Source organism: Pinus tabuliformis, chromosome 1_1, assembly GCF_031772625.1.
Source record: "Pinus tabuliformis cultivar Carrire ecotype Pingquan chromosome 1_1, CPIR1, whole genome shotgun sequence".
In the NCBI taxonomy this organism is placed as follows: Eukaryota; Viridiplantae; Streptophyta; class Pinopsida; order Pinales; family Pinaceae; genus Pinus; species Pinus tabuliformis.
The window spans coordinates 408,747,915-408,820,003 of NC_142297.1; positions in this window are offsets into that span (position 1 = coordinate 408,747,915).

The following is a 72,089-nucleotide window of genomic DNA, read 5'->3' on the forward strand; positions in this document are numbered from 1 at the left end:
AACAAGTGAGTGATGGTGTGTGTGTAGAGTGAATTCTAAATGAGTGGAAGTGTGTGTTGAGTGATCTCTAACTATTTGCTTGAAAGGAAATGCTTGGAAAGAATAAATGAAATTGAAATGACTTGAAATAAACTTGAAAGCAAATGACCACTACCAATGGCACTAGACACCGTTCAAGTTGCTGCTAATAAAAGGAAAAAGAGTCACTTTTAAAACCCAAGAATGAAGATTATCTCTCTCTAACTCAATGCCTCGAAGCACATGTACTGTGTAAAGCACGGAAAGAAAGTAGCTTAAGTGGAATTATAAAAGTGAGGAAAATATGCTTGAAAGACTAATGATAATAATTTGCTATTTCTAATTCTCTACTTCAGCCATATGTACTATGGAAAGCATGATTAGAAAGTAGTGAGGAAATAGTCTAGGAAGCACTTTAAAATCAAAACTTCTACTTTAAAGACTAGTGGTAATGATTTACTCTTTCTAACTCAATACTTCAAAGCACATGTACTGTGTAAAGTAAGGAAAGAAAGTAGCTTAAGAACAGTCCGAAAAGTACCCAAACAAGCTGCAAGTTAGTAATATTTTGATCCTAAAAGATATTAGCTTATGATGAAGATCATTCATGTATATGAACAACTCTTTGAGAAATAAGATTAAAAACTAACTATAAAGACAAAAGCAGCACTTGAATTGTCAACTTCAAATACCATTAGCTATAAAGCAAACACAACACATATAAAAATAAATCCCGGGCTAAAAGAAACCTGCAAAGAAATAACACTGATCAGCTGAAAATAAAGGAAAACAAGTAAATAAAACTATACATGCTTTAAGGAAACAATTAAGAAAGTGATGAAATACTGCACATGAAATAATTTACAAAGGCTAAGATGAGCAGGGGCCCTCTGTTCATTCAGCCACAAAAGACTTCAAAGATCTGGAAACTTCAAAACAGTGCTATATTGATTCCTCCATTTGCAAAAAGTTTACAAAATAGAGTGCTGGAATAGCACTACAAAACAGAGTTCACAAACGCTTCTTAATTCAACACAAGTGCAGCAAAATATAACTAATCAAAAAGTTCCTTGAGCGTACACAGACGCATCAATTTATAGGAGTTTCTAAGTTATCCTATGCGTACAGCTAGTTAACAGAAAAACGATAACAGTCATGCGTATTAAATGGCTCTTTGACACATCACGGCTGCATAAACGAGTTTGGTGGTTCCTGTCATCATGGATAATAAATCCCTGTTGGATTGCGTCCCCTGCCATCTTTAGAACATGAACAAATCACCATTGAAGATGACGTGACCAAACAGCTTTCAAACACCGTTAAACCACTTTGAGTTGACCGTGGCTAAACCAGCTTTGACCATGGGTGAAAATGACGTGGATGGCTGGAACAATAGGATAGGAACCTCGAGCACACTGATACCTGAGTGCCCATGTGGCCCGTCTAGCAAACCGACACGTGGATCATAGTGTTTAACAAAAAGGCTGCAGGATCTTCAGATAGCTGCGGGATCATCAGATAGCTGCGGGATTCCTGCAAGTAAGCCAAAAACTAAACAAATAGTCATCCATTAGCAAGACTTACTTAATCATGCCTATTGACACTGAATGTAATGATCTGAGAGGTTTTATGGTGAAAATGAGGCAAAAGTGAAGGAAAGATAGGGAAAAATGGAGGAAAATGGTAGACAAATAGGTGTAGAATAGAGGTTCTACATACCCCCACTCCGAGGGTATTGCATGTCCTCATGCAATGAAAACACAATTCAGTCCATCTGCTGGGATGCCTCAGCTAGGACATCCAGCCTCCTTCTCTTCCTTTGTGTAGAAAAATTAACCTTTGGCCTCTTGAACATGCATCTGAATTTCAAATTAATTAAGGCTCTGTTCAGCCTTCTGCATCTTTTCTTGAGTCTGCTGTGTTTCTTCTGCCACATGCTCATGTGAAGATAAGTATTATCTTGGATTGCCTTGGCAATATCAGCTTGCTGCTTCATTTCTTCATTCCTCTGTTTAATGTGACGGTTCAGCACTTCAAGTTCATAGATTTCTTGTTTAAGTGAATCTATTTGCTGCTCATGAGGTATAACATTACTTGGGCCAGCAGTGTTTTGTTCTAATGCCTCATAATAGTTGTACACCTCTTGTTGAACTGGGTCAACAATTGGTGACTTCCTTGGACTATATTCTTGTTCAATTTCAGTTTCAAACTCCGGCTGAAATGGACTGTCTTCTCTTGGAGGAGTAGCTGCCTCACGTGATGATGGACTATCCTCAAGGTCTACTTGTGTAGCACCCTTCTCAGGTGTGCTAAGATCAACGAAGAGTGTCCTCGTGGCTTTCCTTTTATTCTGCAACCTACTACTCCTTCTTACAGTGGCAGCACTTTGTGTTTCCTTTTGTGCTTTTTCCTTTGGTTTTTGAACTTTTACTTTCTCAGAGAGGGCAGTTTTCTTATGGAGTTTAGCTATCCTCTGTGCTAAAGGCTGGTTATCTCTTTCTTCACCACTAGAATGTTCTGGGGTCTGGTCAGTTTCTTGGATTATGGATTTCCCCTTATCTTGTTTTTGTTTCTTTTTGTCCTCTCTTTTCTTTTTGGCAGCTTCCTTGGCAAGTTCAGCGAGGGTTTCTGAGATGGCCTCTTGAGCACTGTCTTCAGTGGGTTCAATCTCAGGTTCAGGATGATGGACTTCTATTTCTTCTACAGTTTGTCCTTCTAAGACATCGGTCTCAGAGATACTTTCCCTTCTCTTCCTTCTGCTTTTTCTAGGTATAGAAGACTCTCCAGGCTCTGCAAAATGATTCCTTACAAGGAATTTTTCCCATGTGTCTTGTTTTTCTTTTAACTGTTCCTCTATCAATAGTTTTACAAGACCATGGTGACAGAGGTAAGCTTCTACATTTTGTGGATTTCGTTGAGCCATGGAACACATCTTCCTAAGGCTTTGAAATAGGAAATAAGGAAGATTTATATCATGTTCTCCTTGAAACTGCAGCATAATCTTACCATGATAGACATACAACACTCCAAATCTCCCTTCACAGGTGAAAAACTTTTGTACTAATAACAATAGAGTTTTCCATTCTTCTTTAACATGGGAAATTGGAATGCCTTTGGTGAAAACACTTGTGTCCATACCTGGGTTTTTAAAAATCCGCTTCCATTGTTGATCCTGGACTGCCCGGTTTTTGAACCAATGTTCACCGGTTTGTGGAAGAGAGGTAGCCCTTGCTATGCTTCCTTCGCTGACTGTAACTGTTAAATCTCCCACCTCTGCCTGGCTGTCCTTATCCTTAAATGACCTTGCAAAGGCTTTGGTTACTTCCTTATGGTAGCCTTTAAACTTTCTGATACATTGTAACCAATTGGCTTTTTGTAGTGCCTCCTCAACCTGAGGATATGCCTCCAAGAATTTCGAACCTTCCGGTTCAGCCCTCAGAAGCTTTCCCATCGACTCTTCAGCTCTGTTTAAACACAAATTTGATGGTGACCCTACACAGTAACTCCGTGACTTCACACAGTAACTTCTGTGGAACAGAGGATATACGGTGCAAAAACAGCCTCAGACACCGGGAATTCACGGCTTGAATTTAGAGTTAAGCGGTGGAATTAGCGTGGACACGGTAAAAACAGTGACTAACAGTCGTAATACGACTGTATCACAGGTTTACGGGCTATACGGCAGAGGGAAAAACAGAGGATGGTTTATGGAGGTAATCGTGGTGAATGAAAACGAAATAAGGTAGATGATGGCGAGGAATAGGGTATTATGAGCATAGAGGGTTTTGAAATGATGAACGGAACGGCTACCTTCTTCAATTTCGGATGTGGAGTGACACATGGCTGCGGGACGAGAGCTGAGAGACGTAATGCGGTAGGTTACGTCATTAGGGTACAAGACCTTAATGACCGAAACAGCCATATGTAATTTCAAAACCCGTGGTTATTATGAACTGGTAGACGTGGAGGATTCAGAGATTTGTAGTCGCATGGGAAAAAGAGAATGGGTAATCATTACGTTTAGTGGCCAACAAAACATAATCCAGAAAGTTCGCATAATGAAATAACCATAGGTTTAGGACTTTGAACATACCTCGGATCACATTTGATTTGGCTTCTGATGATTTACTAACCTTTTGTAAACTTTATTGCTAGCACATGATCTTTTCTCCTGGTCTTTGATGATTTTGAACTGTAATTATTTTCTTCAGACAAACTGTGTTTCTTGTGCAGGTACAGAAGGCTGCAGGAAAGCTAATCAGCTGCAGGATTGTCAAATGGCTGCAGAAACTTTAATGAAGTCTTCCAGCTGCATAAAATACTTTAATTGCCTAAAAAAAACTTTATTAATGAAGTGAAATGGGATGAAGGAATGAATGAATGAGTGAGTGAAAAACAGTGAGGTGAAGTGAAAATGGTAAGATGGAAGCAAATGGTGAGATGAAATAAATGAAATGGAAATGAAAGAGAGAGAGATTTTTTTTTTTGGAAAACATGAGGTGTCAGGTGACCCTGATTTTCACCTTATGTTTTCTGCATGAGACTGCCAATCAGAGATTGGTTTTCAGGCTCATACACTTATTTATTTTTTTTCTTTTTTTTCTTTTTTTTTTCTTTTCTTTTTTTTTTTTTTATTGAAATTGAAAGAAACAGAGATTTAGGCTGATGGAGGAGAAGAATTCTTCTCCACCAGCCTCATTTCAGAATCGCCTTGAAATAACTTAACAAACTCCTCTTTTGAGAGTGGCTTGTGGTAGACTTTTAACCGGTGGCCATTCACAATAAAGGGAGTTTGAAGTTCATCGATAGTCTTCACTCTGACTGCTCCATTATTAAAGACTTCATCAATCTCATATGGCCCAAGCCAATGAGTTTGAAATTTTCCTTTGAAGTCCTTAAATTTTGAATCAAACAAGAGTGTCCAATCACCCTTTTGAAACTTCTTTTCTTTGATATGTCGGTCATGCCATTTACTTCTTTGGTGCTGAACTAGATCAGTCCTTAGAATTGCATCTTGTCTCATTTCATCTAGTTCATTTAACTGGTCCAATCTGTGCTTTTGGGCTTCTGATAAGCTCATCCCCAATTGAACTGCTGTCTTGAAGGTCTTGATTTGGAACTCAATGGGGAACAGGACTTCCTTCCCATAAACAAGTTCATAGGGAGAATGTCCTGTAGTGTTCCTCCATGTAGTTCTATAGGCCCATAAGGCTTCAGGAAGCCTTTCTGCCCAATCTCTTCTATGAAGATGAACAGTCTTTGTGATGATGCTTTCAAGGACTTTATTTGTAGATTCTACTTCACCATTCGCTTGCGGATGGTATGGAGTAGATGTTCTATGCTTAATCTTATATTCCTCCATCAGCTTTTCCACCATCCTTGATGTAAATTGGCTTCCCTGATCTGTTACAATTTCTCTTGGGACACCAAAACGAGTGAAAATATCCTTGAAAAGAAATTGAACAACTGAATTTTCAGTAGCAGAAGTTAATGCTATAGCTTCTACCCACTTGGTGACATAATCAGTACAAACCAGTATATATCTATTTTGTTTGGATGGCGGATTAATTGGTCCAACAAAATCTAGAGCCCATTTCTCGAAAGGTTCGATGCATACCTGTGGCTGTAGTGGCATTTCATTTGAAAGAGTTGGTCTCCCAGTTCTCTGACAACTGTCACACCTTTTAACATATTGCTTTGCATCCTTAAAGAGAGAAGGCCAATAATATCCTGATGAAAGGATTTTATAGGCAGTCCTCTTATCAGAAAAATGTCCACCACAAGGTTCATCATGACATGCCTTAAGGATGTCAGGCATCTCATCCTCTCGTACACATCTTCTGATCATCAAATCTGGCCCTGTTCTGAATAATTCATTAGAAATCCAAGAATAAAGTGAACTATCCTGAATGATTTTTCTTTTCTCATTAGGAAATAAATGTAAAGGTAATTTTCCAGTAACTAAATAATTAGCAATATCAGCATACCAAGGGGTTTTGGTAGTTACTGCAAACAAATATTCATCTGGAAATTTATCCTCTACCGGAGAGTCCTCATTAGTGTTTTGGATTCTGGACAAGAAGTCAGCTACTGTGTTCTGTTTACCTAGTCGATCTAACACAGTTATGTTGAATTCTTGTAAAAGCAAAATCCATCTTGTAACTCTACCATTAGTGACTGGTTTGTTCATGAGGTATCTAATGGCAGAGTGATCAGTGTGGACAAAGGTTTCATAGCCGGTTATATAGTGTCTAAACTTGTTTATAGCATGAACAACGGCTAGAAACTCCTTTTCAGTAACAGTATAATTTAACTCAGTAGGAGTCAAATTCTTACTCGTGTAATAAATGGCATAAGGGATCAAATCTTTTTGTCCCAAAACAGCTCCTAAGGCTGTATCTGAAGCATCAGTAGAAATATGGAAAGGGAGTTTCCAATTTGGACCCCTTAAAATAGGTGCTTCAGATATTCTAGTTTTTAAAGCTTCAAAGGCAGATTGACATTCAGGATCCCACTTAAATTCACAATCTTTGGTAAGTAATTTGAAAAGAGGGGATGCTATCTTAGTGAAGTTTTCAATAAATCTTTTGTAATAACCAGTAAACCCAAGAAAACTTCTAACATCTCTTTGGCAATTTGGAACAGGTAACTTAGAGATGACTTCTACCTTAGATCTATCAACTTTGATTCCATCTCCTGAAATATGATGTCCTAAAACAATCCCTTCAGTAAACATCATAAAACACTTTTCATGACTTAAAGAAAGATTTGTTTCCTTACATCTTACCAGTACTTTTTCCAAATTTGCCAAAGCTTCTTCAAATGTATTACCATAGACTGTGAAATCGTCCATGTATACCTCTACACAATCATGAATCAGATCTGAGAAGATTCCTAGTACAGCCCTTTGAAATGTAGCTGGTGCATTGCACAAACCAAAAGGGAGTACTCGATAGGCAAAAGTTCCCTAAGGACAAGTAAAGGTGGTTTTGTCTTGATCTTCAGGTGCTACCTGAATCTGATTGTAACCACTAAAACCATCCAAGAATGAGAAATACTTTTTACCTGCTAAAGTGTCTAATACCTGATCAATAAAAGGTAGAGGAAAATGATCCTTTAAAGTTGCCTTGTTCAATTCTCGATAGTCAATGCAAACTCTCCATTTACCATTCTTTTTGGGCACTATAACCAAGGGAGAAACCCATTGGCTATCTGAAATGGGGTAAATGAAGTTTACCTTGAGCAATTTCTGAAGTTCTTCTTTCACAATTTCCCTAAGATTTGGATTCATCCGTCTTTGTGGCTGCCTAATAGGTCTGCTGTTTTCTTCAATGTAAATATGATGAATACAAGTCTTAGGGTCGATTCCTTTCATGTCGGTATATTCCCATGCAAAGGCAGTAGAATGTTTTTGCAACAGTTTAGTTAATTCTTCTTGTTGTAGTCTTTCCAAGTTTTTGTTAATGTTTAATGTTTTACCTGGAAAGATTTCAACTGTAGAACTACCAAATTCTTCCATTGAGAAGAGAGACATCTGTCTAGAGGAGAGATATTCAATATCTGCATCTAACTGGAATTGTGAAGAGTCATATTCTAAAGGTGCCTCAAAATTTTCTAATGTATTTAGAATTTGATTGTCCTCACTGATTTCAGAGATGGTTAGAACAGGTTGAAGAGTATCCTCATCATCAATCCACTCATCTTCTCCTATTTCTGTTATTGCCTTTGCGGGAGGATACAAGTTGAATTTCTTGGTGGAATTACCATCTGATATATACATGTCTCCCGACCTACAACTTATGAAAGCATTAGCTGTGGCCAGCCAAGGTCTTCCTAGAATAAGAGGATGCCCTCCTAGATTATTCTTGGGAGTTAAAATCATAAAATCAACTGGATACTCCCAAGAGTCTAGTGAGACTGGAATATCTTCCAATACACCATCAGGTTTAATGATTGATCTGTCTGCAAGTTGCAGCAAGGTAGGTGTAAAGAGAAGATTAGGAAGTTTTAACTGATCCATGGTTTGTCTACTCATAATGTTGATAGCGGCTCCTAAGTCAATCAAAGTATTTGGGATTTCAACCCCATTAATATGAGTTTTAACAATAGGACTACCGGGATCTACATATTTTTGCATGGTAATTTTACCCATCATAATATCTGCAATTTTTCCAACTAGATGTATCCTTTTGGTGTCTCTGGTTCTTTTTATTGTTTTTTTCAACTCATCTCCTTTATTGTCTTTGCTAGAATGGGAATCTCCTTAATGGCTGTTAACAAGGGAATCTTGATACAGACATTTTTCAATTCATCTAGAAAGCTATAGTCAGGCAACCAAATCTGCTTCTCCACTCCTTTATCAATTTGCAATCTTTCAGGAAAAGGAGGAATAGATGAAGATGTGGGTTGCTCTACTAAGGGAGTTGATTCTTTTTCTTTTTCTTTAATGCTTGGGTTTTGAAGGGATAATTCAGAACCTTTATTGTCTTTAAGAGATTCTTCCTCAGAAATGCTTGGTTGTTGAGCGCTTGTAGAAGGTTGGTCTAAGATTCTACCTGATCTAAGTTGGACCTCATTGAGAGGGACAACCATATAGGTAGGGAATGGTTGACCTTCCATAAGTGGTTGACCTTCCATCACATAAGCATTTTGAGGATTCCTATTATTGGGGTTTGGTTGAGGTTGAGAGGGAAGTTGATTTGGCCTCTGCTGAGATTGTAACAAGAGTTGAGAATTTTGATTTTGTGGAGGAGGTTGTTGTTGTTGAGGGAATGGTAATGACAATTGTTGACCTTGATTTGGATGTTGGGGAGCTTGCTGATTCTGAAAGGATTGAGGGTATTGATAGAATTGGGCAAATCTCCCATAAGGATTTTGCATTTGCATGCTTTGCAACCATGCTTGGAAAGGATTCTGTGGTTGTGTCCAAGGTTGTTGCCAAGGATTCCAATTTGGTGGCGGCTGGAAATTCATAGAGTTGTTAAACCCTTGATTTTGCTGCCCCTGCCAAGGTCTTCTTGCAACAAAACAAAGAGATTCAAGCGTACTTGGATCTTCTTGAAAGACTGCTTTGAGTCCAGGGATCGAAGGACATTCCTTGGTCTCATGAGTTTCTGAGCAAATTACACAGGTTTCCACAACTTGTGCTTCCAAGGGACATTCCCTTAAAGCATGCTTCTTTCTACACTTCGGGCAAAAAATGGTCATAGCCTCGGCTTCTGCTTTTTGTTTATTTTGAATCTTAAGGGTATCAATTTGTTCACTAAGACTCCCTAAGATGTCAGTTTTAAATTCATCTAGCATATTACCGATTTCAGCCCTACTTACTGATCCTGTTGCAGATTTATTTGCCCTAAGGAGAGAAGGATCTCTAGGCCCTTTTTGAGTTTTTGATTTGCCTCTTGAGAGATGGGTACATAGTTCTGCTATATCACCAAGAGGAAGTTGAGAAATATCCCCTTTCCCCATCATGTTTAAGATATCTATCCACTCATCCCTAATGGCTTTTAATAAGAGGGCTTTTAAGGTCTCTTCATCCAGGGTGCTCATTTTTGCTCTTTTTAAATTATATTGAAATCTCTCAAGTAAATCTTCTAAGCTCTCATCTTCTTTTTGCATCATTTTAAAAACCTCATCCTTATGATTAGTAGGCATGCAATAGTCCAAATACCTATCCAAAAAGGTTTGTTTCATTTCATCCCAGGTCCTAATGGACTGAGTAAGTAACCCCATGAACCATTTCAAAGCTTGATCTTTTAATGTTGATGGGAACAGTTTGAGTTTCTGGGTATCATCCAGATAGTCATAAGTTCGACACACAACTTCAAATTCAAACAAGAATGTTTCAGGGTCCTCAGTTCTTAATCCATGAAAATTTGGGAGAACGGATGGTGATATGTTTTTCATGGTGGCTCGGGAGTCCTCATCAACAATGGGAAACCCAAATGTGTTATCCCCATCTCTATTTCCACCAATGGGACCTCTACCTCCTCCATTGTTATTGTTATTTCCTCCTCCTCCTCTACCTCTACCTCCTCCTTCTTCTTCTGCCATGATGATTCTCCTAGGAATTTCAAAATCTTCTGGTTCTTCTACGAAGGGTGAATGAGAAGAGATTTCTCCTTCCTCTTCAGGTGAGTCTATTTCTTCAATTAAAATTGGTTGTCTGGTGGGAGAAAGAGAAGAGTCTCTTCCTAGTTCAAACTCAATAGAAGGTATAGGAGAGTCAACTCTTGGCTCTTGAATTTCAGGACTAGGAGTTTCGGTTGGAGATAAGGGAGGTATATCTTGTCTATCTCTTGAAGCAGATGGACTTGTAAAAATTGAACTTCGAGCTCTAGCTAAAAACCTTCCCCTAGAATCTCTAGCTCTATGCATGTCATTTTTATTTTATCTTCAAGTCAAGTTAAATAGTTCCTTTTCTGATCTTCCAGTTCACTCTAGGTGCAAGAAGAGAGCATACTTAAGAAACTATTAGATTAATAACTTTCTCCTTTCTGATCCTCCAGATCACTTCAAAGTGCAAGAGGAGAGCATACTTAGATAGGTTATTAACTTCTTTTCTTGAAGTTTTTTTTTTTATTTTTTATTTTTTTTTTCTTCTAAGAATATGGCTACTTAATTTCACTTCCCCGGCAACGGCGCCAAAATGTTTAGTCAATTTAGTGTTATCTAAATTGCTAGTATTTATTGTCAACTCGGGGCTCGTAAGCTGATGAAGTGAAGGTGTACTATATGTACTTAAGTAACCTCTTAGAGTTTTTTCTGATCGTTGGGGGTGTTGTTGTGGTTAATTATGTTCCTAGATGGAATGAGAATTTATAAACAAGTGAGTGATGGTGTGTGTGTAGAGTGAATTCTAAATGAGTGGAAGTGTGTGTTGAGTGATCTCTAACTATTTGCTTGAAAGGAAATGCTTGGAAAGAATAAATGAAATTGAAATGACTTGAAATAAACTTGAAAGCAAATGACCACTACCAATGGCACTAGACACCGTTCAAGTTGCTGCTAATAAAAGGAAAAAGAGTCACTTTTAAAACCCAAGAATGAAGATTATCTCTCTCTAACTCAATGCCTCGAAGCACATGTACTGTGTAAAGCACGGAAAGAAATTAGCTTAAGTGGAATTATAAAAGTGAGGAAAATATGCTTGAAAGACTAATGATAATAATTTTCTATTTCTAATTCTCTACTTCAGCCATATGTACTATGGAAAGCATGATTAGAAAGTAGTGAGGAAATAGTCTAGGAAGCACTTTAAAATCAAAACTTCTACTTTAAAGACTAGTGGTAATGATTTACTCTTTCTAACTCAATACTTCAAAGCACATGTACTGTGTAAAGTAAGGAAAGAAAGTAGCTTAAGAACAGTCCGAAAAGCACCCAAACAAGCTGCAAGTTAGTAATATTTTGATCCTAAAAGATATTAGCTTATGATGAAGATCATTCATGTATATGAACAGCTCTTTGAGAAATAAGATTAAAAACTAACTATAAAGACAAAAGCAGCACTTGAATTGTCAACTTCAAATACCATTAGCTATAAAGCAAACACAACACATATAAAAATAAATCCCGGGCTAAAAGAAACCTGCAAAGAAATAACACTGATCAGCTGAAAATAAAGGAAAACAAGTAAATGAAACTATACATGCTTTAAGGAAACAAATAAGAAAATGATGAAATACTGCACATGAAATAATTTACAAAGGCTGAGATGAGCAGGGGCCCTCTGTTCATTCAGCCACAAAAGACTTCAAAGATCTGGAAACTTCAAAACAGTGCTATATTGATTCCTCCATTTGCAAAAAGTTTACAAAATAGAGTGCTGGAATAGCACTACAAAACAGAGTTCACAAACGCTTCTTAATTCAACACAAGTGCAGCAAAATATAACTAATCAAAAAGTTCCTTGAGCGTACGCAGACGCATCAATTTATAGGAGTTTCTAAGTTATCCTATGCGTACAGCTAGTTAACAGAAAAACGATAACAGTCATGCGTATTAAATGGCTCTTTGACACATCACGGCTGCATAAACGAGTTTGGTGGTTCCTGTCATCATGGATAATGAATCCCTGTTGGATTGCGTCCCCTGCCATCTTTAGAACATGGACAAATCACCATTGAAGATGACGTGACCAAACAGCTTTCAAACACCGTTAAACCACTTTGAGTTGACCGTGGCTAAACCAGCTTTGACCATGGGTGAAAATGACGTGGATGGCTGGAACAATAGGATAGGAACCTCGAGCACACTGATACCTGAGTGCCCATGTGGCTCGTCTAGCAAACCGACACGTGGATCATAGTGTTTAACAAAAAGGCTGCAGGATCTTCAGATAGCTGCGGGATCATCAGATAGCTGCGGGATTCCTGCAAGTAAGCCAAAAACTAAACAAATAGTCATCCATTAGCAAGACTTACTTAATCATGCCTATTGACACTGAATGTAATGATCTGAGAGGTTTTATGGTGAAAATGAGGCAAAAGTGAAGGAAAGATAGGGAAAAATGGAGGAAAATGGTAGACAAATAGGTGTAGAATAGAGGTTCTACATGTTGCAACACACCTAAATGCACTATCAGGGTGCATTGAGCGGGAAATGACAAATGACAGTGTCATTCCGCGAGGTGGAGAGACAATGGAAGCTTCCAGAATCTTCTCCTATAACACTTGCCTCACTGAATTCGACCAAGGGTGAGTAAGAGGCCTTCAGTCTCCAAGTGGAAGCAAGAACTGACAGAGAGAAGCCACTAATCAAATCACAAGCTGACTCATCCTCCTTGCATACATCTATATATGGATCCCTCATCCGAGTGATCCAGAGGCTGGAATTTTGCACATTGTGAGGAATTGCTGTTGGTTTTGAGACACATATTAGAGAATTGGGTGATCTATGCTTTGTTGGAGGTGAAGAGGGGCTTCTTTGCTGGGAGTTTGATGCTGGGTCAGGAATCATCGATTGTAACTCCTCCTGGATCTTATTGTATATCAATAAAAACTATTTGAGTTTCTCCTCCATGCTTTTGTATCATTGATGCTTGTTACATTTGTATGGTTAACTTAAATTTGATCCTAAGTTATTTATGAATATAGATCCATGTCTTTGTATAGTTTTCTTCTTCTGTGATCTTACAGGTACTTGGTTAAGCTGGGCAAGTAAGGGAGCAGGTAGCTGGAAGCTTTCAAAGAGGAGAGGGGTTGGATCAAAGGATTAGCGCAAGACACAGGTTGGTTCTTCCTATTCCTCTTTATTTATAGTTCATAAAGGAAATACAAAAGTAGTTTTCTCTGTTTGTTTCTAAGGCAGCTGTCACACCTTAGTGGGATAGAGCAGTTCTAAATAGAGACTTTTCCCGGTAACATTATCTCAGGCATAAAGTACTTGTAACACCCTTTAAAGTCCATTCAGGTCTGAAAATATAGTTCACTTCAAAGGTTTAACCTTGCTTTTCCAATTTACAAAATATCACAACAAAAACGCAATTTTTTCCTTTAAATAAAAAATGACAAATTTTTTTTCTTTCAATCAGCTTCATCTAAATATAGAGATTTGGCTTCTTCAGGAAGAGGACCCCTTTCATCAATTTGAGATAGCACTCATAGGAATTCTTGTAGAGTTAAGGCTTCTGTTGAAAGCTTAGTAGCTTTCTCATTAAGCTCTCTATATTCATGTTGAAAGAAGACCTCTTCAAACATATTCCTTACCTCATTTTTTTCCATGATTGGGGCAATCAATAAGCTCTCCAGTTTGTTGATAGCCTTTGCCTAGTCTATAACCAGCTTTGAGGCCCCCATGATTAGGGGTCTTCCCTTATTTTCACTTAGTACCTCATCCTAAGAATCTAGTCTAGCGTTGAGCTTTAGCTCGCAACACTTACATTGGAGTGATAGGCTTCAAGGATTCTTGATGAGGCTAACAATTGTTGCATAGAGTTTTATCAGAGAGAAAGGATGAAGACAAAGACTTGAGGGCCCTCCTTATTCAATGGTGTTCCCTAGTTGCTTGAAAATAATATACCAAGAGGGAGTGTTCAACTTGATTTTGCATATTTAGACCATCGGGTTTCTTATTACTCTTATGCCATCAACCTCACTAAAGAATTCAAGAATTCTTCTTCCATCCCATTCTACATCCAAGCCTGAAGTTGGATTGATTATCATTGGTATTGCATTGTGGTTGGATTGAAAGGTGAGAGTTTTTGCATCTGCAATAATGAAGGTTAAGGCTCACTTAAATTCAAATCTCATTGGTTTTTTCCTTTTTCTCTTAGTTAAGGAGTATAGGTTTCAAGAATACCCTTGGCACCATAGAGGATTTGATCACTCTTCTTGTTTTTCAAACAAAAATCTTAAACCTATCTAAAGAGTATGTTATGATAGTCTTCTAGTTAGACCTTTTCCTTCTCTCCGGCATAAAGTACCTGTAACACCCTTTAAAGTCCATTCAGGTTTGAAAATACAGTCCACTTCAAGGGTTTAATCTTTCTTTTCCAGTTTACAAAATATCACCACAAAAATGCAAATTTTTCTTTTAAATGAAAAATGCAAAAAAAACTTTCCTCCTATCAGCTTCATATAAATATAGATTTTTGGCCTCTTCTGGAAGAGGACCCCTTTCAAAAATTTTAGATAACACTCACAGGCATTCTTGTGGAGTTAAGGCTTCTTTTGAAAGCTGATCAACTTTCTGATTAAGCTCTCTATATTCATACTGAAATAAGACCCCTTCAAACCTATTCCTTACCTCATTTTTTTCCATGATTGGGGCAAGCAGTAAGCTCTCCATCTTGTTGATACCCTTTTCCCAGTCTATAACCAAATTTGAGGCCCCCATGATTAGGGGTCCTCCCTTATTTTCACTTAGTTACCTCATCCTATTTTCCATATTGACCACTTTCCCACCCATAGAAAAGCATTCATTGCTTTCTAAACTACAGAATCCCCTCCATGGTCTTTTTCTTCCTTTCTGATCTAGTTCTTCAAAGGCCCAGGAGATATATATTTTTCTATCATCCCCTTCCCCACAATCATTCATTATGCATCAATATCCACATACTCTTTGCAACTAGAGCCTGCCCAAACATATGAATACTTTTACTGCCCAACCCTCCAATTTCTTTTGGCAATGCTAATCATTATTCTTTCCCCTCTTCCACAAAGGAATACCTTCTTTCTCTCTCTTTCTTTTCCACAATCAAGTTAAACACCTCTTTCTAGTTTTTTCTAACATTTATCTATGAGATAAGGATAACCAATAGGCTTAGATTCCTTCTGATATTGGTTTCACCAGTCTCATCCTTTGTCACCTATGGCACTAGTTTGTCACTTCTCCATCCACTTTCTCATAGAATCAAAGGCAATATCTTAACTTAAAATGATTATGTTTTAGATAGAAACCCAATTATATTAGACTCTGTTGAAAGGAGATTGATGGGAAAGATAAAATATGCTTAGTCTCTCTTTCTATATCATCTTCAAGTCCTTTAAACAAAACAATGGGCATTCACCTCCATCACTATCGATTTACTAGACAACACCAGAATTTCCTTAAATTGAAATGCTTCTTTTACTAGTCATGTACAGAACAATATGATGTCATCTACAAGTCATAACTATAAGAGGGTTAAAATTATTTTTTTCCCATATACCTATAACATAAGCCTCTCTCTTATAGGCTTTTTATCATCCTTCTTAGCCCTATAGGAGACATGGGACACCCTTGCCTTAGCCCCATTGTAACATAGAAGAATCTTGAAGGTGGCCATTTATCAATGCTGCAAAACTAGTTTATCATAGAGACCCATCCACTCCAATACCTAGACTTTCATTTCTATTTGAATAATCAATTGTCTTAGATACAACTGATTGACATTATTGTAAATCTTTGTTAGGTCCAATCTCATCACGACTTCTAGGATCTTTTTAACAGTTACTTTATTAAAATCTTCTCAGGTTGTTCCCATTGTATCATGAATTTGTCTATTATGCAAAATGCCAAACTGTTATTTTCATATAAATTCTAAAAAGACCCCTTTTAGTTTGTTGGTTAGTATCTTTTAAATATATTGTACACAGAGTTGCACAATGAAATGGGCCTATAATCATCATAAGTTCCAAGGTTGTTTTTCTTGGTATTTAGTCTATAAAAGTAGTATTTGGAGCCCCCATTATCTTCCCTAATGTTCCTGACTCTTCAATAACCCTCAGTTGTTCATCTTCCAAACAATTGTAAAACCCCAAGTAAAATTCTACATTATATCCATCTAGATGTGGATTATTTTCCTTCTTAAATGACTGTAGGACTGCTTTAAGCTTCTCTTTACTTACCTCAGCATTCAAGTCTTCATTTCTATGTTTATCAAGAAATCTAGGATATAAGGGTTATGACCTTTAGGATTTCTGCTTTGTTAGTTTCTGAAGTGTGTTGAAATAGTGATCTAAAATGATTTATTCCTCTCTCCGCAATTTCCCCTTTAAAACTCCCCCGTCGCCACCCCCCCCCCAACCCACCCACCCCTTATCTTCCAAATTATATTATTAATATTCTTTCTATGTTTGACATTGTCTTGATTTCCCCTTTAAAACTACAGTATGTGGGCATACACCATGATGTTGGAAAACGTAACTAGGTTCGGTCTTTCTAGGTTTGCCTTTATTATTCTTGTTCCTTTATAGGTTAGTTTTGCACAATCAAGCATCACAATGTTTCTTGATCTCGCAAAATTGTATTAGAGCAATAAGATATTTGGAATCTATGATATTGGAGACCAAACAAGATCTCTGTCAGAGAGCTAAGGATGAGACCAAGAAAGTTGGACATGCTAAGGAAATAGCTTTTAATTTATTGCAAGTACAATGACATATGTCCGGGACCAAGTCACTATTATCCTTTTGTTCTTTGTTTCTGTATAGATTTTTAGTTTCCCTCAATGAATGATTAGTCTTTTTCAAGTTTTGGGCCTTTTGTTTTTCATTTTCTTCTTTAAGGGTGAGTTTTCAATTGTTTCTAGAATGTGAAGGGCATAATATCTGTTAAATCTTGGTGGAAATTACAACACTATTTATCAAGTACTTGCTTTTCTAAAATGTATGAACTACTTGCTAATTTGGTTGGTGTTATGTAATGGGAAACTTTACTATTTCTAGTATCCAATGGCGAGATATTTTACAGGCATATATTGGGAATTTAAGCATCTTTTTATAGTTGCTTTAAAGGACAACTTCTTGTTGTAGGAATATAATGGGAAAGATATCCCTTTACTCTTGACTGACATTATGATTTTTTTTATCGATGACTGTATATTTGATATTTCAAGGAGAAGTAAAAAGATACATGCCATTGTGCCTTGGCACTGTAGATGATCTGATCACTCTACTGCTTTTTCAAACACAAATTTGAAACCTGTCTAAAGAGAGTATGTTATGATAGTATTCTAGTTAGACCTTGGCCTTTTCTCAGGCATAAAGTACCTGTAACAACCTTAAAAGTCCATTTAGGTCTGAAAATACAGTCCACTTCAAAGGTTTAAGCATGCTTTTCCAGTTTACAAAATATCACAACAAACACGTAATTTTTTTTTTTAGTGAAAAAATGACAATAAATCTTTCTTTCATTCAGCTTCATCTAAATATAGAGATTTGGTGTCTTCAGGAAGAGGACCCCTTTCATCAATTTGATATAAAACTTATAGGAATTCATGTAGATTTATGGCTTCTGTTGAAATCTTATTATCTTTCTTATTAAGCTCTCTATATTCATGCAGAAAGAAGACCTCTTCAAACCTGTTCCTTCCCTCATTTTTTTCCGTGATTGGGGCAAGCAGTAAGCTCTCTTGCTTATTGATACCCTTTGCACAGTCTATAACTAACTTTGAGGCCCCCATGATTAGGGGTCCTCCCTTATTTCACTTTGTTACCTCATCCTATTATTCATACTAGCCACTTTCCCACCAATAAAAAAACATTCATTGTTTTCTGAACTGCAGAAGCCCCTCCATGGAATTTTTCTTCCTTTATGATCTAGTGCTTCAAAGGTCCAGGAGTTATGTATTGTGCTATCATCACCTTCCCCACAATCCTTCATTATGCATCAATATCCACATACTCTTTGAAACTAGAGCCTGCCCAAACATATGAATATTTTTACTGCTCAACCCTACAACTTCTTTTGGCAATGCTAATTATTATTTTTTCCCCTCTTCCACAGAGGAATACCTTATTTCTCTCCCTTCCCTGTTCACAAAAAACTTAAACACTTCTTTCTAATCTTTTCCAACATTTCTTTATGAGCTAAGGATAACCAATAAGCTTTGGTTCCTATTGGTATCATCCCAAGACCCTTTTTCCTTCCCAAAAACATGTCATTTATCCATACATTTTCATCATCTGTCCCTCAAAATCCTTGAATATTGATTATTAATCGTTTTATAGTTATTAAATTGCATAGAAATTAATTTAGGGGTTTTATGTTCAAGAATTGGAAGTTTTTGATGACCTCGTTACAGGAAGTACCCACATCCTGTAATGAGCTTATCGTTTGCCATGTGGCGCAGCAAATGAGCTAGAACGAAAGGCATGGGCGAAAAGCAGAATGTCCAAGCATGGACAAACGCCTATCTCCCAGCCAGATCGAGCCTCCTATGTATGCGGTCAACTTAAGTCAAAGCAGGGCACTCTGACAGACAAAAGCAGAAACAGCATCGTTCCATTTTCATTTTAGTCTTTTTGTTCTTTTTGAAACACTTGGCATGGAAACATTTTAAAAAGGCTTATGTGATAAAAGCGGCAACAGCCGAATGTACATTCATTGTATTGATGACATGGCTGTGCGTACGCATATGTAAATACAGTCAGGGTTATGTTTAGAGTTTAGTTGTTGAATTGTTGAATCGTATTTCTCAGAACAGAGTTTTAAGTTAATACACAGACCTATTCACAGTCACGACGTGTGCATACTTCTTGCGTTGATTTGATAGCTGATCAGTTATAACCAGTATACCCTTAGGCGCGGACGGGCCCTGCGTTCTTCGATTGGTATACTGTTCACTTGTTTTGTTACATTTCAGTTATCACATGTTCGCACAAGTATTTATATTGGATTTGATTTATATCGCATATGGTTTGCATCACAGTACGATTACATAGCTTTCGATTTATACAGTTCATGGTTTGCATAGCAGTTACATAGTTTTTTATTTCAATAGCCTTCGATTTTCATTGCATGTCTATGGTGTGCGCTTATGAATGGTTTATGGTTATGTTGAATGGTCAGCACTAGGATCTGGAAGGGAGTCTTGTAAGGGATTCGATCCCTGTGTGACTCATAGAGACATTATATCATAAACTCTGTTTTGCTTCACAGTTCATTTATGCTTTCTTTATATAGTTTGATAGTGTAAATATCTTTGCATGCTGTGTGTGTTTACCAAACAAGGGTTTTCTGAGTGATATCTCTGTAAGGAGGTTAAAATCATTGTTACAGTCATACACAGTGCTTAGGTTCATGGTTTGATTTGATAGATGCATCTCATAACAAGCACTGTAATAAAGCATATCAGTAGGGTAATCTAGGTGTGTGAATGATAGGCTACATATTCCGGTCTTCCGTAAAGAAGCCTTGTATCCTACATCCTAATCACTTGGCCAGAGATTCTTTATGTCTATATATTTTAGACCACGCCTCTAAGCTTACGCACCTCGGTCGATATTAAATATAGAGTCTAGTCTAGTACCCTAGCTGGAACCACTACATTTTGGCGCCGTTGCCGGGGAGGCGTACGTAAAGGATTCAAACAAAAAGAAAATCATTTCAAATACACAAAAACAAACAAAAACACAGTTAGAAATCATGTTCATTTATGCCTAGACTTAGGGACAATCAAGGGAGATTTGTCAGAACCCCCCACCATCTCAAAACTAACCCATCATCATCAGGAGCAGACTCTCCAGGGAATACAACACCATCTGAGGAGGATATTCAAACATTGGAAGAAAGATTTTATTCAGGACAGCACATTACTCTTGCTGAGAGGGAAACTCTATTTGCATATAAATCACAGCAGCACCACTTTCCTAAATCTTCTACACAAGGGAAAAGTAGTACCATTACCAAGCAATCTTCCTTTCTCTCTTTTCCACCAAGAGACACCAAGAGACCAATTAGAATGGATGAGGAGGGATCTGGATTAGTTCCCCATCAAGAGGAAGAGGAATCAACTTTTAAATTCCCTATACAAGAACCACAGGAGGATGAGGAGATCAAAATGAAAAATATACCCCCATCCGTGCTACCCAATTTCTATGGTATGGCTTCAGAGGATTCGGACTCGTTCTTATTCGAGTTCGACATTGTATGTCAAACTTATGGCTATACGGATGATGCTCATAGACTCAGATTGTTTCCAGCCACATTAAAGGAAGCAGCCTTGAAATGGTTTATGGGGCTAGGTGAGCATGCCATAGTAGATTGGGATGGCATGAGGAGAATATTTCTGAGGAAATATCAGCCTTATTGCAGATCCAAGGACTCTAAAGATGACATCTTTAGAATGAGTCAGCAGGAGGATGAAACCTTAGAAGAATATCTAGAACGGTTTGTCTATAACTTGCAAAAATCTAAACACCGAACAATGCCTCCTGATCTAGTCCGCACAATATTCTTGAAAGGTATCCGGGAAGAATACATGGATGATCTCAACTTAATGGGCAAAGGTGACATCTCTGCCTTACCCTTTGAAGAAATAGCTGGACTGTGTGAGAAATATTCAAGAAGTAAAGCTAAAATGGGAAAGAGAACCTTGTCATCTAGGGTCACAAAAACTGCCTCTGCTAGTGTCACCCGGGCTAAAATTGGTAATCTTTTAGAAGAGTTCAAAACAGATTTGTTGAGTACTCTAGGAAACCAAATTGATACCTTAAAAGCCAAAAAGAAACAGGAGGAAGAAGACAATATCATGGCTATTTTCTGCCCCAAGTGTCGCAAGAAACATGCATTAAAAGACTGCCCCCTAGAGAATATCCATGTGCTTTCTGTACTGAGCATCATGACATGTTTAACTGTCCTAAAGTTAAAATTTTGCAGAACTGTAACATGGCAGCCAGCACAGAGATGGAGAACGTGTACTGCATGGGTGCAAAGCGACCATGGCAGGCAAGGCAAGCACCCCAAGGTATGTTTCCTAATCAAAATATGCAATTTCTATGAATGATCAGATGTATGCACAAAACTCATGGAATATACCTATGCCATGGTAGCATGGAAACCAACAACAAAATCAATGGAGACCGTCTCAACAGTATTCCCAATCCTACCATCCATATCCTCAATCATACCCACCTTACCCACAGTCATATCAGCAGTACCAACAGCCATATCCATCACACTCACAGCCATATCAGCAGCACCCTCAGCAAGTTGTTTATCAGCCCCAACCCTCTCAACAGACCCTACCTGCTCCTCCACAAATAAATGTACCACAACTTCAATTTCCAACTAACCCACAACCTCCCAGACCCACACAAATACCTACTCAAACTGTCCCAAATCCGAACAATAGAGCAGAGAGGCCAGCTTATAATGTAGAGGAATGAACCTCCTACTCCACACTGCCTTTGCAAAACATTAATCTGAGGTCTGGCAGGGTGCTTCAGAAGGATTCTCCAATAACAGACCAGCAAGAAGAAAACTTAGAAAAAGAAAATGAAATGACAACTCAAATAAAACCAAGCAGTGAAACCAAGGACAAACAGATGCAATCACTGCACCCACCTTTTCCTGACCGTTTGGTTCAAGTAAAACCACCACTGCCTCCACCACAATTTGATGTCTTGGATGAACTTAAAAATGTCTACATAAAAATCCCTTTGCTGCAAGCTATAAAGGACATTCCTATCTACACCAAAGCCATCAAAGACATGTGTCTCAAGAAACTTGCTAGAAAGAGGATTGATCCTCAAACCATTCATGTTTTAGAAAATTTAGCAGGCCTTATGACCAATACCATCTCCATGGAGAAGTATGTTGATCCGGGCATTCCAAAAGTGACCACCATCATTAACAACATACGGATTCCAAACACTTTGATAGATCTAGGAGCCGCAATCAATGTCATGACCCTTGAAACCATCAGAACACTCCATCTTATGAATTTGCAACATACCACGATTGTTCTTGAACTAGCTGATAGGTCCAAAGTCATTCCTGAGGGGATTTTGGAAGATATCATTGTCTCACTGGACCCTTGGGAGTATCAAGTGGATTTCCTAGTCCTTCAACCCAAATCCAATCTAGGAGGACATCCTATCATTCTAGGTAGACCATGGTTAGCGACTGCTGATGCATTTATTGGATGCCGATCAGGTAACATGATTATCTCTAGAGGGACCGAAAGGAAACAACTCACCCTCTATCCATCGGCACAATCACCTGCAGTAACACATAACTTGTGGCTTGATGATAAATTTAATGACAAAGAGGAAGTACAATCTGTTTTTAGCATTGACCAGATCTATGATTTCCACGAAGACAATAATGATTTGGTAGAACTATTTCTTTCTCAACCTGATGTATCTGAAAATTTGAGAAATGAACAATATAATGCTGCAGATGTACTTCTGGCTCAAAAATTTCAAGAAACATGTACTATCCACTCCTTGCAATCTACATTTCATGATAACTTTCCAGTTCAATCGATCACCAATACACAGAGTCAAGTCATAGAGATCAGTCCAGGGAAAACTTTGAACATAGGCAACCACCTAGACTCATCTCAACAAGAAAAATTGATTAGACTCTTGACGAAGTACCAAAAAGCCTTCGCTTGGGATTACATTGACATGCATGGGATTCACCCCGACACATGCACTCACCACATCTACACAGATAGCACCATTAAACCGGTGAGGCAACCAAAAAGAAGAATGAACCCCATGCTCCAAGACATTATCAGAGAGGAGTTGCAAAAACTTTTGAGAGTCAACTTTATATATCCTATTTCTGACAGTCAGTGGGTATCCCCATTGGTTATTGTGCCCAAGAAAAATGGCAAGTGGCGCATCTGTGTTGATTACAGACAGCTGAATAAAGCAACGCTCAAAGACTACTTCCCACTGCCATTCATTGATCAAGTGTTAGACACCCTAGCCGGCAAATCATCATTTTCCTTTCTTGACGATTTCAGTGGCTACAACCAGATCCAGATTGCCTCTGAAGACCAGGACAAAACCACCTTCACCTGTCCTTGGGGTACCTATGCCTATGTTTTTCCATTTGGACTTTGTAACGCTCCAGCTACATTTCAGCGAGCTGTGTTAGCTATTTTTGCTGATTTGATTCATGATTGTGTTGAAGTGTATATGGATGATTTTTCAGTATATGGCAATTCTTTTGAACATGCATTAGAAAATCTAGAGAGAGTTTTGAAAAGGTGTATTGAAGCTAACCTGTCCCTCAGCAACGAAAAGTGCTTCATGATGTTAAATGAAGGGATAGTGTTGGGCCATTATATCTCTTTTCAAGGCATTCAGGTTGACCCAGCCAAGATCCAGATTATTGCCGATTTGCCTATTCCACAGAATCAGAGAGAGGTAAGAATTTTTCTTGGCTATGCTAGTTATTACCACAGATTCATTGAGCATTTTAGCAAGATAGCCTTACCTTTGTTTAAACTTTTAGCCAAAGATGTACTTTTCAATTGGACTGCGAACTGCCAACATGCATTTGAACAACTCAAAAAGAAACTATCTACCGCACCAGTCCTGAGGGGGCCTAATTGGAGTTTACCATTTCATATTTTTACCGATGCATCTGACACTGCCATAGGTGCATCCTTAGGCCAAAAAGAAGAATCTTTTACATATGCAATTTATTTCATTAGTAAAAATCTCACCCCTGCCGAGCTAAACTATACAGTTACAGAAAAGGAAACACTTGCCATCATTTATGCTGTGAATAAATTCCGCCATTACATAACTGGTTATGAAGTCTTTGTACATACTGATAATTCTGCCATTCGACATCTTATGAATAAACCAATAACTAGTGGCAGAGTTACCAGATGGTTACTATTGTTACAGGAATTTAACATCACAGTGTTAGATAGACTAGGCAAAGAAAACCAGGTGGCAGATTTCCTGTCTAGACTGCAAAATCCAGGTGAGATTGTTCCTGTTGAAGATTCTTTTCCGGATGAGCACTTATTTGCAATTTCCATAGTAACTCCTTGGTTTGCTGATTTAGCTAATTACTTGTCTACAGGTAGAACACCTCCACATTTCACTGCAAAGGAGAGGAAAAGACTAATCAAACAAAGTGCTAGATATTCATGGCTTAATGGCGATCTCTTTTACACTGGTTTTGACATGATCATTAGGAGATGTGTACGCAATGATGAGGTAATTGACATTTTAAAATCTTGCCATGATGAACCTTGTGGTGGGAATTTTGCAGCGAAGCGGACAGCCTTCAAAGTTCTTACTCTTGGATACTATTGGCCATCCATTTTTAAGGATGCCAAGAAGTATGTAAAGAGTTGTGACAGCTGCCAAAGAATGGGCAGACCAACCGCTACCGATCAGATGCCCCTTCAGCCCCAAGTTCACCTGGAACCATTTGATAAGTGGGCTCTGGACTTCATAGGACCTATCAACCCAGCCTCTAATGGTAAGCAATACATCCTAGTATGTACTGATTACGTCACCAAGTGGGCAGAAGCAAAAGCACTGGTAAGAGCAACCGAACACACAATAGTCAATTTCCTTTTTTAGGAGATCTTTGTGAGGTATGGAGTGCCAAGAGAAATTGTCACTGATCAAGGTACTCAATTCACCTCCAAGCTCATGAAGGACATCACAGACAAGTACCAAATAAAGCATAGGAAAAGTACCCCCTACCATCCACAAGCCAATGGGCAGGTGGAATCAACCAACAAGACTTTGGAGGGGATCATTACCAAAACTGTTGCAATGAACCGGAAAAACTAGGAGGAAAAGCTCAAAGAGGCACTCTGGGCTTACCGGATTACTTGGAAAGATACCACCGGATTTACACCATACCAATTGGTGTATGGTAAGGATGTCATGCTTCCCATTGAATTCCAAATTCACACTTTTAAATTTGTTGCAGATTTACTAATTGATTTGGATCAAGCACAAAAAGAGAGAATCCAGCAGTTGAACCAGCTGGATGAGATGAGGCAGCAAGCAGAACAAACCACCATCCTCATGCAACAGCACAGGAAGCAATGGCATGATTCACACATTAAGAAGAAGCACTTCAAGGAAGGTGACTGGGCTCTGCTTTTTGATTCAAAATTCAAGAATCATAAAGCTAAGTTCACCACCCATTGGATGGGCCCCTATGAAATTGTTCAGGCTTATGACAATGGTTCAGTAAAACTCCAAACTATTGATGGCGAAGGTCATTCCTTCACAGTCAACGGTCATCGCCTGAAGCTGTACAACAAGCCCATCAGCAAGCAAGATTTTCTCCATACACTATCTCAGCAAGAAGAGGTTGAGATACTACAGCCCTCAGCTGCAGTATCACTGCCTTAATTTCATTTCCTTTCAATTTCAAAATCAAAAAGAAAAATAAAAATAAAAAGAGAAAAAATAATAAATAAAAAAAAAAAAAAAAAAAACTAAAATATAATAATGGGTTAGATGTGAAAACCAGTCTCTGGCACAATCTAACCCCGAATTCCTACCTGAAAACCAATTTATTGGCGGGTATGAATTCTCTTTCTCTTGTTTATTGTTTCATTTCTCAGTTGCATCATGACTTGAGGACAAGTCAACCTTTAAGTCGGGGAGAGAGGCATCAGCATGCCTGTTCTGTTACTTTTATCTCTCCCTTGTAAATACTTCAGATTTCTTATTCTATATTTCACTGTAAATTTTCCAACAGCAGCTTGTTACCAGCAGTAATTCCAGACTTTAACAAATAAGTTGTTCTGTCATGATTTTATTTCAGAGGGACCTGGTTATAAATATTTTGCAGGGGGGCCTGTTCTGTTCAGACATCTATGCTACCAACACCAGTAGTTCAACACCAGCAGTCATGGGACCTGTTTAAGATTTTCAGAAGGGACCTATTTCAGTAATTGACACCTGTTAAGACATTCCAACCAGCAGTAATGGGACCTGTTTAAAACATTCAGTTGGGACCTGTTAAAACAAATTTTTTGACACCTAAGGCTACTTCAACAGACTTCCACCAAGCTTCTACAAGGATTTGGGCACCAACACTTCAGCAAATGGCAAGCTCAGTGAACCTGTAACAATACAAAGAGTTGCATGAACACCTTCAGTTTTCTCAAAGGACCTGTTACATTCAGTTTTCTTAAGGGACCTGTACATTCAAATCTTTCAAAGGGACCTGTTATATCTTCAAAAAAAATTCTCAAAAGACCTGTGACCTGTGCATTCAACCTCCCTCAGAGGACCTGCCAAAAAGAACAGTCAAAAAGAATTAGCAACTCAGCATGTCAAATGATCAACAAAGGAGTAATGTATTTCTGTTCTTAAGCATTTAATTTCCTAGATTGGTTTTTAATGTAACTTTGGTGACTATAAGCTGTTGTAATTGATTTCAAGGACACCCATATACATCAATCCATTACCCTTATCCCACCAATTCTCATCATTCCCCTACATTAACCTATCCATATCCATTACCAACACATCTACCTTGTCATATACCCTACAGGCATACCAACATTCTCTATGTGACCGAATGCTAATTGAAGAGGGCACGTGGTGAGCTGTGTATTTTTAAATAGAAAGGATGAGATAGATGTGGAAGCGACATATATATATATATATATATATATATATATATATATATATATATATATATATATATATATATATATATATATATATATATATATATATATATATATATATATATATATTTCACTCCATACAGTCAAATCATAAAAAAAAGTGGCCTATATATATTTGACTCCACACACAGCCGAATCATAACTTCGCCACCCAGCATTATAGCCCAGCACTATGGGTACGCTCTTAGCATTGTTGTGATAACATGCATGCAAGCGTACAACACACTGTTTTTAAATGAATGATTAATATATGGTGAAGTGAGTACAGGGTTATTTCATCACCCTTTCCACCCTTGATTCCCATAACTTCCAAGGTGAGAATCAAAAGCAAGGAACGCGAGGAGATTATTATCATTTGGGTGGAGTTGGTGAGAATCAAAAGCAAGGAACGCGAGGAGATTATTATCATTTGGGTGGAGTTACAAAGTGAAACTCTAAAGCAAGGAGCGCCGAGGAGAGTATCACCGTTTGGGGTCGGTTTACACAGTGAAACCAGTGAGCGCCGAAAAGGGACATCATCACCATTCTACTTCTAACTCCCATCACAGTCATATCGACCGTCCAAGCACCATATTGAAGGCTGAAAGAAGCGATATATACCAGGTAACCGACTTGACACTTCTGTGTTTAAATTTTAAAGAGTATAGACAGAGAAGGGTTAGAGGCACAACCCTCTGCCATCACCATGACTAATAGGGTCGAACCCAGTACATTTGACAGCTCACAATACCATAAGGATTGCATTGAGATTCTTAGAGAAGAATAGTGGTTACCTATTCTGGAAAAATTCCATGGGAGTAATGATGAAATCACCAAACAATTTGCCTTCACCTTTAATGGAGAAAAGGCCCTAATAGGCACCTTCTCCTTCAGAATCTCAGAGGATACTATAGCTCAGGCAATTGGACTCAGTCCTGAGGGAGAGAAGTACTTTAAAACCAAACAATTCAAGGAGAAATCATGGACACAGTTCATGTCCAGATCTAGAGTTTCCTCAGTAAACTGGAAGAAGGGTGTTCCAAGAAGCTGGTTAGTTCATCCTTGGGATGAAATGGTTTACATTATTCAAAAGTTCATAACCTGTGAAGGTAGGTATAGTATTGTTTATCTATACCACATCAAGCTACTCCTCCATTTAAAGAAACAATGTGTAATCAGTGTGCCATATTTTCTGCTGCAAAGTTTAACAAAGATGGCCAAAACTATCCAGAAGCAAAAAGGGAATGAAGACAAAAGCATGTACCATTTTGGCCTAATTAAAATCCTCATTGAACATGAGTTGCAGAAGCGAGGGAAGCCATGGAAATAATTCTTAGTTGTCAATCAAGACAGAGATGAGGAGGAAAAAGAGGAAGTGCAAGAAGATTCAGGGTTTATGAAGGACATTGATGAGGAAATTCCAGTGTCCAAAGCCAGCATAGCACCTCTACCTGTGGGCAGCATAAAGACCAGGAACATGCAAAAAGAGGATGCCAAGAGGGCTGAGAAAGACAAAATTTTTACCACCTACTCACGAAGAACAAGGAGGACACCAAAAACTCAGCTGCAAGAAGACCAGTTTGAATCTCATGCACCTGCACAAATGGATGTTGAAAGTGGTGACCATTCACTACCAGCACCAGAAGTTGACATGGAGGTAGAGAGCCATAACAAACAGGAAAAATGTTCACCACCTCCCACCAAAAGACAGAAGAAATTAGAAAAACAAATTGAAGAATTGAAGGAAGAGCTCATGGAAGCTAACATGTTGGAAAAAGTTATTAAAATGGAAAATGAAATGCTCAGGGCGCAAAGCAAAGAAACACAGAAAACAAATGAAAAGCTAAAGGAAAGAATCAGTGAGTTGGAGACTGAGCAAACTGAGATTTCCAACTGGGCCACTAAGTGGTACAATCAGAAGAAGGCTCTTAAAGAAAAATATAAAAAGTTAAAGCAGGAGCTCAAGGGACTGAAAGATCATCAGGTGCAGAAGAATGTAGATACCTTGCTCAAGGCAGCAGAGATCCATGCAGGGACAGAATTCAAGGGGAGTACTTCCGGGATAGCATGATGACATGCTAAGTCCTTAAGTCGAGGAGAGATGTTGGTATCATCCCAAGAGCCTTTTTCCTTCCCAAAAACATGTCATTTATCCATACATTTTCATCATATGTCCCTCAAAATCCTTGAATATTGATTATTAATCGTTTTATAGTTATTAAATTGCATAGAAATTAATTTAGGGGTTTTATGTTCAAGAATTGGAAGTTTTTGATGACCACGTTACAGGAAGTACCCACATCCTGTAATGAGCTTATCGTTTGACATGTGGCGCAGCAAATGAGCTAGAACGAAAGGCATGGGCGAAAAGCAGAATGTCCAAGCATGGACAAACACCTATCTCCCAGCCAGATCGAGCCTCCTATGTATGTGGTCAACTTAAGTCAAAGCAGGGCACTCTGACAGACAAAAGCAGAAACAACATCGTTCCATTTTCATTTTAGTCTTTTTGTTCTTTTTGAAACACTTAGCATGGAAACATTTTAAAAAGGCTTATGTGATAAAAGTGGCAACAGCCGAATGTACATTCATTGTATTGATGACATGGCTCTACGTACGCATATGTAAATACAGTCAGGGTTATGTTTAGAGTTTAGTTGTTGAATTGTTGAATCGTATTTCTCAGAACAGAGTTTTAAGTTAATACACAGACCTATTCACAGTCACGACGTGTGCATACTTCTTGCGTTGATTTGATAGCTGATCAGTTATAACCAGTATACCCTTAGGCGCGGACGGGCCCTGCGTTCTTCGATTGGTATACTGTTCACTTGTTTTGTTACATTTCAGTTATCACATGTTCACACAAGTATTTATATTCGATTTGATTTATATCGCCTATGGTTTGCATCACAGTACGATTACATAGCTTTCGATTTATACAGTTCATGGTTTGCATAGCAGTTACATAGTTTTTTATTTCAATAGCCTTCGATTTTCATTACATGTCTATGGTGTGCGCTTATGAATGGTTTATGGTTATGTTGAATGGTCAGCACTAGGATCTGGAAGGGAGTCTTGTAAGGGATTCGATCCCTGTGTGACTCATAGAGACATTATATCATAAACTCTGTTTTGCTTCACAGTTCATTTATGCTTTCTTTATATAGTTTGATAGTGTAAATATCTTTGCATGTTGTGTGTGTTTACCAAACAAGGGTTTTCTGAGTGATATCTCTGTAAGGAGGTTAAAATCATTGTTACAGTCATACACAGTACTTAGGTTCATGGTTTGATTTGATAGATGCATCTCATAACAAGCACTGTAATCAAGCATATCAGTAGGGTAATCTAGGTGTGTGAATGATAGGCTACATATTCTGGTCTTCCGTAAAGAAGCCTTGTATCCTACATCCTAATCACTTGGCCAGAGATTCTTTATGTCTATATATTTTAGACCACGCCTCTAAGCTTACGCACCTCGGTCGATATTAAATATAGAGTCTAGTCTAGTACCCTAGCTGGAACCACTACAGTTCCTTCCAATATTGGTTTCACCCATCTCAACCTTTGTCCCCTATGGCACCAGTTTATCACGTTTCCATAAAATTTCTCATTGAATGAAACCCAATATCTTAACTTGCAATGATTAGGTTTTAGATAAATACGCAGTATAGTAGACTCTATTGAAAGGGGATTGATGGGAAAGATAAAATCTAATGAGACTCTTTTTCTATATCGTCTTCAAGTCCATGAAATAAAATAATGGGCATTCACCTCCATCACTGTCAATTTATTAGACAGCCCTGAAATTTCCTTAAATTTTATTGCTTCTTTTAATAGTCCTGTATGGAATAGTATCAACTCATATACAAGTAATAACTATAAGAGGGTTAAAATTAACTGGTTCCCATATAAATATCACATACACCTCTCTCGTACAGACTTTTATCATCCTTCTTAGCCATATAACTACCAGTAAAGAATAAAAGGAACATGGGACACCCTTCCCTTAACCCCATTGTAGCATAGAAGAATCTTGAAGGTGGCCATTTATCAATACTGAAAAATTGGCTTATCACAAATACCCATCCAGTCTAATACTTTGACTTTCATTTCTATTTTAATAATCAGTTGTCTCAGATACAACTGATTGACTTGTTTCAAATCTTTGCTAGTTACAATTTCATCACCATTTCTGGGATCTTTTTAACATTTACTGAATGCAATCCTTCTCAAGTTGTTCTCATTGTATCATGATTTTTTCTATTATGAAAGAGGCCAAACTGTTATTTTCATATAAATTCTGAAAAGACCTATTTTAGTTTGTTGGCTAGTATATTTTAAATATATTGTACACAGAGTTGCACAGTGAAATGGGTCTATAATCATCATAAGATCCAAGTTTATTTTTCTTGGGTTTAGGCTATAAAATTAGTATTTCGAGCCCCCATTATCTTCCTTGATGTTCTTGACTCTTCAATATACCTTAGTTGTTCATCTTCCAAAAAATCGTAAAACCCCAAGTAAAATTCTACATTGCATCCATCTGGACGTGGACTATTTTATTTCTTAAATGACTGTAAGAATGCTTTAAGCTTATATTTACTTACCTCAGCATTCATTTCTTCATTTTTTTGTTTATCAAGAAATCTAGGATAAGAGGGTTATGACCTTTAGGATTTATGCTTTGTTAGTTTCTGAAGGGTATTAAAATAATGGTCTGAAATGATTTACTCCTTTATCTACAATTTCCCCTTTAAAAATGTCCCTCCTATGTTCCAAATTCCTTTATTAATATTGTTTCTGCTTTTGGCCTTGGTTTGATTTCCCCTTTAAAACTACAATATGTGATCAGACACCATGATGTTGGAAAGTGTAACTAAGTTTAGTCTTTCTAGGTTTGCCTTTCTTATTCTAGTTCCTTTATAGGTTATTTTTGCACAATCAGGCATCACATTGTTTCTTGATTTGCTAAATTTATCTCCCAAAAATGTATTAGAGCAACAACATATTTGGAATTTGTGAGAATGGAGACCAAAGAAGATCTGTGTCAGAGAGCTATGGATGAGACAGGGAAAGTTGGGCATCCTCAGGAAATAGTTTTTAATTTCTTGCAGATAACCAGGTCGCTATTATCCTTTTGTAACAATGTGTGAGTCCTCTTTTCATCGGATCTAGAATAATGCCAGATTGAAATTCTTCATGACACTTGGTTGGACAATGAAAGAACCATCCAATATTTCTCTCTGGCCTGCACCACCAAGGCTCCAGATTGTGCCTCGTTGAGGGAACGTATAAGAAACAAAGCTTCTCATAAGAATCACTACTGCAGAAAACCTACTCAGAGAAGAATTACCAATTTCTCCCCATCTAGTAGCATTTCTTCAACCCTTTATGTGAGGAGTGGTTCTACTTCTTCTTCCGCCTCCACTTCAACCAGTAATCAAGGGAAATTTGATGTCAGCCAGGATTACTCACCACAACCCTATATTCTAGGCATCTGTCTAGAGGAAATTATTCGGCAGACACACGATGTTGATGTCGAGACTCTATACCATTAAGTTCGGTGATGAGAAGGAATGTCTACCTCCTCTAGTGGTAGTGGCACCTTAGTTCATATAATGCTTCTTTTATTGCCCCTTCTTCACTTTCTGGGATTTCCCTTCTCGAGACAACACTCTTGTACATCTATGCTTATCTCATTTCATGTTTCACTTGTACTCATTGTTCATTTCATTTTAGAGGGGCTTATATTTTTCCCTCCTATCTTTTGTTTGGCTACAATTGATGGTTGCCACTAGTTCCTTAGGTCAATAATCATCCTAGTTTTTGAAAACCAATGTTCTTAAACTTTGATAACACCAACAACACAAGAGTATTATAAAAAATGAAGAAAGATAGGGTCATGCAGATAAAAAGGGCAATAAATTGCAATTTCATTTGATATAGGTAAAGGTGGAGGTAGTATTTTACAAGTTTTGACTACTTTTCTAATCCTCATGACAGTCAAACCTAAGTTTGCAACAGTATTCTGGTGTGTAGGTTTTGAACCACTTTTTTTCTTGTAAAATTGTCCAGAATAATAAAATGTCCATGCAGTAGCCCCAAAGTCAGTTGGTTCAATGTTTCATTTGGAGAAGAATTTTATACATGGTTGCATGTATGTAAAAAGATAGGATGCTTCTAGCAACCATCTTTGAAAGTAGTTGTTAAAATAAGATATATATGTAGAAAGAACCTATATTCATAATGGCCCATACATTTAACCATGTCTAGTGAGAACACAATTGACACATCACACTAGACCTTTCATGAAAAAATTGTCATGTCCCTTTTTGGCTGTCATATAAAAAGCAACGTACATCTGCTACAAACAAGAGTTTGAGATCATTTGTTGGTTAGGAATACTATAATTCCTACCGCCTAAAGTTGATTTGCAAACTCAATGATTGGGTCTGGATTATTGATAGTTCTTCCTATCATAAATACAAATTACATAATTGTGCAGGTAGTGGCTTGAATCTCAAACACTCGTTCTTGTCTAGAAATTTCTTCTTATTATGTTTATATTTAGTGTCATCAATAGGTAGCATTCTCATTTTTCCTTATGGGCTGCAAAAAACCTCATTCCCAGTCTAGAAGTTTCTCCAATGCTTTCTATGCTATGGAAAAGAGAAAAGGTAATAAGGGAAAAACAAAAGAATCCATCCAAAGTTTTATCAAATTCCAAAAACAAGAGACTCAAATAGAGTTGCAAGGCAAATCACATAGATCGTATTTCATTCATATCCAGGAACTAATTGGAAAATGTCACCTACTAGCTTAGGCATTGATGCCCAATGGGAGATGTGGACAGTAGAGGTAAAGTTGGCATGGAAGACAGAGTGGATAGGCTGTCAATTTTGATGGATATTATAGAAAAGGATTGGATAATGTATGCAAAGTTAGTCTCAGCAACCCATGAGATGGGAGCCCCATAAATTGAAACTAGATCATAACTTGTAACAGATAGCAACAAGAAGGCTTGGGTATGGTGACACTAATGCAGTATCACGATCATGATTATTAGGGTAATCATGAAATAGAATAAATGTCTTATTCGAGTAAGAATGGGTTGGGAATCTAGAACAAGAAGTGAATATAAATAGGTGTAGTTCTCTCATTTATACATATTTAATCACTTATCTGTCATAAATATGGGACAAGAACTAAAAAATAGAAGACACAATTGTCTCCTTTGTTTGGCCATACTATCTATAGTTACATTTGTTAGGCTTCCCTTTCCTCCTGACAGTTTCAGATGTGCGCACAATAGTTTAGGGCTGAAACCGATCACCATCTTCCCTTGGCAGAAATGATTTGCAAACTTTTCTCTTTACATGAGGTAGAGAATAAGGAGCACTTTATGTTTAAATATCCTATATAAATGAGATAAGAGGGTGGTTTTATTGCATCTACAGGGACTTGGGTAGAATTTTATCAACATTCTTAAAACACTTCAATCAGCAATGCCTTTCCTTGGAAATTAGAGATACATTTTCTCTCAGATTGTGCCTATTTCAGAGCAATTCTACAGTAGATACCCACAGTGCCTCCTCTTTTCATCAGATCTAGGATAATGGGGGGTTTAATTCTTCATGAAACATGGTTGGAAAATGCAAGAACAATCCAGCATTGCTCCCTAGCCTACACCACCGAGGATCTAGACTGTGCCACGTTGAGGGCACCTATGAGAAACAAAGATTCCCAGAAGTGTCACCACTCCAAAACACCTACTCAGAGAAGGATTACCAGTTTCTATGCATCTATTAGGAGTTCTACAACCCTGTATATGAGGAGTGGTTCTACTTATTCTTCCACCTCTACTTCAACTAGTAATCAAGAGCAGTTTGATATCAGTCGAGATTACTCAACACAACCCTATTAGTCCACACATCTTTCTAGAGGAAATTATTCAGTAGACATGTGGTGTTGATGTCCATACCAATAAGTTGGATGATGAGAAGGACTAACTACGTCCTCTAGTGGTAGTGGCACCTTAGTTCAAGAACCACTTCTTTTACTGCCCCTTCTTCACTTTCCAAGGTTTTCCTTCTCGGGACAACATTCTTGTACATCTATTTTTATCTCATTTCATGTTGCTCTTCTACTCATTATTCATTTCATTTTAAAGGGGCTTTTATTTTTCCCTCCTATCTTTAGTTAGGCTACAATTTATGGTTGTCACTAGTTCCTTAGGTCGTTAGTCAACTTAGGTTTGGAAAACCAATGTTCTTAAACTTTGATAACTCCAACAACACAACAGTATTATAAAAAAGGCAGAAATATAGGGTCATGCACATAACAAAGGGCACTAAATTGTAGCGTCATTTGATATAAGTAAAGGAGGCATTATTTACAGGCTTTGACTAATTGTCTAATCCTCATGACAGTCAAAAATAAGTTTGCAAAAATAATCTACTGTGTAGGTTTTGAACCACTTTATTTCTTGTAAAGTTGTCGAGAATAATAAAATGTCCATGCAATAGCCCTAGAGTAAGTTCAATGTTTCATTTGGAGTAGAATTTTATACATGGTTTCATGTCTGTAAAAACAGAGTATGCTTCCACTAACCATCTTTGAAAGTAGTTGTTAAAATTTTATATATATATATATATATATATATATATATATAGAGAGAGAGAGAGAGAGAGAGAGAGAGAGAGAGAGATATATGCAGACACAACCTATAGTCATAATGGTTGATACATTTAACCATGTCTAGTCAGAACATAGCTGACACATCACACTGGACCTTTCATTTAAAAAAATTCATGTCCCCTTTTGGTTGTCATAGAAAAATCAAAGTACATTTGTTGCAAACAAGAGTTTGAGATCATTTGTTGGTTAGGAATATTAGGATCCCTGCAATCCAAAGTTGATTTTGAAACTTAATTATTGGGTCAAGAGTGTTGATAGTTATTCCTCTCATATATACAAATTAGATAATTATGTAGGAAGTGGCCTGAATCTCAAACATTTGTTCTTGTCTATAAAGTTATGTTTATTATGTTTATCTTCATTGTCATCAACAAGTAGCATTCTCATTTTGCCTTATGGGCTGCAAAAATTCTCATTCCCAATCTATAAGCTTCTTCATTTCTTTTGATGCTATGGAAAAGAGAGAGGGCAACAAGGGAAAAAAATAATCCATCCAAATTTTTATCAAATGCAAAAAATAAGAGACTCAAAAGGAGTTGCAAGGCAGATCACGTAGATCATAGTTTATTCATATCTAGCGACTAGCTGGAAAATTCCACCTACTAGCTTGGGCATGGATGCCCAATGGGAGATGTGGGCAGTAGAGGTAAAGTTTCCATGGAGGAAAAAATGGATAGCCTATCAATTCTGATGGATATTATAGAAAAGGACTGGAAATGAATATAAAGTCAGTTTTAGCAATCCATGAGATGGGAGCCTCATGAACTAAAACCAGATCATAACTTATAACAGACACAACAAGAAGGCTTGGATATGTTGGCACTAATGCAGTATCATAGTCATGATTATTAGGGTAATCATGAGACAAAATTAATGTCTTTCTCAAGTGGGAATGAGTTGGGAATATGCAACAAAAAGTGAATATAAACCAATGTAGTTCTCTTCTTTATACACATTTAATCACTTATCTGTCAGAAATATGGGACAAGAACTAAACAACAAAAGGCACAATTCTCTCATTTGTTTGGCCCTACTATCCTAGTTCCATTTGTTGGGATTCCCTTTCCTCTTGGAAGCTTTATATGTGCTCACATCAGTTGAGGGTTGAGAAAGATCACCATCTTCCCTTAGCAGAAATGATTTGCAGAATTTTCTCTTTGCATGAGGTAGAGACTAAGGAGCACTTTATGTTTAAATATCCTATCTAAATGAGATAATAGGGAGGTTTTATTGCATCTACAGGGACTTGGGAAGAATTTTATCAACATTCTTTAAACACTTCAATCAACAATTCGTTTCTCTCAGATTGTGCCTATTTTAGAGAAATTCTAGAGCAACTACCCACAACACCTCCTCTTTTCATCAGATCTAGGATAATGGAGGATTGAAATTTTTCATGACACTTGGTTGGAAAATGTAAGAACCATCTAGAATTTCTCCCTGGCTGGCACCACCAAGGCTCCAAATTGTGCCACGTTGAGGAAACCTATGAGAAAGAAATATTCTCAGAAGCATCACCACTTGAGAACACCTACTCAGAGAAGCATTACCAGCTTCTCCCAATATAGTAGGAATTCTTCAAACCTATATGTGAGGAGTGGTTCTACTTCTTTTTTGACCTCAACTTCAACCAGTAATCAAGAGCAGTTTGTGTCAGCAATGATTACTCACCACAACCCTATTAGTCTAGGCATATTTCTAGAGGAAATATTTAGCAGACACGTGGTGTTGTTGCCCATACCATTAAGTTGGATGATGAGAAGAACTTTCTACCTCCTCTAGTGGTAGTGGCACCTTAGTTCAGGAAACATTTCTTTTACTGCCCCTTATTCACTTTCTAGTGTTTTCCTTCTCGGTACAATACTCTTGTACAACTATGTTTATCTCATTTCATGTTGCTCTTGTACTCATTCTTCATTTCATTTTCAAGGGTCTTTTCTTTTTCCCTCCTATCTTTTGTTTGGCTACAATTGTTGGCTGTCACTAGTTCCTTAGGTCATATTAAGTTACAAATCTGATCAAAATTTGACCAGATCTGTCTTGCCCATATGAATTGTACAAGCATGTATGGATACCAAACACACATTGGACTGGGAAAAGCGACTGTTATATATGTTTGGAATGCCCATAAAAATTGTATGGACACATGTATGGATTGTCTATATAATTGTATGGACACGAATAATCTGTATGAATGTACAAATCTATATTGTGCTATCCACATAGAAGAAAAATACCAGTAGATCCTATAGTTCATTGGAATCAAATGGAAAAGTCCATGTAAGCAAAAATAATAGCTATCTTGATTGTAGTTTGATATAGATGAGACAATGTGTTTACATTCCAAGTTCTAAATCGTAGTGTTTAAACTTTAAGCTGGACTTTCCATGTGACTATTGATTTGGTTTCATGTACCTATATGTAGGATACCCTCAACATGGATTGGTATTGAGGACGTCATGCAAATTCATATCTAGACACTGGTTTGAAAATTCCACCTATTAGGTTGGGCATTGATGCCCAATGGGAGATGTGGGCAGTTCAGGTAAAGTTGGCATGGAGGAAAAAGGGGATATTCTTGGCATTCGTGTATTTTTTGCACATTCTATGCCATTTTCTTTGTGACCAACAACTATGTTTTCTAAAGATTGCAAAAGGCAAATACTAGGGGATCCTACAGTTCATTGGAATCAAATGAGAAAGTCCATGTAAACACAAAGAATAGCTATGTTGATTGCAGTTTGATATAGATGAGACAACATGTTTACATTTCAAGTTATGAATCACAGTGTTTAAACTTTAAACTAGACTTTCCAAGTGACTACTGATTCAGTTCCATGTACCTAGATTTAGGCAGCCCTAAACATGGATTGACCATGAAGACTTCATGAAAATTCTTATCCAAACACTAGTTCAAAAATTCCACCTACTAGCTTGGGTGTTGATGCCCAATGGGAGATGTGGGTAGTGGAGGTAAAGTTGGCATGGAGGACAAAGTGGATAGCGTATGAATTTTAATATATCTTATAGAAAAGGACTGGAAAATGAATGCAAAGTTAGTTTCAGTAACCCATGAGATGGGAGACCCATCAAGTGAAACCATATCATAACTTATAATAGATAGCAACAAGAAGTCTTTGGTATGGTTGGACTAATGCAGTATCACAATCACGATTATCAGGGTAATCATGAGACAGAATAAATGTCTTGCTCGAGTAGGAATGAGTTGGGAATATGGAACAAGAAGTCAATATAAGAAGGTGTAGTTCTCTCCTTTATACATATTTAATCACTTATCTGTCAAAAATATGGGACAAGAATTGAACAACGAAAGGCACATTTCTCACCCTTTTTTGGCATACTATCTCCAATTCCATTTGTTAGGCTCCCCTTTCCTCTCAACACTTCATATGTGCTCTCATCAGTTGAGGGTTGAGACAGATCACCATCTTCCCCTGATAGAAATGATTTGTAGACTTTTTCCTTTGCCTAAGATAGAGACTAAGGAGCACTTTATTTTTAAATCTCATGTCTGAATGAGATAAGAGGGAGATTTTATTACACGTATAGGGATTTGGGTAGAATTTTATCAACATTCTTCTAACACTTCAACCAACAATACCTTTCCTTGCAAATTAGAGATACATTTTCTCTCAGATTGTGCCTATTTCAGAGAAATTCTAGAGCAGCTACCCACATCGCCTCCTCTTTTCATCAAATCCAGGACAATGGTGGATTGAAATTCTTCATGACACTTGGTTTGACAATGCAAGAACCATCCAATGTTGATCCCTGTCCTACACCACCAAGGCTCTATATTGTTCCATGTTGAGGGCGCCTATGAGAAACAAAGCTTTTCAAAATCATCACCACTGCAGAATGCCTACTCAGAGAAGAATTACCAGTTTCTCCCCATATAGTATGAGTTCTTCAACCCTGTATTTGAGGAGTGGTTCTACTTCTTCTTTCACCTCCACCTCAACCAGTAATCAAGAGCAGTTTGATGTCAACCAAGATTACTCACCATAACCCTATTAGTCCAGGAATCTTTCTCAAGGAAATTATTCGGTAGATATGTGGTGTTGATGTCCATACCATTACGTTGGATGATGAGAAGGATTGTCTACCTCCACTAGTGGTAGTGGCTCCTTAGTTGAGACAATTCTTCTTTTACTACTCCTTCTTCACTTTCTAGGGTTTTGTTTCTCCGGGACAACACTCTTGTACATCTATGTTTATCTCATTCCATGTTGCCCTTGTACTCATTGCTCATTTCATTTTAAAGAGGATTTTATTTTTCCCTCTTATATTTTGTTTGACTAAAATTGTTGGTTGTCATTATTTCCTGAGGTCATATTAACTTACAAATCTGATTAACTTTAGCCAGATCTATCTTGCCCATACAAAATGTACAGACACGTGTATGGATACCAAACACACATTGGACTAAGAAAAACGACTGCTATACAGATGTTTGGCCTGCCCATACAAACTGTATAGACACATGTATGGATTGTATTATATATATAATTGTATGGATCCAAACAATATTGTTTGTATGACTGTGCAAATCTATATTTTGTTATCCATGCGATCGTATGGGACTGAGTATTGTTGGCAACATCTCTTTTCTAGTTACCTGCTTTCTCCCTCTATGTTTTTCAACCTACTCAACTTCCCAAGTGTGTTGAAAGCATGTACCTTTCCCTATATATATATATAATTTTAGTAGAGAATTTATTTTTAAGATTCCTCCTAGTCTATGTTATGCATGAGATACAATCTTAGGCTCAACTACTAAATATAAGAATTTCACTTTTTTTTTCCTCTAAAGTGAATTACAAAATAGAGTTACTTTTCCAAAAATAGAATATTTTTTGAAAATTCTCTCAAACTACTTCTTATGTTCACACTGAACATGTGCAAAAGTTCATGTCTGAGCTATAATTCTCAATATTGAGACTTTTAGTACCTCAAAAGTGTCAAGTAAAGAACCACTGATGGAAACAATGGTAGAAAAGACCTTGGAAAAAATCATCTTGACCATAAAATATGTTTAATATGATTGATTGGCCATCATAGATCACAAATCATCTATGTTCAAAAATTATTTTTGACAATTTGTTTCTTCTGGAATTACATTAGCATTTCACTGCGCCGTGTAATTATTACATGTAACCCATCTAAATCAACTAGTGTGTTTAAGTTTAAGAGAGACACACCACATATAGTTAAGTGATATACTTATGTAAACTTATCACTACATAGAAGAAATTTAAGGGATACAATGCTTGGATAAACTCCTCCACTATGTATTTCTTTCCCTGGTAAGCTGCTCAGCAGAATTTAGAAGTGAGCTTCAACAATATTAGTTTATTGTCTCAATATAAATTCCCAATTTTTTAATGTAAATTCTCCATGGACTCTTTGTGGTCACATTGAAGTTTCATCACATTTTCCTCTATATTTTCCATGAACTCTTTGCAGTTATATTGAAGTTTCTCTGAATAAAATTTCTAAAACATTAATGATGGAGTTTTAGTGATTTAAAAATCCCAAATGCATTTCATTTATGTATATTATTGAAGCCCAACTGTATTGAATGTTGGAACAAATGGTAAAGCACAAAATCAGTAAAGCTTGTGTTCATTTTCATCATTTTTTGCAGCACCATGTTTGCCTTTTATTACCAATTTTTATGGGTGTTTGTCCTGGTTTATTTTTAGCAATTTTGATGGGTGTTTTGTCCTTGTTTATTTTTAGCAACCTTGTTGGGTATTTTTCCTAATTTTCAAATATTAATATCATAGACTGGATGATGGAAGCTGTATTAATACTTACATGGACCATTTATCCTATCTCAAGTTTCATTTGTTGGCTAGGATCCCTTCACTCAAATTTTGATGTTGCCCCACTTTTTTGGGATGGCACTATGAATAGGTAAGAATAAATTGATCTCAACAATAAAGGGAAAATGTATTGTTAGTATTTATTCTCAAATATATGGCTTTTATTGAAACTTGAAATATGTTTTGAATTTGAACTTTGAGTTAAATCCATAATTGCACATAAATGGTAAATGGTAGGGTTTCCGTACAAAGAAATTTCAAAGAGTTTGTGATAATTTCATTGGAATATAATGCTATCAAAATTGAAATACCCCATGTAGAAGGTGTGCTAAGGAGAAAAGTGAGAAAAGATAAATTACAAGTAACAATGGTAATCTTAATGCCCCTATGAGATGAGTTGAATGTGAAGAGTTTTGGGAGGTGAGATATGTTTCTTACATATGTGAAAGTGTTAATCAAAGGAGAGGTAGCACTATCTATAAAAATTATTGGAAATGATATTATTTTCTAATGGAGGAGACAATAATAGCTCCAAACCAGGACACTGTTCATGATAGTCTTCTCAACCTAAAAAAACACATCCTTGATGCCTATTACCTCCTTATATGTCAATGGTGGCTTGGACGAGATGCCTTCAGCTTCCTCCTCCATTTACACTATTGCTTCTATTGTGACCTTGAGAGTGTCTCTCTATGATGAAGATGAGTATCTCTTATCATGATGTATATGCTTTTATCTTTGACAGATACCTCATATATTTCCAAATGTAATTCACTGAAACCATGAACCTCATCTCTCCACAACTCTTGGCACAAGCTAGTATCTTTCCCCATCACTACCCTCCCCCAAGGAACCAATATGTGATCACTAAGCTCTTTCCTTTACCTCAAATTTCAAGAGAGTCATGGTCAAGTGCCTCCAACTCCCTTCCTGAAATTCTCAAACATGGTCTCGCAGACACACACTCTACAATAATTGTGCTTGTGTGTGTTGTGTGCAAATTTAGTAAAAAGAAGACTTAAGAAAAGATTACTAACAATCCAACACATCCCTTCCAAGCAAGCTTATATAAGAAAACCTCTAAGATAGGAGGGAATTCATTGTTCAACAACTAAGTAGGAAACTCCTCCCCCACTAATATTTCACCATTAGAAATGTAAACCAAAACACCTTAGAAATACCTCAAAAACTACTAGAAATGTTTCCAAAGCACATATTTCTCTTTCCAACCTGTAGACATGTTTACAACTCCCCTAATTGTTGATTATGCCTTTGTTTATAGAAATAAAGAAAAATAATAATAAATAAAACCACTTGTAATTTTCAATGATAGGAAAAATACCTTGCAAGTTAGTTAATTTCAAGTATTTTTGGCATCTTTTGTTCATTTATGTACAAATACAACCTACATAACTACCACCACCCTCTACATATGAGGACAACGAGATACATATCATGGAAAAAGTTAACCCCTAAGTGTGGCAATGTTCGTAATAAAGTAGGGGAAGCACTTTTTCGATAATTTCAGTGGAATTTATCCCTAAGTTGGAAACTCTTAATGAATATAACACAAAGTTTATTGTTTTCGATTTTTGAGTAGCCAATTAATCTGAGGCTATTTTGGACATTGTAAAATGCAAGGCTATATGGGACTCAACATATGAATGAGATTTTTATTAATTTGTTGAAAATGTTTATCTTTAAAATTTTCTTGACAATTCGCTATTATAAAATATATATAGTCTACTTTAGATTATATTCTAGTGTTCATTGTCTTTCATATCTTATATTTTGCATTGCATCTTCTCTCATTTTAAGAACTGGAACTCAGTATTTATGGGAAGAAGCAAGAATTAAAGAAAGAGGAGAAGAATGCCTTCGCAACACAATATGAATTCATTTGGTAATCTACTTGTTTTGAAATTCATTTGCCATTAGTAACATAGTATGAATTCATTTGCTAATATGTATGTTTTAAGATTCATATTTTGTTTCCATTAGTAACTAATCTTCTTGTTTTTAAATTCATTTGCTAATCTTTTACACAATTTTTTATGTATGTTATTTTAAATTTCTACCATTATATAAATTTCATGAATAAATGATTGCTTATTGTTGTTAAATAGATGACTTTGCCAGAACTACCTCCAAATTCAATTGTGAAGGATTTGCTAGAAAAAATAGCTTATGGTAGTTCACTTTATACATCATATGGTTTTCCAATACAACAGAAGCTGAGGCACTTGAGCCATTGACTTTGGAAATGTTTTGAGTAGGGATTACTATGGTTTTTAATGTTGTCATTCTTTCACCTCATGGTTATTTTGGGAAAAAAAATACTAAGAAAAGAGTTGATCATTAGGTAAGAGCTTGTGTATTTGAGCTGAGCGATATGCCTACATTGGTGCATCTAATTATGCTTCCATTGGTATAATACAATATACTTATGGGTATGAATTGGTTGTACCTTCACGGGACTAAGGTGGATCTTTACGAGAAAGCTATGGAGTGTTTATATGATGATGGAGAGAAGAGAACATTACAGGGTAAGAAGAATACTACATCAGTGAGAATGGTTACAGCTACGCATGCTAAGCATAGTTCCAGGAAACACTGTGGAACATTTTCAATGCATGTTTCTAGTGATAAAGGTAAGGATGTTGAGGATGTAGAAGTCTTGAAGAGGTATCTAGTTTTGTAGTAGTTTGAGGATGCATTTCCAACAAAGATTTCATATTTGGCGCCTGACAAGGAAGTGGAATTTTCTATTGAGTTGGTACCAGGAGAAACACCAACATTAAAGCAACCTTATAGGATAAGCACTACAGATCTAGTGGAATTAAAGTTGTAGTTGAATGAAATGCTTGATAAGGGATACGGTAGGCCAAGTCGATGGGTGCGTCGTGTTGTTTGTGAACAAGAAGGATTGTACTCTCAAGTTGTGCATTGAATATAGGAAGTTGAACAAGGTGACAATCAATAAAAGAAATATGTTATCAATGATCAATGGATTGTTTGATAAATTCAAGGGAGAAACAACGTTCTCAAAGATTTATTTGTGATCATGATGTCCTCAGGTACACATCAAATAAGTGGAAATTGACAAGACTATTTTTCTAACAAAGTATGGGCATTATGAATTTGTTGTAGGTCCTTTTGGTTTGGCTAATGCTCCAGCTACACTCATGTGTTTAATGAATATTATGTTGCAACCTTATTTGGATAAGTTGTGATTTTATTCATTGATGATATATTGATATATTCTAAGAATGAGGAAGAGCATGTCAAACACTTAACAACACTATTGATATTGCTAAGATAGCATTAGTTGTATACAAAGCTTATTAAGTGCAACTTCTTTTGGGAAGAGGTACATTACTTGGGACATGTTGTTTCCAAGGAAGGCATAGCAGTGGATCTGAAAAATATCAAATCTATTATGGGATGGGCATATCGTAAGAATATGGATGAGCTCAGATCATTAATGGGGCTAGTAGGTTATTACAGGAGGTTCATCAGGAACTTCTCATGGATTGTCTATCCTGTAACTGCGTCCTCCCACATTTACCCGCTTTCATCAGCTTGCCTGGGGTAAACATGAGCTGAGGGTCACTATAATATGACTCAACCTCCTATGTGACCTTAAGGAAATGGAAGAGGAAACTGAATACCTTACTAACTTCCCTTAAGTGCCACAAGACCTTAAGGAGTAACCCTACCCCAGGCGTCCAACCCCTGAGACAACTCACTTTTTCCCTAACCTAGATCTCTATTCGCTTCATTACCAAGGCATCCATGAAACTATGGGTTCCCAGTCTCACTCATAAGTTGGCCTCCATGTAGCTATCTACTTTTCTGCTCAGTTCTATGTAATCAGAAATGAATTATGTGCCACTTGTTTAGGGCCAAGACTCAGGTCTCTGTCCAGAACTCAGTAAAACTCCCAGATTTGATAAATGATATAGACACAATGATTGTAAACCAAAAACAAAAACTAGGACTTAACCTCACCGTCCCTAACCAGGACTAACGTTATTTCAAACACTTGGAGAATATACAACCTACAGTCATGAATGCAAGTCTAAACATAAGGGACTGAAAAATTATCTGAGCTTTAACAAGAAGGGTCACTGCCTTCTCATATTAGTTGTCATAACACCAATTAGGTCTTGCATTAATTATTCATTCAGTTACAAGTGAAAACATGAAAAGATCCATGACTAAGGTCTATCATATAACCATGCTTATAACCAACAAATAACCAGATAAATAGCAATGAAAGAACACTCATTAAAGCCGCATAATAACCATTACATTTCCTTATCAAAGCAAGAGAAACCTAGCTTTTATTAAACATAAGCAAATACCGACCAGGTTCGGGATTTCCACGTTCCACCAGACCATAGATTGGTTGAACCAATTATTTATTTCAGCCAATCACCCTTGTGCCATATTCCAAGGATGAATGTGGGATCTCATGGGATAAACCAATCCAAATGCAATGAAGGGAATATAGAGGTTAAACCACCTCCACCCTCACCATGTCGTGATCAGACCTAAACTAGTGTCAAGATCACAAAACCAAAATGAAATTGGATTCCTTATAATTTATTCACCAATACCTTGATTAATTTTCTCGTCTCTAGCCTCAGGCTTTACCATGTATCCCACCATTATCGGTCAAGGCATTCCTAGGCCTTTGGGAATTTTCTTGAGACCACCTCACCCGGATCCAAATTGTTCCAGCAATCCAAAGCTTAAAACTAAGAACAATCCCATCACACCATGGCTACCCAGAAATGGCAAGGCTAGGCTAAAATCCATTGTTGAAACCTAACAAAATCCATGCCAATGACATCAAAAGAACCAAATACCAACATGCACATACCATGCATGTCAAAACCGACTAGGATATCATAGATGCAACCTATTACCTACAATTATTCTCACTAAAGCTACTTGATCCTTGCATTCCTTTACTTTCCTTGTCCTTCCTTTATTTTCCTTTCCTTTTCCTTTTCTTTTTCTTTCCTTTCCTTAACTTTGCTTGCTTGCTTTCTTTCTCCTCTCAGAGACAAATTATAGCACTAAATTGACAAAAAGCTACCAACTAATTCTCTGAGGTTCTTTTATTGATGAGGCCTCTAATTTCTTCAATTTTCCATTATCTTCCTTCATTTTCCTCCTCACATGAAACATGTGACCTTTCACCTTCCTTTTCTCCTAATTTCCAATTTTTTCATAAATTATGTGTTAAAAAATACCTTTTTTCCTGTCCAAATCCTTAGCCATTTCCTTCGTGAATTTCCGTTAGCCATAAACACATCAAGTGATGCCCACTAGGATATTTTTCCCAATATTAAACATGGAATAAGTGCCGCTTACCCATGGTCTTATTTTACTTTTATTAACTTTTATTACATGAACTTTTAACATGTGGTTTCCACATATATGATTACATCATTGCAAGGGAAATGAAAGAAATTTGAATGGATAGAGGAATGTGCAACTATTTTTGAGAAGTTGAAGTAGTTACTTACAAATGCTCAAGTTCTAAAGACTACAGATCTAGATATAGAGTTTGTAGTATTTACATAAGCTTGAAAGAGAGGACTTGGTGGAGTCCTGGTGTAGGAGGGACATATTATATGCTATGAGTCAAGGAAACTAAATGAACATGAAAATAATTATGTGACACATGATCTTAAGTTAGTAATGATTATTCATTCTTTAAATATGTGGAAGCCCTATCTTATTGGAAGGCGATTTGTATTGATGAGTGATCATAGTGAGTTGAGATACTTATTTGACCAACCTAATGTGAATGTCAGGAAAGCTAGATGATTGTCCATGCTAAGTGAGTTTGACTTTGAGATCAGTTACATTAAGGGAAAGGAAAATAGGGTTGTAGATGCTCTTAGCAAAAGAGTGCAGGTGAATCACATTGCAGCTATGAGTTCATATGGGAGAAATTTATAGGATCAAATTTTATAGGCAGGATAGTAGGATGGTAGGTGGGATCTTAGGCACAGATTACAGTAGTAGGGTACAAGTGAACATGATTTGGATTATCATCTCATGGTAGATGGTTTGGTGAGATTTAGGGACAAGATCTATGTGTTGGACAACAATGAGCTCGTGAATCTTAACTTGAGGGAATTTCATGTTAAGTCATATTTAGGTCATCTAGGATATTAGAAGACTCTGACAACTATGAAGAAGTTCTACTATTGGCCGAATATGAAGAAATAGGTAGTTGAATTCATCAGCAGGTGTTTAGATTGTCAACAGGTAAAAGAAGAGTGTAAGAATCTAAGTAGTTTACTACAATTGATTCTGATTCTACTATAGAAATGGTAGGTCATTTCCATGGATTTCATTACAGGTTTGTCCAAGAAATCTTGATAACACGATTCATTTAGGGTCGTGGTTGATAGGTTGACAAAGGTAGCTCACTTCATTCCAGTGAAGTCTACTTATTTATCTAGTGAGGTAGCCCAGATCTTCATTAAAGAGATAGTGAGATTGCATGGTATTCCTAAGAAGGTTATATCTGAAAGAGATGAAAAGTTCACTTCGAGGTGTTGGAAGGAGTTATTTGTAGGTTTGGGTACAAATTTGGCCTTCAGTACAACTTATTATCTAAAGACATATGGACAAACAGAGAGGGTCAACAAGATTCTAGAGGACATGTTGAGAATGTACATTGTGCACCAACAGAGGAGGTGGGAGGAGTATCTTCCACTAGTAGAGTTTATGTATAATAATGGATATCAAGATTCATTGAGGATGAGTCTATTTGAGGCACTTTATGGGCATATTTGTAATACTTCCATAAACTGGAGTGATCCAATGAACAGGGTATTGATCAGACCAGACATGTTGGAAGATATGGAACAGGAAATGCATGTTATCAAGAAGAATCTAAAGGTAGCACATGATAGATAGAAGAGTTATTCATATCAACATAGGTTGTTTAAGTAGTTTTAGGTCGGGGATCATGTGTACTTCTACATCAAGCCTAAGAGGAGCTCCTTAAGTATTGGGTCATGAGCCAAGTTGGCACCTCAGTATTGCAAGCCTTTCAAGATCCTTGAGAGGATTTGACCAGTGGCCTACAGACTTGCACTGCAACTGACAGTGAATATCCATGAAGTTTTTTATTTTTCATTACTTAAATTATATGTAAAGGATGTTGATCATGTGATTGAATGGTATGTATTGTAAGTGGAGCTAGAAGGATAATTTCAGTCAGAACCTCAATGCATATTGCAACAGAAACAACTCATGCTTCCGAACCAAGCGATTGAGTGAGTTAAAGTGCAGTGGAAACACTTTCGGCCCAATGAAGCTACATGGTAGATGGTTGATTACATGTGGGATCTGTATCCTTCATTGTTTTTCAGTTGAGGTAAAGTGGTTTTGCTACATGTATATATTCAAGTATGATATTTATTGTAAATACCACAATGAGTTGTGTTATAAAGCTCCAACGAGCAATATGGTTTTCATGTTGTCATGTTTGTCATGTTGGTTTTTAGTTTTAGTAGGATGATCAATGTAAATACTGAATTAGGCTAAGTTATAAAGCTGCATGGGAAATATGTTTTCATTTTCAATGGTTTTGTTGGTCATACATGTCATAGAAAACCAAGGAAGGTGTTCTCCTAAGGGGGAGGGGTACATAACAGCCCCAAGTTAAAATTTTATGTAATAAATTTCATAAAGGAGAAATAAGACCAAGGTGATGGGACACTCATTCCAAACTGAATGTTGGGAAAAACATCCTAATGGCTATCACTTTTGGTTATTATGGCTAAGGAAATTAACAAAGGCATTGAAAAAGGAAAGAGACATTAATTGGTATTTTTATTTATGAAAATAAAGGGAATTAGGAGAAAAGGAATATGAAAGGTCATAAATTTAAATGAGAGGAAAATTGAAGGAGAAATAGAGGAAAATGAATAAAATAGAGGCCTCAATGATAAAAAGGCCTATGAGGATCAGCTCACAACATTTTGTCAATTTTATCTTGGATCTCTTTCTATTCTCTCATACTCTTTCACACTTAGAGAATTCTTTGAGCACTATAGCATTGGAGAAAGAAAGATAAGGAAGGAAAAAGAAGGACAGGGAAAGCAAGGGACAAGCAAAGAAATTTGAATCAAGTAGCTTTAGCAAGAATACTTGTAGGTAATAGGTTGCATGTGTGGTTTTATATCTAGTTTATGAATGCATTGGTACATGCGTGTGTGTATTTGGTTCTCTTGTTGTAATGGGCATGGGTTTTTCTAGGTGTGATAGTGGTTTCAACTTTTCCTTGCCATTTCTAGATTTCCATGGTGTGATGGTGTTATTTTACTTAGTTGAGCTTTGGATTGTCGAATGATTTTAGAATTGGGTGAGGTGGTCTCAGGAAAATTCCCATAGGGAATAGAAATCCCTTGATCAGTTTTGGTGGCATTATGGTAAAGCCTGAGGGTGGAGGTAGGAAAATTCCTCAAGGTATTGGTGAAGAAATTTTGAGGCATCCAAGCTTCTTTTGGGCCTAGTAATCCCTTGACCATTTTTGGCAGGATTGTAGTAAAGCCTGATGGTGGAGGAGGTTTAATATCCAAAAAGCCATGGCTATTTATGTATTGGTTTTCTTAGGTGATCTCTTGATTAGTTTTGGCGAGATCGTGAGAGCATGAGAGTAGATGTGGTTTAATCTCCAGGTATCCCTCATACTTTTTTTCTTCCCACATTCACACTTAGAATATGGCACAAGAGTGATTGGATAAAATAAAGATTTAGTTCAACCTAATATATGGTTAGTTGGTACGTGGAAGTACCTGACTTGGTTGGACTTTGCATATGTGAATAAGAGCTCTCTCCGATTATATTTCATGAGGACTTGTACTTGTTATTATGTGGCTTTGATGCATGTTCTATCATGGTTATTATTCTAGTTATATGTTGGTTATAAGCATGGCTTCATACAAGTTCTAACTATGGCTCTTGATATGTTTTGATAAGTTGATGAATGGTTATTGAATGCATGAGCTAAAAAATGTTATTGCAACTATTATGAGAGGGAATTAGACCTTCTTGATGATTCTCAGATAAGTATCAGATCCCTATATTTAGATATGCATTCATGACCTGTATATTACATGTTCTTAATACATTTGAAAAAATCACTATCATGGTTAGGCCTGGTTAGGTCAATTTTGTGATTCCACTTTGTCTTTTTAGCCTTGACATTGAGTTACTTATCATTATGGAAAGTCTTAGGAAGTTTTGGGCAATGATTTGGAAACTGGCCAAGAATTTATGCTTAGAATCCAGGCCCACACCCTCTCAACTGAGGAATTTGGGTCATAATTTCACCCTGGTAGGCTTGTGCATGCGGATGGAAGCCCTCAACTGCATTGCGGCCTTGTCATGCATGTGGTTTGGAGCCTAGATCATTGAAAAAACATTATAGCTCATGGTTTGAGCAATGGGAGTGGTCTTTTGGCTCCTGGGTGTGTTGTAGATCATGTGGAAGGTCAATAAGGTTCTAGTTTATTGATTCCACTTCCTTAAATGTACTTAGGAGATCGAGTCTTGTCATAGTAGCCCTCGGTTCATGTTTACCCCGATAGGCCGGTGAAAGTGGGTAAATGTGGGAGGGGTGGTTACATTTAAGTATATCATAGAAGCAATAATCTAATAATTTTTTAGTATCAAATTAAATAGATTGTTTAATTATAACAAAATATAGAAAATAGCCTTGCATAGGGATGTCGACGAGGCTGATATTCAGTCCCACCCTTCCTGATGTCCTACACTATCTAAAAAATATGTAGAAACGGACTATGAAGCTCACTAAAAATGCTCACGTGCACACAAGTGATACATAAATGGAAACCAATTTTTTTTTATTATCTTCAAGATGAAAATATTACAGCGATATCACTCCAAAAATATGCTTCAGGTATCAACCCTTCTTACTTCAAATTACAAAGTATATATAGAGTTTTTATAAAAATCTCTAGCTTATTACAACTTTTGTTTATGAAAAATTAAATGTTTATCCAATATAATTTGGATAATCCTAATCGAAATAACTCAAGATACAAGTCCTCGAACTATTGGAGTAAAACTGCACACTATTCAAGGACCTTGTTACCAACTGCTAGCTTTAAATCTGCATTCTTATGATTATACTCTTGAAGTTTCTTCTCCTTGCTGAAGTATTGCCCGAAAACCTATTTCTTGTTCAACTAATCCCACTGATCATGATATGGGCATGAAAACTTTGTCCTCTTTCTGTACGCTTCATCTACCTTCGTATAGTTTCCAAAAGTCAGTTTAGTGACAAAAAGATTATGAATTTCATGTGAAATAAACAAATCATCAGCTATACCTTGAAGAAAACTTTTACCATTAATAATTCCATTAATTTTAGTGAATTTTAATTTGTTTGTTGCTAAAACATGTAGTCTTTGTTGATATCTTTCATGCTAAATCAATTGACCATGAGAATCCCTCAATAATGGGAGTCCTTTCTGTTGAAGAATAGAGATTTTTTTATGAAAACTCTTGATTTGAACTTCCAAATTTTTAAATTTTTTCTCCAGTTGTAGCATTAAATCCATCTTAGTCAATACTTTCCTCACTTCAGGGACTGCATTTGTTCTATATTCAATTCCCATTTCTTCTAGCTCCTCCCTATTTTTAAAATTTAGGACTTTTATGATTCCAGTTGCCTCTCTAGGTATATGATCCAACTTTGCTTTAATATCTTAAATGGCCCTTTAGATTTATTGAAGAGTTCTTCTTGTTCAAAAATTATTTCTATAAATACCATTAATAAGAAACTATAGAATTTATGTCTATCCAAATCCACTCGTTAGCTTTTGATAAATTTTGTGCACTAACTCATCAAAATATTTTTCAAACTACTTTGTAAGCTTGAAAGTATTATGCACTTCTGAAATGTATGCATTGTGTGCTTTTATTTTTATTTTCCTTTTCCTTTTGCAATGATGCCTTCAATTTTTCGATTTCTACAAATTTTCTCAAACATAGAACATCCATTGCTTTGGATAATTGTTTTGTTGAAGCATGACTTGTTTATCTTGTCTGCATTGTTGATACTCTTGCACTAACATATTTCTCCTTCTCCTTTAATAATTTTTCCATTTCTCCCTCCATTTTTTTTATTTGCAAATTCTCCTTCAAAATCATACACAACATGTTTTCCTTTTCTTTCTCAATTTATCCCACTTCTTGAGCTTGAGGATGCTCTATTATTGGTAACCTTAATTTGTTGTTCAATTCTTAAATATATGCATTTCTTTCTTTATGATCCCTTGAGCTACATCAACATCGTTAGGATCCAATCCTAATTTGATAACAATAACTTCGAAAGCTCTTATCCTTGTATATTTTTCTAGTGATGATATATTTTCTAACTTCAACTGAGAATGAATGTTATTCAAAGAAGTTTGTAATCTTGAAACAACCATAGCATAACTTGTTAGAGAAGAGTATATCATTTCACCTGCTTGCTTATGTAGATCTATCTGCTCTAAACGGTGAATTTTTTTAGTATCAAAAGGAAATAAAAAAAAATTGTAGTCCTCTATAGTCTTTGGGACTAGAACTTTTGGCTCAAGCAATGCCAATTGAAATTGCCCCCTATCAACATCTAGTGCAAATAAAAATATGTTTTGGGAAAAGGATATTTGTTTCCAAAACTAAGAATATGTAGTAGTTTTTAGAAGCTCATTATTTTTCTTCATTTCTCTGAATTTAGCAAAAGTGCTTTTACCACTAGAAGAAGGAGAAGTGGATGTATCAGTTGTTCTTTCTTCCATCTGATGTAGAGTAAACAAAGGATCACTTAACACCGTCATTGTAGTCAAAGCCTACGTATTCCTAGCTTTAGATGATTCTTCTTTTGTTTCCTTGATATTTATTCTTTTGAAAAGTCTAAACTCTATTGACTTAGACCCTCAAATGTGAGAAGAAATTCTTTCACTTGTTCTTTTTAATTCCTTTTATTTTGGAAGATATGTTTCCAATGTTGTTTGACTTGACAGTTGTTCTTCAACTTCCTAATTTTTTTTTCTTCCCAAGCCTCTTGATTATCATACTGTTCAATTTCTGTTTTTGAAAAATGAATATAAGGAGTTGACTTCTACTCAATTCTGATAGCTGAAATTATTCCCAAAGGATCATAAGGCCAGCTAAATCTCATTTCAAGCTTCATTTGAATTAACAAATTTTCTTCTTATTTATCAACTGCTCTGGAATTTTCTATGAAGGGGCCAATTTGAGCTTCTAATTTAAACTGAGCTTTCTATTTGTTGGACACAAAATGAACTTCATCTACATTTAGGCTCTTCTTTATAAACTCCAAAGCAAAAATCCTCATTGGAAGAAATATTGGTATCTTATAAGGTGACAATTCACAACCACAAATCTTGATCTCTGTGAAGATATGGTATAGTTTCCAATATCCTATCTATGTTTGCTCACTTAAATGTAAAATTATCTTAATTTCAATTGAAATCCATGGCAATACATCACTACTAAGAAGACAGAGTGATAAATACATAAATTGGTTAACAAAATCATTAATCAGAATACTCTTTTGAATTATTTGTGACTAATGAAGGGCAGTGAATAAAAAATTGTGGTCTCTCATGTGAATCGAGATTCTATAGTGGCATATTAAACCTCTCATATTGATGGTCTAAGAACATGTAAACTAATACATATTGATGTTTGACGGCTCTTTTTGCACTAAATTTTAAGAACCGCTCATGAATATTATCTGAGATAAACTCGCTAAAATTGAATAGGACAAAATTTTTTTTCCTAGATGAAAAGACAGTCAGGAATCCTAGAAAAAATCCATCAACCCATTCATCACTTTGATAACCTAAAAGAAAACAAACCATGGAAATTATTTTCCTAGAAATTTCAGGAAATATGGCTATGGAATAAGGTAGATTATGACGCAACAATTCATGTCCTTCTGGTAAAACTAACTCAAAAATATAGGCTCTCACTTAAAATGTAAGATTCTGATAAATTTCCATTAATGAGTCAACTACAAAGGAATGCAAGGAACTTGGCAGATTTATTTGTAAATCTTGAAGAATAGACTTTCGTGTTATATAAAACAAAAATTTACCATTTCTTGCTACTACTGCTCTCTCACTGGCTAAATATTTGCTTTCACACTAGGAGACAAACACGGGAAAATGATGATTCTAAGGAAAAACAAACTGGGGTAACATGGATTCCCAAAAACTAAAATCATCACTAGCATCTTCAAACTTTTGAAAAACCTAATTATGTAATTTATACAAATAAAAATGTTGACACCTAATCCTTGTGATTGGGTGAATTTATGTAAATAAATAAATTAGAAATATGAACAGTCATCGGTAGATGAACTGAAAAATCTCTCACTCATGTATATAACGAACACCTACCTGATGGAATAGAACACACAAATCACTTTTGTCTTATGGAGTTACTGCCTGGCTTGACTTGGTATCAAAGCCAACTCCATTTTTTAGCTTTTATGCCCTTTGTAACTCCCTATTCTGCTCCTCTGCTCTCCATTCAAAATAGCTTTCCATACAAAGCGTTGTCTCTCCATTCAAAAACATTGCCTGTTCATAAAAGTTGGTAGCCTGCTCCACACAGTCACCTAACATTCACCTGAATACTGCTCCATGTATTCTCTGCTGAAACGTTCCTCTACCACAACCCAACCATATCCTTTGTAGTGTCTAGCGCAACATTTGGACAAACCATCCGCATTCAATAGATTTTTGAATGCGTTGATTGCTATTCTTATGCTACTCTCTGGTGTCAAAGCGCTGCATATTGCGCTGCTCCTCAGTGCGGAAATACTTTCTGCGGCTTTCAGAAAGCTGAGTACAAGGTGGCAAGCAAAACAAGGTGATCCCTTTCCTTTTGGAAATCTGGAAAATAATTTTACTTCCTCCAAGCATTTCATTCTCAATGCGATTTGTCAGTGCAAAGCAAGACAGTCTTAAAGTTCAGAGATTGAACAAGAAGAGCTACCATTAAATGAACCCATTGATATTATTCAAGCTGGTGCTTCATGCTAATAAAGACCACAAAAATCAACAGAGGATAGCCAGTGAAGACATCCTCATTCCCGCGTTGGCGAAAAGGTCACGGGAATGACTCCAGCCGACACTAATTTGGTCGTCATGGGGTTATGTTACGCTGCAATGTTTTCTTTTTAAAGGCTTTCTTTTGGCTAAACGGATACAGGTGACTTTGTTTGTGGTGCAAGTCTTTCAAACCTTTTAAAGTTCGTTTGTTTATGGAATGAAGACTTCAGGTCCTTTGCCCACAATCAATTCGAACTATTTGCAGTTTTTCTTATATTCGTCGCGCAAATTTCCCTGCGATCGTCGTAGCTTGTCTCTGGCTTTTGTTTGATCTCCGTTTTGCCGTACTCTGCACAGTTCTTGGCCTAGAATTGGGGATTTTTTTCCGACCAAAGCATTATATTTTGGGGGCCCTATTCTCTTATATTAACACTGAATTGAATTTGATCTATTCGGGGTTCTTTGTGTCTCTGGAGGTTTTATGAAAAATGGCCGGTTCTACAAGCCTGGATTTTGTGGGTATTGGCGGCGAAAGCCCTGTTGCCAGGATTGCCTTTGAAGTAGACGTGACTGGTGTTTCATTTTATTATAGCAGAGTATTTGTTTAGAAACTACTGGTGGTAGAATTTTTGTTTGGGGATCATAAACTTCTAATATTATGTTGCACTGGCCCACTGGCTTTGAAAATTAAGGCGTATGGTTTGTTCTAGTTGAATCATTTTGTAAAGATCTCAGAGCACCTCCTTCTGTAGTATTGTGCTTCTTGAAGTTCTGATAAATATTACAACTATTTTGCTGTCAAAAAAAAAAATTACCACTAGAAGTACAATTTTATAGTATATTGGCAGAAGTATTTTTCTATCAGTAGAAGTATTTTTTTACAGAATGCATTCAATCATATCCATGGTGGGAATAGTTCTCACTGGAAAGGATAACTATCCTGAATGGTCCTGAATGATAAAACACACCCTCATTTTCAATGAGTTGTGGAAAGGAGTGTATGTTGGAGACGGAGACAATGAACCAGGATAGCCTACCTCAAACAAAGAGCTCGTCATTTGGGAAAACAAGAACAGCAGAGCTTATGCATTAATCGCAACATCTGTAAATGAAGAGGTGAGTCGCCATATTTTTTCATAGTCAACTGCCCTTGAAGCCTTACAAAAGCTAAAAGAACTCTATGACTCACATTCTGCACTTGAAGTTGTTCAACTCATGATTAAACTCTTCACTCTTGAACCGCAAAATAATGATCCTCTTGCTCTTGCATTTGAAGTAAAGTCTATAATGCATGATATCAAATCCACTAGGGTTGAATTGGATATTCCTCTTATTGCTTTTCTCAAGGTACTTTATCCTACTTACTCTAATTATCTTGAGTCATTGCAAGCAAATGGAAATCTCAAAGATATAACCTTTGACTCTCTTGTGAAAAAGTTTGTTGAAAGAGAAAAAACTTTTGGAAAGAAGATAGCCCCTGAATCCTCTGAAGAGGTTGTGTGACTTTCTCATAAAGAACAGCATCCTGCTCAAGATTCTACAAGAGGAAGAGGTGGTCGAAGAGGACGAGGAAGATATTTCAGAGGCAGGGGGGCATACATTCTCAAGGAGAAAAGGCAGATTTGCACTGCATATGCTGCAAAAGAAATGGATCACATGATGCCTCTACATGCAAGCTACCATGGGACAAAATGAGCAGAAAAGAAACCAACAGAAAGGTAAAACTGATGATACAGTCAAAGGTAAAGCACCTGAATCCGCTCACTATGTTGTGGCACAATGTAACATTGGAATAAATGAAGATTTATTTAATGCTTCACTTTCTTCTTGGAAAAATGATTGGTTGCTTGATTCAGGAGTGACCTGCCACATGATTCATAGAAAAGATTTTTTTGAAGATTTCACTGACAATGTTGATGGAGCAGTATACTTTGTAGACCAATCAAAAATCAAGCCATCAGGACTTGGCACAATCAGGCTTAAACTACTTGGTCTTCCAAACTTTCTTCTGCATCATGTTCTATATCTCCCACAACTCAAGAGAAGATTGTTGTCCTTGGTCCACATCTGCCAGCAAGGTCACTCCATTCATATGTTTGATGGCAAGCTTGAGGTAATAAAAGCCTCTGACCACTCACTGGTCATGAGGGGGATAGAAGAAGAAAGGTTTCTCAAGCTGCAAGGAACCTCTGCTCGTGCACAACATTTCTCATACAATTCTCATCATGAAGAAGGTACACTTCCATCAAGTTTATTATGGCATGCTAGATTTGGACATTTGAACTATGACAGTCTCCGCTTATTGAAGAAAAATGTTGTTGTTGGTTTGCCTACAATTCCTAGGAAACTTAAGCAATGTGATGCTTGCATTCTAGGAAAGCATAGAAAACAGTGTTTTCATGATTCACATTCAAGAGCACATAGAAAACTTGAACTCATTCATTCATATTTATGTGTTCCAATGCATGTTCCTTCTGCAAATGGAAAAAAATATATCATGACATTTATTGATGACTACACCAGAATGTGTTGGGTTTATTTATTGAAGAACAAATCTGATGCTTTTCAAACATTCAAGAATTTTCATAAATGGATTGAAAATGATTCACAATCTCATATTGGGTCTATTCGCACTGATAATGGAAAAGAATACACATCAAATGAATTTGAAAACTATCTTCGCCAACATGGGATCAAACATCAAACAACTGTGCCTTATAATCCCCAACAGAATGGTGTAGCTGAAAGAATGAATAGGACAATCTTAAATATGGTACGATCCATGTTCTTCTTCAAAAATGTAAAGATAATGTTTTGGGCTGACGTTGTTCTATGTGCTGCATATATAAAGAATAGATGTCCATCTAATGCTATAAGAAACAAGACTCCATATGAAATGTGGTATGGACATGTTCCTTCGGTAAATCATCTCTGGGTCTTTGGTTCCACTTGTTATGCCTTGATACCAGAGGTACATAGAAACAAACTTGGTGCTAGAAGTCGTAAGTGTATCTTCCTGGGGTATTCAAACACCTCCAAAGCATACCGCCTCTATGATGAAGTAAATAAGAAATTTGTTGTATCTAGAGATGTAATTTTCCTTGAATCATACAAAACTGACAATGTTGTTGAGCGGCAACTTGATCGCTTGGATAGATTCGCAAAAGAAAAATCATTTCAAGAATTTGATAATTAGATTCCACATCTTGAAGGGGGGATTCCTATACTAGATCAACATGTGGAATCTTCTTCTGAAGAACACTCTCCCCCGCATGAAACTCCAACAGCAGATGATGCTTTAAGTGATGTAATTGATAGAATTGGGAGACTCAATCTTGATTCAATCCCAACTCAATCAATGGAGCAGCCTGGACCATCTGAGAAAGGTCCCCCAAAGTGGCTGACAAAGACAATTGAAAGTGTTCATCCTCATGAAGTTGGAAAGACATGAACCAGAAATTCAAATTGGCAAAATGGAGGTGATCTAGATGACTGTAATTCACCTGTTGATATGGATGTTTCTTATGATTGTGAATTGAACTTGTCTACAGATTTTGGGCCAACTTCCTTCAAAGAAGCTGCTTCCCGTGATGAATGGAAAGAAGCGATGAAAAAGGAGTATGATGCCCTCATAAAGAACGACACTTGGAAGCTGGTTGATCCTCAATTAGGAACCAAACCAAGTGGCTGCAAGTGGGTCTACAAGAACAAGTATAAAGTTGGTGGCTCACTTGACAAGCACAAAGCTAGGCTTGTGGAAAAAGGTTTTGCACAGAAGGAAGGGGTCGATTATGAGGAGACTTTTTCCCCCACAGCAAAATGGGCTACCATCTGGACACTCTTTGCACTAGCAGCTCAGAACAATTGGAAAGTCCATCAAATGGATGTAAAAACTACTTTCTTGAATGGAGATCTAAAAGAGAATGTTTTTATGTCCTAGCCTGAAGGATTTGATGTGAAAGGACATGAACATAAAGTATGCAAACTTGTGAATTCCTTGTATGCCCTCAAACAAGCACCTCGAGCCTGGAATGAAAAAGTAACTGAGCATCTTCTGAAACTCAATTTCAAACATTTTGATATTGATGATGCAACTTCATTTGTCAAGAAAGTTGGCAAAATAGTTGTATATCTTGTGGTATATGTAGATGATATTTTGATGACAGGGAACAATGAAAGCTACATTGCATCCATAAAGAAGGAATTGGGGAAAAGTTTTGAAATGACTGATTTGGGCTATGTTCATTACTATCTTGGCATTGAAGTAACCCAACATCCAAAGTCCATATTTCCTTCTCAAAAGAAATACATTGGAGATCTGTTGAATAGGTTTGGCATGACAGAGTGAAATCCTCTTACTACTCCAATGGAACAAAAGTTAAAGCTCACATCTATTGAAGGAAAAAAATTTTAGGATGCAACAAAGTATAGACAACTTGTAGGAAGTCTCAACTACCTAACTAGTACCAGACCAGACATTTCGTTTGCTGTTGGAATCCTCTCCAAGTTTATGCAAAAGCCTTGTGAGGGACATTGGTCTACTGCAAAAAGAGTTCTAAGGTACTTGAAGGGAACTCAACACTTTGGAATCAAGTATACATAGGTGGACGACTTCAACTTGATTGGATACTCTGATTCAAACTTTGATGGAGACAAAGAAATTGGGGTATCAACTTCAGGATATGCTATGAGTCTTGCATCAGGAGTTGTCTCTTGGAGATCACGCAAACAATCAGTTCCAACAGATTCCACAACAGAAGCAGAATACGTGGCAGCAGCTGAAGCAACAAAAGAAATTGTGTGGCTCAGGAAAATTCTTAAAGATTTGCAGGTAAAACAAGTACAATCAACTCCACTCATGATTGACAATACCTACGCAATAAAGTTGGCCAAGAACCCAGAATTCCATGATCGAACGAAGAACATCAATATTAAATATCATCTGATTCGACATCATGTTGAGGCCAAAACAATCCATCTCTGTCATTGTTCCAGAAATGAGCAAATTGCAGAGATCTTCACCAAAGCGCTTGGAAGAGAAAAGCTTGAACAATTCAAAATGATGCTTGGACTCACCAACATCCCTTCAGATTAAGGGGGGAATGTTGACACCTAATCGTTGTGATTGGGTGAATTTATGTAAATAACAAAATCAGAAATATGAACAGTCATCGGGAGATGAACTGAACAATCTCTCACTCATGTATATAACGAACACCTACTTGATGGAATAGAACACACAAATCATTTTTGTCTTATGGAGTTACTACCTGGCCTGACAAAAAATCACATCTGGTCTCTATAATCTTCAAATATAAGTCTACAAAAGATAGCACATATAAACTCAGGATAGTAGGAAGAATCGGGTTCTCAATTTGTGATAAAATTTTCCTTTATAAGTACTCATTTTTTAGGTTGAACATAAAATAGGAAAATTGGAATAACAGGAAGATTGAAGATGGTGGGAGAAGTGCCAATGTGTACTAGGAAGTTCTTTTATTGCTGAATTTTTCTACGAACACTGCAAACTTGAGAAAATGATCAGACAATTTGGGCAAACTCTGCTTTTAGAGAAAATTTAAATATTTGTTGATGATTTTAATGACCTGAGTATTTAACATGCTTTTTGAATGTTTGTGGGAATTAATTGCAAAATTTGGCTATCATGAATCAATAAGTGGTGGAGGAGATAGCAAGAGATATTTTGACGAAGTGGATTGCAGAGGGATAGATTTGGTGAGAATAATGGCTAGAGAGAAGGTGGTAGGTGGTATCTAGTTTTGGGAGATGCGGGGTGTGCAACGTACTTGCGCCCGCCATGTAAGTTTCCATGGTGTATGGAAACCATGGATTGAAATGATGCATTCAAATTGTCGATTTCTACATTCCTCAAAGATAGAATATCCATGGCTTTGGAAATTTTTTTTATTGAATCATGACTTTCTAATCTTGTCTCCCTTGTTGATACTCTTGCACTTACATATTTCTCCTCCTCCTTTAATAATTTTTCCGTCTCTCCATCCATTTTTTTTATTTGCAATTTTTTCCCCACAATCATATGCAACATGTTTTCTCAATTTCTCCCACTTCTTGAGCTTCAGGATTGTTGGTACCCTTAATTTGTTGTACAATGCTTAAATATCTGCATTTCTTTTTTTATGATCTCCTGAGTTGCATGAACATCGTTAGGAAAAAAATATTAATTTTATAACAATAACTTCTAAAGTTGTTATCATTGTATATTTTTCCAATGATGACATATTTTCTAACTTCAACTGAGAATGAATGTTATTCAAAGAAGTTTGTAATCTTGAAACAACCATAGCAGAACTTGTTAGAGAAGAGTAGATCATTTCACCTACTTGCTTATGTAGGTCTATCTGGTCTATTGGGTGAATTTGTTTAGTATCAAAAGGAAATAATTAAGAATTTTTCTAGTCCTCTATAGTCATTGGGACTAGAAATTTTGGCTCAAGAAATGCCAATTGAAATATCCCCCTATCATCATCTAGTGCAACTAACAATCTATATTGGGAAAAAGATGCTTGTTTCCAAAACTAAGAATATGTGGTAGTTTTTAGAAGCCCATTATTTTTCTTCATTTCTCTAAATTTAGCAAAAGTGCTTTGACCATTAAAAGAAGGAGGAGTAGATGCGTCAGTTGTTGTTTCTTCCATCCGATGTAGAGTAAACACAGGATCACATGACACCTGCATTATAGTCAAAACCTCTATATTCCTAGCTTCAGACGATTATTCTTTTGTTTCCTTGGTCTTTCTTCTTTTGAAAATTCTAAACTCTATTGAATTAGACCCTGAAATGCTAGGAGAAATGCTTTCACTTGTTCTTTTCAATTCCATTTCTTTTGGAAGAGATGTTTCCAATTTTCTTTGACCTGACAATTTTTCTTCAACTTCCTATAAAGTGATTTCTTCCCAAGATTCCTGATTATCATATTGTTCAATTTCTGGTTTTGAAAAATGAATATAAGAATTTGACTTCGGCTCAATTCTGATAGTTGAAATTATTCCCAAAGGATCATAAAGCTAGCTAAAATTTATTTTAAACTTCATTTCAATTAAAAAAAATTATGTCTCTTTATCAGTTTCTCTATTATTTTCTATGAAGGGGTCGATTTGAGATTTTAATTTAAATTGACCTTTCTGTTTATGGGAAAAAAAAATGAACTTCAACTACATTTAGGCTATGCTTTCTGAACTCCAAAGTAAAGATCCTCATTGCAAGAAATATTGGTAGCTTATAAGGTGACAATTCACAACCATAAATCCCAATCTCTATGAAGTTATGATATAGATGTCAATTTGCTACCTTTGTTTGCTCCCTTAATTGAAAAATTCTCTTAATTTCAACCAAAATCCTTGGAAATACATCAGTACTAAGCAGACAAAGAGATAAATAGATAAATTGGTTAACAAAATCACTGATTGAAATACTCTTTTGAATTATTTCTGACTAATGAAGTGTAGTGAATAACAAATTGTGGTATCACCTATGAATCTAGCTTCTATAGTGGCATATTAAACCTCTCATCTTGATGGTCTAAGAGCGGGTAAACTAATACATATTGATGTCTGATTGCTCTTTCGGCACTGAATTTTAAGAATTTCTCATGAATGTTATCTAAGATAAATTGGCTAAAATTGAATAGGACAAAGGGTTTTTTCCCAGATGAAAACACAGTGAGGAATACTAGAATGACCACATCAACCCATTCATCACTTTTATAACCTAAAAGACAAAAGAACATGGAAATTATTTTCCTGCACATTTAAGGAAATATGGCTAAGGAATAAGGCAGATTATGGTGTGATAATTTAGGTCCTTCTAGTAAAATTGACTCAAAAATATGGCTCTCTCTTGAAATGTATGTCTCCTGATAAATTTCCATTAATGGGTCAACTAAAAAGAAACGCAAGGAACTTGGAAGATATATTTGTAAATATTGAAGAATATACTTTGGTGCTATATAAAACATAAATTTACCATTTCTCACTACTACTGCTCTCTGACTGGGTAAATATCTAGTTTTGTACCAGGAGACAAGCTCGGGAAAATGATGAGTCTAAGGAAAAACAAATTTGGTAATATGGATTCCCAAAAACTAAAATAATCACTAGCATATTCAAACTTCTAAAAAGCCCAATTATGAAATTCATACAAATGGAACTCACATTTGATCTCTACAATCTTGAAATCTAAGTCTACCAATGATAGCTCTTCTAAACTCAGGACAGTAGGAAGCATGGGGTTCTCAATTTGGGAGTTAATTTTTCCTTTAGAAATACTCACTTTGAGGTTGAACAAAAAATAGGAAAATTGGAATACGAGGAAGATTGAAGATGGTGAGAGAAGCGCTTGTGTGTACTAGGAATTTCTTTTGCTGCTTAATTGTCCCGCGAACACTGCAAACTTGAGAAAATTATTGGACAATTTGGGAAAAATCTGCTTTTAGAGAAAATTTAAACATTCATTGATGCATTCAATGACCTGAGTGTTTACCATGATTTTTGAATGTCTTTGGGAATTAGTTGCAAAAATTGGTTGTTATGAATCAACAAGTAGCGGAGCAGATAGCAAGAGATATTTTGACAGAGTGGATAGCGGAGGGATAGATTTGGCATGAATAATGGCTAGTGGGAAGGCGGTAGGCGATATGTGGTTTTGGGACATGGGGGGTGCGCAATGCATGTGTACCTGCCATGTAAGTTTCCATGGTGTATGGAAACCATGGATTGAAATGATGCCTTCAAATTCTCGATTTCTACATTTCTTAAAGATAGAACATCCATTGCTTTGGATAATTGTATTGTTGAATCATGACTTGTGGATATTGTGTTGATTGTTGATACTCTTGCACTAACATATTCTCCTTCTCCTTTAATAATTTTTCCATCTCTCCCTCCATTTTTTTTATTTGCAAATTCTTCTCCACAATCATACTGTTGGATTAGGTTTGGGTAACCCAGGTTCGATTCTTTACTTCACACCAAAAAACCCTCAATCACTGGCCCTTTCATTAATGACCTACAAGCAAGTCGTAGTCTCACCTGAAGTGACTATGGGAGGTTGCAGAACTAGCTTTCTATAGCCTGAGAAATGTTGTGATGTGGCACTTTTGTATTTTCTTTATTCTTTAATACTTATAAACTACTTTGAATATATCAACTACTTCACACTTATATATTACTTGCAGAATAACATTCATCACTTAAACATATCATAATCATACGTAAGCTTCACAATACTGAAATAAAGTGCAGATAATAAGAAAAACACATGACAACATGGATTTTACCATGGTTGATCCCAATTTGGGACTACGTCCACAAGAACTGTTGCTTATAATATAAAATTTGTACAACAAACGGTTCTTGACCTGCACACCAAGGTGCAGGTTGTGTACGCACTCAACTATAGACTTAGGCCTCTATGCACTCGACTACAGAGCCTTTCCTTCGCCACAAAACCCAGTCACAAAGATTCAACCATTCAATACATGATTTGATCCTAAGATAATCCTTTTCTTTATTATTGATCCCTATATATACTATTACATTAAGGGATTATATTGATACATTACCAAGGACCCGATACCATGGTTTCCAAAATACAAGGGATTATGGTCCAAAACCATCAACTTTTATAATATTTTATGCTTTTTACCAAAGGGGAGGGGCTTTGATGTGAAGCCCCTATGCTGCGTATTGAATCTACTGCGTGGTCTTCATTATGCTCCATTGCTCTACACTGTGGTCCACTTCGTACTCTACAACATATTTTCTACTGTGTGTTCCACAAAACTCAGATTTCTTGCCCAAAATCTAGTCAGATTGGGCTATGCCCAACACATATGCAGCATGTTTTCCTTTTCTTTCTCAATTTCTCCCACTTCTTGAGCTTGAGGATGCTCTATTATTGGTAATCTTAATTTGTTGAGCAATGCTTAAATATATGCATTTCTTTTTATTATGATCTCCTAAGTTGCATCAACATCGTTGGGATCCAATCCTAATTTGATAAAAATAACTTCTAAATCTCTTCTCCTTGTATATTTTTCTAATGATGACATATTTTCTAACTTCAACTGTGAATGAATGTTATTCAAAGAAGTTTTTAATCTTGAAACAACCATATAAGAACTTTTTAGAGAAGAGTAGATCATGTCACCTGCTTGCTTATGTAGATCTATCTGGTCTATAGGGTGAATTTGTTTAGTATCAAAAGATAATAAAGAATGTTTGTAGTCCTCTACAGTCTTTGGGAATTGAACTTTTGGCTCAAGAAATCCCAATTGAACTGCCCCCTATCATCATCTACTGCAAATAAAAATATGTTTTGGGAAAAGGATGTTTGTTTCCAAAACTAAGAATATGTAGTATTTTTTAGAAGCCCATTATTTTTCTTCATTTCTCTGAATTTAGCAAAAGTTCTTTGACCACTAGAAGAAGGAGAAGTAGATGTATCAGTTATTGTTTCTTCCATCTATTGTAGAGTAAACATAGGATCACTTGATACCATCATTGTAGTTGAAACCTTTATATTCCTAGCTTCAGATGATTCTTATTTTGTTTCCTTGGTCTTCCTTCTTTTTAAAATTCTAAACTCTATTGACTTAGATCCTAAAATGCGAGGATAAATGCTTTCACTTGTTCTTTTCAATTCCTTTTCTTTTGGAAGAGGTGTTTCCAATGTTGTTTGACTTGACAGTTGTTCTTCAACTTCCTATAAAGTGTTTTCTTCCCAAGCAACCTCATTATCATACTGCTCAATTTCTGGTTTTGAAAAATGAATATAAGGAGTTGACTTTTGCTCAAGTCTGATAGCTGAAATTATTCCCAAAGGATCATAAGGCCAACTAAAACTCATTTTAAACTTCATTTGAATTAACAAATTTGCTGGTTCTTTATCAGTGGCCCTGGTATTTTCTATGAAGGGGCTAATTTGAGCTTTTTGTTTGTTAGAAACAAAATAAACTTCATCTACATTTAGGCTCTCCTTTATGAACTCCAAAGCAAAAATCCTCATTGAAAGAAATATTGGTAGCTTATAAGGTGACAATTCACAACCATAAATCCTGATCTCTTTGAAGCTATGATATAGATTCCAATATCCTACCTTTGTTTTCTCACTTAAATGTAAAATTCTCTTAATTTCAGCTAAAATCCTTGGGACTACATCACTACTAAGAATACAGAGTGATAAATACATAAATTGGTTAAGTCACTGATCAAAATACTATTTTGAATTCTTTTTTACTAATGAAATGTAGTGAATAACAAATTATGGTCTCTGCTTTGACTCCAAGTTCTATAGTGGCATATTAAACCTCTCATCTTGATGGTCTAAGAATCTCTAAACTAATACATATTGATGTTTGACGACTCTTTCTGCACAGATTTTTAAGAACTACTCATGAATGTTCGCTGAGATAAATTAGCTTTAAATTGAATAGGACAAAAGGTTTTTTCCCATATGAAAATATAGTCAAGAATCCTAGAATAACCTCATCAACCCATTCATCACTTTGAGAACCTAAAAGACAACAAGCCATGGAAATTTTTTTCTGGACATTTCAGGAAATATCGCTGAGGAATAAGGTAGATTATGACACAGGTCCTTCTGGTAAAACTGACTCAAAAATATGGGTTCTCTCTTGAAATGTAAGCTTTTGATAAATTTCCATTAATGAGTCAACTAAAGAGGAATGCAAGGAACTTGGAAAATTGATTTGTAAATATTGAAGAATAGACTCTTTTGCTATATAAAATAAAAATCTACTATTTATTGCTACTACTACTCTCTTTGATTCGGTAAATATTTGGCACCAGGAGACAAACTCGGGAAAATGACGAGTCTAAGAAAAAACAAACTAGGGTAACATGGATTCCCAAAAACTAAAATCATCATTAACGTCTTCAAACTTTTGAAAAGCCCAATTATACAATTCATACCAATAAAACTCACATGTGGTCTCTACAATCTTGAAATCTAAGCTACCAAAGATAGCTCATCTAAATTCATGGTTGTGGGAAGCATGGGGTTCTCAATTTGTGACTTACTTTTTCCTTTAAAAGTACTCATTTTGAGGTTGAACAAAAAAATTGAAAAATTGGAATACCAAGAAGATTGAAGATGGTGGGAGAAGCGCTTGTGTGTGCTAGGAAGCTGTTCTGCCAATTAAATATTCTGCGAACACTGCAAGCTTGAGAAAATGATCGGACAATTTGGGCAAACTCTGCTTTTAGAGAAAATTAAAATCTTTGGTGATGATTTTAATGACGTGAGTGTTTAACAAACTTTTAGAATGTCTGTGGGAATTAATTCCAAGATTTGGTTGTTATGAATCGACAAGTAGTGGAAAAGATAGCAAGAGATATTTTGACGGAGTGGATAGTAGAGGGATAGATTTGGTGGAATAAACCCCCCTCCTTTCGTTAAACATCGGGAGTGTGGGGGTCCTGTAATGCATGTGAGTTGTTAGTTCCGATAGATAAAATCCCGGTCTTTGCGCCCCCTCGTTACACATTGGGAGTGTCGGGGGTCTTGTAATGCATGTGAGCTGTTAATTGCGACATATAAAATCCTAGTTGTTGGAGCAAGCGCAGTAGTTACCATGCATCTTTATTAGTGGAAATTACAAAATCATTTAAATTTATTTGGAAAATAAATAAATTTTCACGTGACATTTATCGGATCAGCCAGCTTATTACAAAGTTCATAATATAAACCTTTTTTGTAATATCCTTTATTAGAAAAATTTATGGATCAAAAAATAGTTACAACAAGATCAATTTCCAACATTGACTTCCAAATCTTTGATTGTTTATGATATTTAGGACTTGTGAATGGTATTTAGGACTACAACTATGAAGACATACTCTACATCAGTAATTCATTTAGTATTTCAGACCAATTTTTAACTGCTTACCATTAATTATTTATTCAATTTCTGAGGAAGGAAAGTCCACTATGGCATCTATTTTGTTATTACTTTCTAGCTTGTTTCACTGCCAGCCGTATCCCCACCCTCACCCTTCTTCCTACTTACCACTAATTATTTATTCAATTTCTGAGGAAGGAAAGTCCACTATGGCATCTATTTTGTTATTACTTTCTAGCTTCTTTCACCGCCACCGCCACCGCCACCCTTCTTCCTCTCTTGCCTATGCCACAGGGCACTCTCTTCTTGCCTCTCTAGATGGCTTGCTTGGCTATTTCTTATATGGCTGGGAGGGGCGGCGGAACATATACCCAACTATGCCACACATTTTGTTTTGATTCTGTACCACCAGTACTGATTCCGTATTGCAAGTGTGTTTGGATGTTTAAAACCAGCACTGCATTCAATATTTCAATTTTATTTTGACAATTACAATTAATCCCTGATTTAACCTCCTCTCTCCTATTTTATTCTTCTTTCAGAGCTTAGCCAGCCACCATCCATTTGCTTCTTCCATAACTTCTTTACCCGTTGGGTTCTTCCACACCTTCGGCCATGATGTCAAGTCCGGCGGTGAAAGCAATTGGATCAGCGACCAGGAAGCCACGTCACGAGTAAAAAGTAAGATTCTGGTCGGTGATAGATATTAATCACTTCGTGTGTTGCGTGGCTGAGCCGGTAAGGGAACCTCCCATTTAACCAATCCGTGTTGGAATTTGAACAATAGTTTTATTTTTTATTTTTAATGCATCTACTACACAGATTAAATCTTGTATTTTATTTAGGATTTCTAAAAAAAAAATGTATTTATTTATTTTAGTGTAATAGCCAGGTTGTGCTTTTATTTTTGGGGAATAGTTTAACCATGTAGTTAACATATTTCTGTCGGGTGAAAAATAGAGTTTGTGGTTGGTATAATGACTTGTATTTTTCCAAATTTGTAGGCGGCGGTTTAAGGTTGGTATAATTGGAGTTCTCTTGGTTGTAAAACATTGTTTTATAGGTTTTGTTTTATTTTAAATCGGAGTTTTCTGGGTTGTAAAACAGTGTTTTAGAAGTTTTGTTTTATTTTAAATTTATTTGAATATTTAAAAAAAAAATTCAAAATTTGAAATTTAGATGCGTTGAGAATTTAAATAATAATTTAATTGTAAAATAATTAGACTTATAAATTATTTAATTTTAGGTAATGATTTTGTATTTGTTTAAAATAAAGATATGGTAGTAATCAAGATAAAATTTAAGAATAAAAATAAATTAATCTAGATTCATTTAATCTCTGATTTATCAAGCGTGGAGAGGGATCGAGTCTCTTTTGGGATCAAATTTCTTGAGATAAAAACCTCTTTTAAAGTGAAAAGAAATTTGATCCCTCTCGTCCCTTTATAGATCTAGGGTTAAGATATATCTAGGTTTGTTTTTATATACACACATACCATATCTTGGTTGGATCCCTCTCTCACTCTCTTGATCTTTCTTCCCTCCTCCTGCTCTACTCTCTCCTTATCTCTCTCCCTTCCTCTTCCTTTCTTCCCACCTCCATGTGTCTCTCTCCTTCATCTCTCTCTCTACACTCAAACTCTATCACTATCTCCCTCCCTCTTTCCTTCTCTTTGCCCCCTTCTCCCCTCTCCATCTCTATGTCTCCCCCTCTCTCTTCCCTTTCTCTCCCCCTCTCTCCTCTCCTTTTTGTCTTCCCTCCTCTCCTATATCCCTCTCTCATCTCTCCCTTGGCACTCCCTTTCTCTCTACCTATATCTCTTTATGTCTTTTTCCTTCCTTCACCCTCTCTCTCCCTCCTCTCCCTCCCCTCCTCTCTCTCTTCATTCATCTATCTCTCTCTCTTTTACACTTCCTTCTCTCTCTCTCCTCCCCATCACTCTCTCTCTCTTTGTGTCACTATCTACCTCCTTCTCCCCTTCTCTCTGTGCTCTATCTCACTCAATCTATTTTTCTCTCTCTCCTTCCCTCTCTTTCCCCCAATCTATTTTTCTCTCTTCCCTTCCCTCTCTTTCCCCCTCCATCGGTATGATAGAGAATTTTCACTCTGTGCAATCAATGCTATATCAAATGTCTAAAATATTTTACATTTTAACTTTTTATTGTGAAATGACTTATGTTTTTTCTCACATATAGTATTGGTAAGTCATAGTACTGGCCCATTGTATTGTAACAAAACTTGTTTACAAGTTAATAATATTCATGGTAAAGTGGGGGTGGATATACATGGTGAAGAAACTTGTTATATTGTATGTTTATTATAAGTATTAATTTTTGTGTGCTTATTAATTAAATCTAATAATGACTATGGAATCATTATTAGATATTTGTGCAGTTATTTTTTATTTTTATGTGTTGCAGAAGACTATCCAAAAACAAAATACTTGGAAATAACTTATACTCAAGTAAATAACATATCTATCATCAATTACTTCCCACCATAGTTTACACAAGTCTTCCCATAAAAAATAGATAGAATGAGATGTAAAAATATACTTATAAAAGCTACTTCCCACCATTATTTTTGTTTTCCTCATAACTTATGTAGGAGTAAAATTGTGTGTGTAGACTTATAAGTGGTTACTACCCTCCATCACTATGTCACTCTTTGTCTCTTTCCTTTCTCTCCCTCTCTCTCTCTCCACTTCCCTTTCTCTCCCCCCCTCTCTCTCCACTTCTCTTTGTCTTCCCTTTCTCTCCATCTCTCTCTCCGCTTCTCTTTGTCTTCCCTTCTCTCTTCTCTCCCTCTCTCTCCATCTCTTCTTTGTCACTCTCTCTCTCTCTCTACCTCTATCTCTTTGACTTTTTTCTCCCTTCCCTCTCTCTCCCCCTCTAATCTATATCTCCCTCCCCTCCTCTCTCTCTTCATTCTTGTATCTCCCTCTCTTTTACACATCCCTCTCTCTCTACCCTCCACCTTTGTCACTTATTATAAATACTAAGTTTTTAGGTGCTTATTAATTAAATTTAAATATGGTTATAGATTTGTGTAGTGATTTTTTATTTTTAAATTTTACAAGAAAACCATCCAAAAATAAAATACTTGAAAATAACTTACCGTAAATAACATATCTATCACCAATTACTAATACTAACTATACCCATTTTCAATTTTTAAGCAAAAACACACGTTTTAATTACAATACTAACTATACCCATTTTCAATTTTTAAGCAAAAACACACGAATTTTTAATTACATGAATACGAACTATACCCATTTTCAATTTTTAAGCAAAAACACACAAATTGTTAATTACATGCATACGAAATATACGTTTAGGTTACCTTTAAAATAAAATATTTGGTAGCATTATATATTGCACATTAACAAGAGGCATTCTTATGTCTGTTTTAGGCCCAAAATCCACTTTTGCGAAAAAACAGTGACATGCCCAGGTGGCTCCTGTTATTATTATTCTTCATCATCCGTTAATAAGCATAAGCGTTGAAGATGTGAAGGCACGCTCAACATAGTTGAATGGTTGCAACAACTTAAATCAAAATATTGAAGTCCTCTCAGATTCTCGAAGGTATCTGGAAGGTGCTGTAATCCCGAGCAGTATGACAGGTCAATGCTTTGCAGATTTGTCAGATT